This window comes from Symphalangus syndactylus, chromosome 4, assembly GCF_028878055.3.
Source record: "Symphalangus syndactylus isolate Jambi chromosome 4, NHGRI_mSymSyn1-v2.1_pri, whole genome shotgun sequence".
NCBI classification, from domain to species: Eukaryota; Metazoa; Chordata; class Mammalia; order Primates; family Hylobatidae; genus Symphalangus; species Symphalangus syndactylus.
Window position 1 is genome coordinate 80,361,667 of NC_072426.2, and position 71,519 is coordinate 80,433,185.

The following is a 71,519-nucleotide window of genomic DNA, read 5'->3' on the forward strand; positions in this document are numbered from 1 at the left end:
TTGAGAGGAAGATGGTTAGATATAGGACCCAGGCACAGTGGGTTTCTGTGCAGCTATTTACCATTTAGGCAACTTTTCCAAAGTTGCTTAGCTTAGCTTCCCCGGGATGAGTTTTCTGGACAGCAAAATAATGGGGTTTTTTTTTTTTTTTGAGACAGAGTCTCGCTCTGTCACCCAGGCTGGAATGCAGTGGCACCATCTCGGCTCACTGCAAGCTCTGCCTCCCGGGTTCACACCATTCTCCTGCCTCAGCCTCCCGAGTTGCTGGGACTACAGGCGCCCGCCACCACACCCAGCTAATTTTTTGTATTTTTAGTAGAGACGAGGTTTCACCCTGTTAGCCAGGATGGTCTCAATCTCCTGACCTCGTGATCTGCCCTCCTTGGCCTCCCAAAGTGCTGGGATTACAGGCGTGAGCCACCGCGCCCGGCTATAATGGGTCTGAACTGGGACTCTTTCTCTTCTATCCCAGCCAGTCTGACTTCTGCCAGCCAGGCCTAAATTTCATCCCCTAAGAGAAAGAGGGCCACTTGATTCAATATACAATGAAGTAATGAATACTGAATCTATAAGTAAGTCTACCGATAGCTATAAAAGTAGTGAAAAGCAATTTGGTTTCCTGAAAATGTTAACTATAAATATTATTTCCTATCAGTTTGCTGATTTCCTATAAGTTGGCTGACTTAGCCACAAAGTTAGTTTTCATTCGTCTTGACCACACCTGACAGGCCTGTTTCCATGGCTGGGATCCTCTCCCCATGGTTCTTTCTGGTGCTGAAATGCACTTGGGCAACCATGCCCCTTAAATGTGCCTTTATGGGTTAGATGTGATGGCTCATATCTGTAATTCCAGCACTTTGGGAGGCTAAAGCAGGAGAATTACTTGAGGCCAGTTTGAGACCAGCCTGGGCAACATAGTGAGACCCCACCCCCCCCAACAATCTCTTTAAAAAAATGTTTTTGGCCGGGCATGGTGACTCATGCCTGTAATCCCAGCACTTTGGGAGGCCGAGGCAGATGGACCACCTGAGGGTGGGAGTTTGAGACCAGCCTGGCCAACATGGAAAAACCCCCGACTCTACTAAAACTACAAGATTAGCCGGGCTTGGTGGCGCTTGCCTGTAATCCCAGCTACTCAGGAGGCTGAGGAAGGAGAATCGCTTGAACCTGGGAGGCAGAAAGTGCAATCAGCTGAGATCGTGCCATTGAGCTCCAGCATAGGCAACAAGAGCGAAACTCCGTCTCAAAAAAAAAAAAAGTATTTATGGTTATAAAATCTGAGAGGATAGCTGGGTGTGGTGGCACATACCTATAGTCTCAGCTACTCAGGAGGCTGAGGCAGGAGAATCACTTGAACCTGGGAGGCGGAGGTTGCAGTGAGTCAAGATCACGCCACTGGGCTACAGTCTGTGTGCACAGTAAGACTCTGACTCGAAAAAAACAAAAACAAAAACAGAGGATGTAAAAAATTTCACTTTTGCTCTATTTTTTAACATTTGAAATATTTATAAAATATGGAAGTTCTTTCTAAGGACTATTTCAACATTGCTTGTGTCCTTCCTTCAGGCAGGGGCCTTGCCAGCTGTACTGGATGCAGCAGTAACTAAGCTGAAATTGGTCGTTGCCCTTGATTACCGGTGAACAACAAAGCCATTTCCCCTTGTTAAATAAAACAGGATAGTTTAATTCGAAATACATGTGGGGCCGGGTGGGGTGGCTCACGCCACTTTGGAGGCCGAGGCAGGTAGATAATTTGAGGTCAGGAGTTCAAGACCAGCCTGGCCAACATGGTGAACCCCCATGCAGTAGTGGCATGTGCCTGTAATCCCAGCTACTCGGGAGACTGAAGCAGGAGAATCACTTGAACCTGGGAGGTGGAGTTTGCAGTGAGCCACGATTGCACCACTGCACTCCAGTCTGGGCGACAGAGTGAGACCCTGCCTCAAAAAAAAAAAAAAAAAAGCTGGGCACGGTGGCTCACGCCTGTAATCTCACCACTTTGGGAGGCCAAAGCGGGTGGATCACCTGAGGTCAGGAGTTCAAGACTAGCCTAACCAACATGGTGAAACTCTGTCTCTACTAAAAATACAAAAATTAGCCAGGTGTGGTGGTGGGCACCTGTAATCCCAGCTACTCGGGAGGCTGAGGCATGAGAATCGCTTGAACCCGGGAGGTGGAGGAGGCTGCAGTGAGCTGAGATCATGCCATTGCACTCCAGCCTGGATGGCAGCCTGAGACTATCTCAAAAAAAAAAAAAAAAAAAAAAAGAAAATACATGTAGGCCGGGCATGGTGGCTCATGCCTGTAATCCCAGCATTCTGGGAGGCCGAGGTGGGCCAATTACTTGAATTCAGTAGTTTGAAAGCAGCCTGGCCAACCAATAGTGAAACCCTGTCTCTAATAAAAATTTAAAAATAAGCCAGGCATGGTGGTGCGTGCCTGGAGTCCCAGTTACTTGGGAGGCTGAGGCAGGAGAATCACTAGAACCCAGCAGGGAGGCTGAGGCAGCAGAATCACTAGAATCCAGGAGGCAGAGGTTGCAGTGGGCCGAAATCACGCCACTGCACTCCAGCTTGGGTGACAGAGGAGACTCTGTCTCAAAAAAAAAAAAAAAAGAAATCAAAACCAAAAAAAACCACAAAATACATGTGAACATGTGCTCACTTCAGCAGCATATATAGTATGATTAAAATGCACATGAACTCTTACAGAAAAAACATTTCTAGTAGTCAGCAAATACTGAAAATTTATTGAGCTCTGTGCCTGATGATATAGAAGGTAAGAAGAATTACACTGTTCTGTCCTTGCTTTTATTTATTTTTTAATGTGTTGGATATCAGCATCCTTGATTTTTTTTTTTTTTTTTTTGAGACAGAGTCTCACTCTATCGCCTGGGCTGGAGTGCAGTGGCATGATGTTGGCTCACTGCAACCTCCACCTCCTGGGTTCACATGATTCTTCTGACTCAGCCTCCTGCGTAGCTGGGATTACAGGTGTGCACCACCATGACCAGCTAATTTTTTGCATTTTTAGTAGAGACAGGGTTTCACCATGCTGGCCAGGCTGGTCTCAAACTCCTGACCTCGTGATCTGCCCGCCTTGGCCTTCCAAAGTGCTGGGATTACAGGTGTGAGCCACCGTGCCTGGCCAGCATCCTTGCTTTTTAGAGCGCTTACTGCCAAGCTGAGGGATAAGTCAGATATTATACATTTTCAGAAAGAAGACATATGCAGGAGCTGCATGTAACTGGAAACAAACAGAATATTTGAGAATTGAAAAGTATGATTAAATGACACAGCAATGAAATATAAAGACTAATATAAAAATAGCACATTTCCAATCAATCCTTATCTGAAATAAATGTATATTGTGCACCTGTTAGGAACCCTATACTATACTAAAAACTAAATTAAAACCAACCACATTAAGCCCTTGAGGCAACGTCAGAGCAAACCCTCCTGATGCCTATGGGGCAGCGCTCTTTCACCTTCTGTTTCAGATATCAAGTCCCTGTGCTGTTCATAAATGAGACAACCTTACAATAAGCTGCTTTCTTTTTTTTTTTTTTTTTTTTTTTTGAGACGGAGTCTTGCTCTGTCTCCCAGGCGGGAGTGCAATGGCGCGATCTCGGCTCACTGCAAGCTCCGCCTCCCGGGTTCATGCCATTCTCCTGCCTCAGCCTCCCGAGTAGCTGGGACTACAGGCGCCCGCCAACACGTCCGGCTAACTTTTTGTATTTTTAGTAGAGATGGGGTTTCACTGTCTTAGCCAGGATGGTCTCGATCTCCTGACCTCGTGATCCGCCCGCCTCGGCCTCCCAAAGTGCTGGGATTACAGGCTTGAATAAGCTGCTTTCAATTCATAGACATTGGGTCAATGCCTTTAGTGTGAAGTCATCCATGTTAGGGTACAATTTCATGAGTTGACAAACGGAGTTAGAGTAAGCTCCCTATGCCTCCATTCTGAGAAATTTTGCATCCACAGAGTAAAAGTGGATGGATAGCATATTAGGAGGCTGCACTTTTCTTCTATACTTTTTTTTTTTTTTTTTTTTTTTTTTTTTTTTTTTTTAGACAGAGTCTCACTCCGTTGCTTAGCCTGGAGTGCAGTGACGCAATGTTGGATCACTGTAACCTCTGCCTCCTGGGTTCAAGTGATTCTACTGCCGCAGCCTCCCGAGTAGCTGGGATTACAGGCATGTGCCACCAGGCCTGGCTAATTTTTGTATTTTTAGTAAAGTTGGGGTTTCACCATGTTGGCCAGGCTGGTGTCGAACTCCTGACCTCAGGTGATCCACTCACCTCAGCCTCCCAGAATGTTGGGATTACAAGTGTGAGCCACTGCGCCTGGTCTCTTCTATACATATTAGTAAAACTCCCACAGCATACTGCAGCATGTTGTGAAATAACAGAATAATAAACAAGGCTTGTGAGATAAAGGGGTTCCAACCCTTCAGGGTAAGTCAAGAAAGGCAGTACCTTAGCACACAGACTGAGCAACAAACAGGTCAGGTTTAAGATAGGACTTCCATTGTTCTGTCTCAGACTAGAGCTCACTGTATGATACAGGGGCCATTTAGCCATGCAGAGTTGTTGAGCACCTGAAATGTGGTTAGTTTGGCCAGGCACGGTGGCTCACACCTATAATCCCAGCACTTTGGGAGGCCAAGGCTGGTGGACGACGTGATCAGGAGATCGAGACCATCCTGGCTAACATGGTGAAACCACGTCTCTACTAAAAATACAAAAAATTAGCCAGGTGTGGTGTCACGCACCTGTAGTCCCAGCTATTCAGGAGGCTGAGGCAGGAGAATCACTTGAACCCGGGAGACAGAGGTTGCAGTGAGCCGAGATCGCGCCACTGCACTCCAGCCTGGGTGACAGAGCGAGATTCTGTCTCGAAAAAAAAAAAGAAATGTGGTTAGTGCCACTGAGAGGCTATTTTATTGTATTGTATTATTTTTTGAGCCAGGGTTCTTGCTTTGTCTGTAATCCCAGCACTTTGGAAGGCTGGGGTGGGTGGATCACCTGAGGCTGGGAGTTCGAGACCAGCTTGGTCAACATGGTGAAACCCCGTCTCTACTACAAATACAAAAATGAGCCAGGTGTGGTGGTGTGCACCTGTAATTCCAGCTACTAGGGAGACTGAGGCAGGAGAATTGCTTGAACCCAGGAGGCAGAGGTTGTAGTGAGCCAAGATGGTGCCACTGCACTCCAGCCTGGGCAACACAGCAAGACTCTGTCTCAGAAAAAAAAACAATAAACTCCACTGTATGTATATACCATATTTTGTTCATCCATTCATCTAACCAGTGGACACTTGACTCACCTCTATCTTTTGACTATTGTGAATAATGCTGCTATGAACATGAACATACAATATCTGAGTTTCTGCTTTGAATTCTTTTGCATATAGACCCAAAAGTGGTATTGCTGGATCATATGTATGGTAATTCTATTTTGTTTCTTGAGGATCTGCCAGAACTGTTTTCCATAGTGGCTGCACCATTTTACATTTCTATCAACAGTACATAGAGCTGACATTTCTTCATGTCCTTGCCTTAAATTTAAAAACAAATACTCATTCAGTTATTAGAAGACTTTTTTTTTCTTTTGAGACAGAGTTTTGCTCTTGTTGCCCAGGCTGGAGTGCAATGGCATGATCTCGGCTCACTGCAATCTCTGCCTCAGGGGTTCAAGCGATTCTCCTGCCTCAGCTTCCTTAGTAGCTGGGATTACAGGCACCCACCACCACGCCCAGCTAATTTTTTGCATTTTTAGTAGAGACAGGGTTTCACTATGTTGGCCAGGCTGGTCTCGAACTCCTGACCTCAGGCGATCCACCCACTTTGGCCTCCCAAAGTGCTGGGATTACAGGCATGAGCCACTGCGCCCGGCCTAGAAGACTTTTAAGTATGTTTAGAACAACTTGGGTATGTGAATCCACTTTTTCAACTATTATTTTATTTTATTTTTGAGACGGAGTATTGCTTTGTCGCCAGGCTGGAGCGCAGTGGCCTGATCTCGGCTCACTGCAACCTCCGCCTCCAGGGTTCAAGCGATTATCCTGCCTCACCTTCCTGAGTAGCTGGGACTACAGGTACCTGCCACCATCCAGCTAATTTTTGTATTTTTAGTAGAGACGGGGTTTCACCATATTGGCCAGGATGGTCTCAATTTCTTGACCTCGTGATCTGCCCACTTCAGCCTCCCAAAGTGCTGGGATTACAGGCTTGAGCCACTGCACCCGGCATCAACTATTATTTTTATGGATTCTAAATAAAAATTAAGTATACCCAGGAAAATATAGCATATGCATTGAGATGTGCTGTAATACCAGGTTTCAAAGACAATATAGAAAAAGAGAATGTCAAATGTCTCATGGATAACTTTATTAATCACATGTGAAATATAATATTTTGGATATATTGAATCAAATAAAAACATTAACATTAATTTCACTCGTTTCTTTTTACTTTTATAAATGCAGCTAGTAGAAATTGTTTTTTTTTGTTTTTTTGAGACAGAGTCCTGCTCTGTCACCTAGGCTAGAGTGCAGTGGCACGATCTTGGCTCACCACAACCTCTGCCTCCTAGGTTCAAGCAATTCTCCTGCCCCAGCCTACGGAGTAGCTGGGATTACAGGCATGTGCCACCATGCCTGGCTAATTTTATATTTTTAGTAGAGACAGGATTTCTCCATGTCAGTCAGGCTAGTCTTGAACTCCCAACCTCAGAGGATCCACCCACCTCTGCCTCCTACAGTGCTAGGATTACAGGCGTGAACCACTGTGCCTGGCCGGCTTATGTATTTCTATGTTCTATTCTACAGCACTGCTACAGAGGTAGCCTCCACTCATACCACATAATTATGAAAGCCATCAGATTCTGGAAGACAGACTCCTTCTGTCCAAGTTGCAATTGTTGTAAGTCAAGTAATCCCTCTTCTCCCTCTTTTCTGCCCTTAACATGCACATTCATCTTCCTTTTATTACTGGATTCCCTGAATGGAAACATCTGTCCACTATTACTACAGAAGGCTGGGCTGTCCCATGGTGACTGTCTGGTGTCCAGGCATGAGTAACCTATTTTCTGTTTTGTTGGTTGTCCTGTACAGTGTTGATTAATTTCTGTGTCTGGGGAAGTCTAGGAGTAGGGGATGGGGTCGGCGGATGCTGACAACACCAAGAAAAGCTCAGGAGATGTGTCAATGTGTTTGCAGAATCTAAAGAGATACCTTCCTTCCTTCTCCTTTGATTTGACAATGCCGCCTTACCAAAACTTCCTGTTCCTCCTGCAGATTTGTGGTTTTTATTTTGTAGAGAGACAGGGTCCCACTATGTTGCCCAGGCTGGTCTCAAACTCCTGGGCTTAACTGATCCTCCTGCCTCAGCCTCCCAAAGTGCTAGGATTATAGGTGTAAGCCACCACACTCAGCCACATTTGGGGTTTTTAATTTAATTTTATATTTATTTTAATTAATTATTTTGAGATAGAGTCTTACTCTGTTGCCCAGGCTGTAGTGCAGTGGCATGATCATGGCTCACTGTAGCCTCAACGTCCTGGGCTCAGGTGATCCTTCCACCTCAGCCTCCTGAGTAGCTGGGACCACCAGCATTTGCTACCACCCCTAGCTAATTTTTTGTATGTTTTTTGTAGAGACGGGTTTTAGCCATGTTCCCAGCCTGTTTTAGCTTATTAAAAAAAATTTTTTTTTTTTGAGACGGAGTTTTGCTCTTGTTGCCCAGGCTGGAGTGCAGTGGCGTGATCTCAGCTCACCACAACCTCTGCCTCCCGGGTTCAAGCAATTCTCTGCCTCAGCTTCTCGAGTAGCTGGGATTACAGGCGCCCGTCACCACACCAGGATAATTTTTGTATTTTTTGTAGAGACAGGGTTTCACCATCTTGGCCAGGCTGGTCTTGAACTCCTGACCTCATGATCCACCTGCCTCAGCCTCCCAAAGTGCTGGGATTACAGGCATGAGCCACTGCACCTGGCCTAAAATTTTTTTTATTTTTATTTTTTAGAGACAGGGTCTCACTACGTTGCTTAGGCTGGTCTTAAACTTCCAGACTCATGTGATTCTCACACCACAGCCTCCTGAGTAGCTGCGATTACAGGCATGAGCCCCTGTGCCTGGCTACATCTGTGGTTCTTTTTTTTTTTTTTTTTGAGACGGAGCCTCCCTATGTTGCAATGGCACGATCTCAGCTCACTGCAACATCTGCCTCCCAAGTTCAAGCGATTCTCTCACCTCTGCCTCCCCAGTAGCTGGGACTACAGGCTCGTGCCACTACGCCCAGCTAATTTTTTTTTTTTTTTTTTTTTAGATGGAGTCTCTCACTGTCGCCTAGGCAGTGGCGTGATCTCAGCTCACTGCAACCTCTGCCTCCCAGGTTCAAGTGATTTTCCCGCCTCAGCCTGCCGAGTAGCTGGGATTACAGGCGCCTGCCACTATGCCTGGCTAATTTTTTTTTTTTTTGAGGTGGAGTCTTGCTGTATTGCCCAGGCTGGAGTGCAGTGGTGCAATCTCTCGGCTCACTGCAAGCTCCGCCTCCCGGGTTCACACCATTCTCCTGCCTCAGCCTTCCGAGTAGCACTTTGGGAGGCTGAGGTGGGCAGATCACTTGAGGTCAGGAGTTTGAGACTAACCTGGCAAACATGGCAAAACCCCGTCTCTACTAAAAATAAAAAAATTAGCCAGGTGCAGTGGCTCGCGTCTGTAATCACGGTACTTTGGGAGGCCAAAGCAGGCGGATCACTTAAGCTCAGGAGTTCGAGACCAGTCTATGCAACATGGTGAAACGTCTCTACTAAAAATGCAAAAATGAGCCGGGCGTGGTGGCGTGCACCTGTAGTCCCAGCTACTTGGGAGGATGAGGCAGGAGAATTGCTTGAACCTGGGAGGCAGAGGTTGCAGTGAGTCAAGATCAGGCCCCGGCACCCTAGCCTGGATGACAGAGCAAGACTCAGTGTCCAAAAAAAAAAAAAAAAAAAAAAAAAAGAAATGTTTGTTTTGGCCAGATACAGTGGCTCACAGCTGTAATCCCAGCAATTTGGGAGGCCGAGGCAGGAGGAGGATCACTTGAGCCCAGGAGTTAGAGACCAGCCTAGGTAACACAGCAAGTCTGTGTCTCTCCAAAAAAATTTAAAAATCAGCTGGGAGTGGCTGGGCACGGTGGCTCAATCCTGTAATCCCAGCACTTTGGGAGGCAAAAACAGGCAGATCACTTGAGGTCAGGAGTTCAAGACCAGCCTGGCCAATACAGTGAAACCCCGTCTCTACTAAAAATCCAAAAATTAGCCAGGCGTGGTGGCATGAGCCTGTAGTTTCAGCTACTTGGGAGGCTGAGGCAGGAGAATCGCTTGAACTTGGGAATTGGAGGTTGCAGTGAGCTGAGATTGTGTCACTGCACTCCAGCCTGGGCGTTGCAATGAGATTCCCATGTCAAAAAAAAAGAAAAAAAGGCCAGGCACGGTGGCTCACACCTGTAGTCTGAGCACTTCGGGAGGCCAAGGAGGACGGATCATGAGGTCAGAAGTTTGAGACCAGTCTGGCCAACATAGTGAAACCCCCTCTCTACTAAAAACACAAAAAATTAGCGGGGTGTAGTGGTGTGCGCCTGTAATCCCAACTACTCCGGAGGTTGAAGCAGGAGAATCGTGTGAACCTGGGAGGCGGAGGTTGCAGTGAGCCGAGATCACGCCATTGCACTCCAGCCCAGGAGACAGTGCGAGACACCATCTCAAATAAAAAAAAAAAAAGAAAAAAAAATCAGCTGGGTGTGGTGGTGACCCCCTGTAGTCCCAGTTACTGAGAGGCTGAGGTGGGAAGATTGCTTGAGCTGAGGTCAAGGCTGCGGCGAGCTGAGATCCTGCCACTGCACTCCTGCCTGGGGGATGGTGCAAGACCCTGTCTCAGAGCAAAAAAAAAAAAAGAAAAATTTATTTTGATTTCTCATTAGAGTATAGGCTCTGAAGTTTCATTTGTGCATATGAGTTATGTATCCTTCATATATAAATATAAGTGTATCTATATTGGCGATGTCTACCAGTCAGACTACCAAAGGCATACATATGGTGGAATGATGATTTGCTCTTTCAGTGAATGCATATATTCCTCACTGTGAAATAGTTATTATTCGGGGCTATTAGTTGCTGCAATGAGACATCACACCTCTGAAGCCACGGGGTGTCTTAGGAGACTTGTTAGAGGGCTTGTTATACCATTTGGACTTGTGGCTGGTGATTTTGGGGAGGGTCCAAGGACAGGGGTGTGTTTTGGATTGGGTGTTGTACTAACACAGGGGTAACTCAGAGATTATTTTAACAATTTTAGGTCGGGCGCGGTGGCTCACGCGTGTAATCCGAGCACTCTGGGAGGCCGAGGCAGGCGGATCACTTGAGGCCAGGAGTTTGAGACCAGCTTGGCCAACCTGGTGAAACCCCATCTCTACTAGGTGGCAGGTGCCTGTAATCCCAGCTACTTGGGAGGCTGAGGCAGGAGAATTGCTTGAACCTGGGAGGCAGAGGTTGCAGTGAGCCGAAATTGTGCCACTTCACTCCAGCTTGGGTGACAGAGCAAGACTCCTTCTCAAAAAAAAAAAAAAAACTTTTTTTTTTAATCCAGAAAGCAGGAGGAATAGAGAGGAGCTAAAGCTGTCATTGGAGAAAAAGCAGTAATTACTCATGCTAGCCGAAGAAGGGATGTTTATTCTTCTGTGTGTGTGGTTGCGCAGTGCCAGTTTTTATTTATGCAGGCAAGATCACTGATCAGAATTATTTTCTCCTTCTCTCAGTCACAGAGAGAACTCATCTGATATCAATTTTCTGTGAACCTGTTTATGTTCATCAAGTAATCCAGGCCAGCTACCGTGGGTCTCAGGGCTTTTTTTTTTTTTTTTTTTGGGACAGAGTCTTGCTCCTCGCTCTTGTTACCCAGGCTGGAGTGCAATGGCGAGATCTCGGCTTACAGCAACCTCTGCCTCCCGGGTTCAAGCTATTCTCCTGCCTCAGCCTCCCGAGCAGCTGGGATCACAGGCATGCGCCACCACACCCAGCTAATTTTGTATTTTTAGTAGAGATGGAGTTTCACCATGTAGGCCAGGCTGATCTTAAACTCCTGATCTCAGGTGATCCATCCGCCTTGGCCTCCCAATGTGTTAGGATTACAGGCGTAAGCCACTACGCCTGGGCTTTTTATTTTTTTTTCTTAATAATGCTGCACCTAACCACATTTAGGTGGCAGGCAAAAGGATATTGCTTAGCTGCTTTGCTAGAGAAATGATAACTCTTGGGCAGGGGCGCGGTGGCTCACACCTGTAATCCTACCACTTTGGGAGGCCGAGGCCAGTGGATCACCTGAGGTCAAGAGTTCAACACCAGCTTGGCCAAAATGGTGAAACCCCATCTCTACTAAAAACACAAAAAATTAACCGGGCGTGGTGGCGGACGCCTGTAATCCCAGCTACTCGGGAGCCTGAGGCAGGAGAATCATTTGAACCCGGGAGGCGGAGGTTGCAGTGAGCCAAAATCGCACCACTGCACTCCAGCCTGGGCAACAAGAGCCAAACTTCGTCTCGAAAAAAAAAAAAGGACAACTTTTGATCCCTGAGGCTGCTAATTCCAACTGTGTGCATGCGCTTAAATACCTCCGCACCCAGGCCTGGGAAGTTGGCTGCTTTGTGTACAGCAAATACAGCAGGACTGATGTAGCAGGAACTCCGACGATAACGAACTGGACGCGTATTTCTCCTGCAGCGAAGGTCATGCTGCTGACAGCCTCTGCCTTGCACTTTGTCCCTGGGAAGGAGGCCTGTGGCCAGTCCTGCCTCCTGGAAAGCCGGGGTGCGTCAGAGGACCTGATGCGGAGCGGGGACCCCATCCTCTCCGTGTCTCCCCAAGAGCCGGCGGCACAGGCTGCCTGCGCTCCTTAGGCTAGGTGAGTTCTCTGGCCCATAGTTCTCCTTCTCCGGTCCGCAGTTCTCGTTCTCCTAACATCCTCCACAGAAAACGACCTTCATTTTTTCCTCTTGCGCCGGTCTTGAAACGGGGCGTCCTTTGCGCTAACGTTGCGGCGCTCAGCGGCCTCAAGCGTTAGCTGCCTCCAGGGCCTCAGGAGCAGTGGCTGGGGCCTGCCCTCCAGCGCCCGGAGTTCTCAGCCCAGCCCTGCTCCGAGCGCGTCACAATGGCGTCGCGGCCCCGCCCCCGGACGCCCAACCGCGGTCCCAGCCTCCTTCGGTTTCGTGAGGAAGCCGGACTGCGCCGTGCCTTCCTGAAAGTTAGGGTAACAGTCCGGCCAGCGGACAAGAGGGCAGCTGGTAGCAGGGTGGGTTGCCCGTGGCATAGGGCCGAGCCCCCGCTAGGCACGCGGGAGCAGCAGGGCTTCCGGAAGCGCAGGGAGGGCTGGACTGGCGGGCGCCCGGGATTCGCGCAGGCCCCGCCCCTCGGAGGCCCGGCCCAGGGAGCGCTGCGGCAGTTTCCATGGTGAGATGGTCAACAAGCCTGTAAGTTCTTCAGCTACGACGACTAGGTATCTCGGCTTCCTCCCTCCTCCGAGAGACCGCCGAGGTGCGGGCTGTGAGAGCGGGAGCGTGGAGCCTCCGAGGCCGAGGTGAGGGGCGGCCGGCGGGCAGGGGCCGGGTCTGAGGTCGAGGGCCGCACACCCAGGATCGAGCGGGGACTGGGCCCGTTGGGGGTGGGGACCGTGGGACTGGGATTTGGGATCAGGGCGAGTCGTGGCAGAGAGAACCCAGATGATCCTTGACCCCAGTGCGGGAGCGGCCAGCCCACCCTAGAGAAGCGAGACAAGGGCAACCAGAAGGAACCGAGTCTGAGGCAGTGCTTCCTCTGGGCAGGGATATTGGGAGAGTCCTGGACGAGTGACCCTGGACCTAGGAGGCATGAGAGGTCTACACACACTTGGAAGGATACCTTCATGATTGTTGAGTTGTGGTGAGAAAAGAGGCTCTTTTTAGTTTATTTTTTAAGGCAGTACATTCACATACTTAAGAGTCAGAAACTTGCACAAGGCCTTATTACTCAAAACTCCCTTTTCCCAGTTCTTTCTGAGGAAATAGTTACAAATCTTTAAACTTTTTTCTCCGGAAATTTTCTTTCTTTCTCTTACATCGGCAGCTCTTCCCTGTGTTCTTCCTTCATTAGCTTTACTAAGTTTGTATTTTTTGGTTGGAAATATTTTTTTATTTATTTATAAATAGAAACAGGGGTATCACTATGTTGCTCAGGCTGGTCTTGAACTCCTGGGCTCAAGTGATTCTCCTGCTTTAGCTTCCCAAAGTGCGGGGATTACAGGCTGAACCACCGACTCCCACCGAAATATTTCCTCATTGATTTCCTTTGCCTCCTAGTGTTACTTTTCTGCTGTGTGTGTAATAGCCATTTGTTTTTTCTTTCTCCTTTCTAGTCATATCCTTAAATACATTTTGCACTAATTCCTTTTGAAACCTCATCATGGAGAGAACTTGAATTTAGCAGATTAGGGGTGAGTGCAGGCTTTTGTCTTAGGTTCCATATATATATGCAGCCTTCCCCTGCCTTTTCTTTTTTCTTTTCTTTTTTTTTTTTTTTTTTTTGAGACAGGGTCTCACTCTGTCACCCAGGCGGGAGTTGCAGTGGTGCGATGTCGGCTCACTGCAACCTCTGCCTCCTGGGTTCAAGTGATTCTCCTGCCTCAGCCTCCTGAGTACCTTGGATTATAGGTGCATGCCACTGTGCTTGGCTAATTTTTGTATTTCTAGTTGAGACAGGGTTTCACCATGTTGGCCAGGCATGTCTTTTTTTTTTTTTTTTTTTTTTCTTTTTTTTTTTTATTAATTTTTTTTTGCATACAAAAACAATAAACATTTTCTAAAAATACATACAAACAAAAAGATGCATATCAAACATATTAGGAAGGTTGCACATGGGAAGTCGGGGAATAGAAATGGGGGTGGGAGTTAAAATAAATGAGAGAGGGACTTTATATGGATCAGTGATAATAACTCAATCCTCTATTTGACAAAGAAGAGGGAGAAGGAAGAGGAAGAAAAAGAAAGTGGGATAAAGGATCAGAAAGGGAGGAAAATAGAAAAAATTAGAGTATGACTCCAGGGTGGACCTGTTTTGTTGTCATTGAGTTGGTTGGTTGGTTTGTCTGTTGTATTCTTCATGTTTCGCCAAGTTGGCCAGACTGGTCTCGAACTCCCAGCCCGAAGTGATCAACCCGCCTCGCCCCCCAGAGTGCCGGGACCACAGGCGTGAGCCACCACGTCCAGCCCCCACATTGCTTCTGGCCTCCGTGGTAGACCTCCCAGACGGAGCGGCCAGGCAGAGGAGCTCCTCACTTCTACCCAGACACGGGGCGGCCGGGCAGAGGGGCTCCTCACTTCCCAGACGGGGCGGTCAGGCAGAGACGCTCCTCACTTCTTCCCAGACGATAGGTGGCCGGGCAGAGGCGCTCCTCACTTCCCAGACGATGGGTGGTCGGGCAGAGGCACTCCCCACTTCCCAGACGATGGGTGGCCGGGCAGAGGCGCTCCTCACTTCCCAGACGATGGGCGGCCGGGCAGAGGCACTCCTCACTTCCCAGATGGGGCAGCTGGGCAGAGGCGCTCCTCACCTCCCAGACGATGGGTGGCCGGGCAGAGGCGCTCCTCACCTCCCAGACGGGGCGGCCGGGCAGAGGCGCTCCTCACTTCCCAGACAGGGTGGCCGGGCAGAGGCGCTCCTCACTTCCCAGACGATGGGTGTCGGGGCAGAGGCGCTCCTCACTTCCCAGACGGTGGGTGGCCGGGCAGAGGCGCTCCTCACTTCCCAGACGGTGGGTGGCCGGGCAGAGGCGCTCCTCACTTCCCAGACGGTGGGTGGCCGGGCAGAGGCGCTCCTCACTTCCCAGACGATGGGCGGCCGGGCAGAGGCACTCCTCACTTCCCAGATGGGGCAGCTGGGCAGAGGCGCTCCTCATCTCCCAGACGATGGGTGGCCGGGCAGAGGCGCTCCTCACCTCCCAGACGGGGCGGCCGGGCAGAGGCGCTCCTCACTTCCCAGACAGGGTGGCCGGGCAGAGGCGCTCCTCACTTCCCAGACGATGGGTGTCGGGGCAGAGGCGCTCCTCACTTCCCAGACGGTGGGTGGCCGGGCAGAGGCGCTCCTCACTTCCCAGACGGTGGGTGGCCGGGCAGAGGCGCTCCTCACTTCCCAGACGGTGGGTGGCCGGGCAGAGGCGCTCCTCACTTCCCAGACGGTGGGTGGCCGGGCAGAGGCGCTCCTCACTTCCCAGACGGTGGGTGGCCGGGCAGAGGCGCTCCTCACTTCCCAGACGGTGGGTGGCCGGGCAGAGGCGCTCCTCACTTCCCAGACGGTGGGTGGCCGGGCAGAGGCGCTCCTCACTTCCCAGACGGTGGGTGGCCGGGCAGAGGCGCTCCTCACTTCCCATACGGGGCGGCCGGGCAGAGGCGCTCCTCACGTCCCAGACGGTGGGTGGCCGGGCAGAGGCGCTCCCCACCTTCCAGATGGGGCGGCGGCCGGGCAGGGGCTGCAATCCCAGCACCCTGGCAGGCCAAGGCAGGCGGTCGGGGGGTAGAGGCTGCCGCGAGGCCAGACCAGGCCACCGCACTCCAGCCGGGGCAACACCGAGCACTGGGTGAGCGAGACTCCGTCTGTAGTCCCAGTACCTCGGGAGGCTGAGGCGGGCAGAGCACTCGGCGTCAGGAGCTGGCGACCAGCGTGGCCAAGATGGCGAACGCGTGCCTGCATCCAAAGGAGAAAAGGCAGGCAGCGCGCCGGCAGTCCCAGGCAGTCCGCGGCGCGGGCAGCAGCAAGCCGAGTAGATTGCAGCCTGGGCCAGAGAAGGAAAGAAAGAAAGAGAGAGAGAGAGAGAGAGAGAGAGGAAGGAAGGAAGGGGCCAGGCATGTCTTGAACTCCTTTCCTTAAGTGATCCACCTGTGTTGGCCTCCCAAAGTTCTGGGATTACAGGCGTGAGCCACCGTGCCCAGCCTTCCCCTGCCTTTACATATAAATTTTTTTTTTTTTTGAGACAGAGTCTGGCTCTGTCCCCCAGGCTGGAGTGCAGTGGCACCATCTCGGCTCACTGCAAGCTCCGCCTCCCGGGTTCACGCCATTCTCCTGCCTCAGCCTCCTGAGTAGCTGGGACTACAGGCGCCCACCACCACGCCCTGCTAATTTTTTTTTTTTTTTTTTGTATTCTTAGTACAGACAGGGTTTCACTATGTTGGCCAGGATGGTCTCGAACTCCTGACCTCGTGATCCGCCCACCTCGGCCTCCCAAAGTGCTAGGATTACAGGCTTGAGCCACCGCGCCCGGCCCACATATAAATTTTAGAATAAGGTTGTTTATAAAATATCTTACTGTGGTTGGCCATGTAGGCTTATGCCTGTAATCTGAGTGCTTTGGGAGGTAGAGGCGGGAAAATCAAAGTCAGGAGTTCAAGACCAGTCTGGGCAATGTAGCTAACCCTGTCTGTACGAAAAAAATTTTAAATTTAGCTGGATGTGGTGGCACATGCCTGTAGTCCTAGCTACTTGGGACACTGCGGTGTGAGGATTGCTTGAGCTCAGAAGTTTGAGGTTATAGTGAGCTATGGTAACACCACTACACTGTACCCTAGCCTGGGCTACAGAGGGAGACCCTGTCTCTACAAAAAAAAAACCAAAAAAGCAAAAAAACAAAAAACTCTTGCTGTGAATTTGATAGGAAAAATGTTTTTTTTTTTGAGACGGAGTCTCGCTCTTTCACCCAGGCTGGAGTGCAGTGGCGCAATCTCGGCTCACTGCAGGCTCCGCCCCCCGGGGTTCACGCCATTCTCCTGCCTCAGCCTCCCGCGTAGCTGGGACTACAGGCGCCTGCCACCTCGCCCAGCTAATTTTTTTTGTATTTTTAATAGAGACGGGGTTTCACAGTGTTAGCCAGGATGGTCTCGATCTCCTGACCTCGTGATCCGCCCGCCTCGGCCTCCCAAAGTGCTGGGATTACAGGCGTGAGCCACTGCACCCGGCCGAAAAATGTTAAATTTATATATTGTTTTGGAATTTTGGAGAGCATTGACATCTTTATTATATGGAGTCTTTTAATCCATTAACATAGTACGTCTCTTCATTTGCTTGGATTTTCCTGAATTTATTTCATAAGCATTTTGTAGCATTCAGGGTACAAGTTGTGTTCAGCATACAAGTCTGATATGTGTTGTTAGATTTATAGCTAAGTGTGCTTGCTTCAACAGCACATATACTAAAATTGGAATGATACAGAGATTAGCAATTTAAAGTATTTTTTAAATTTATAGCTTAGTAATTTTTTCAATTATTACAAATGGTATTTTATTTTTAATTTAGGTGTCCATGTTTTATTGCTAATATATAGAAATACAGTTGACTTTTTAGTTGAGCTTATGTTCTATGACCTTTCTAAACTTACTCGTTCTAGCTTTTTTTTTTTTTTTTTGAGACAGAGTTTTGCTCTTGTTGCTCAGGCTGGAGTGCAATGGCATGATCTCTGCTCACTGTAACCTCTGCCTCCCGGATTCAAGCAATTCTCCTGCCTCAGCCTCCTGAGTAGCTGGGATTACAGGCACCCGTCACCATGCCTGGCTAATTTTTATATTTTTAGGAGAGACGAGGTTTCACCATGTTAGCCAGGCTGGTCTCGAACTCCTGACCTCAGGTGATCCACCCACCTTGGCCTTCCAAAGTGCTGGGATGACAGGCCTGAGCTACCCTGCTGGGCCTAGTTTTTTTTGTTTTTGAGATGGAGTCTTGCTCTGTCGCCCAGGCTGGAGTGCAATGGAGCGATCACGGCTCACTGCAAACTCCCCCTACCAGGTTCAAGATATTCTCTTGCCTCAGCCTCCCAAGTAGCTGGGATTACAGGCACATGCCACTGCGCCCAGCTAATTTTTATATTTTTAGTAGAGATGAGGTGTCACCATGTTGGCCAGGCTGGTCTAGAACTCCTGACCTCAGGTAATCCACCTGCCTCAGCCTCCCAAAGTGCTAGGATTACAGGAGTGAGCCACCATGCCTGGTTTTTTTTTGTTTTGTTTTGTTTTAATCAATTTTTTTGTAGAGATGGAAGTCTCACTATGTTGCCTAGGCTGGTCTTAAACTCCTAGCCTCAAGCAATTCCCACCAACTCAGCCTCCCAAAGTGTTGGGAGTACAGACATGAACCACTGCACCTAGTGGAGGAGTTCTTTGTGTATATTGCTTGAAATTTTTGTTTGTTTGTTTGGAGACAGAGTCTTGCTCTGTCACCCAGGCTGCAGTGCAATGGCGTGATCTTGGCTCACTGCAACCTCTGCCTCCCGGGTTCAAGCAATTCCTCTGCCTCAGCCTCCTGAGTAGCTGGGATTGCAGGTGTGCACCACCACACCTGGCTAATTTTTTGTATTTTTAGTAGAGATGGGGTTTCACCATGTTAGCCAGGATGGTCTCCATCTCCTGACCTCGTGATCCGCCCGTCTTGGCCTCCCAAAGTGCTGAGATTACAGGCGTGAGTCACTGCGCCCGGCCCCTAAAAGTTTTCTAACAAAGCTCCTTCTCTCCTTGTCCTTTGGCTAGAAAGCGACGGATTTTCTTAGGCTTTTAAAATCTGTACCCATTGATGTTTTCAGATTGCTGGCTTCTGTAGCATCTAGTCTGGGATATATGAGGTGAAAAGAATACCCAGCGAACCCAGCACTGTGTCATTCTTTGAGTTCCAAGATCCTGTGCTGGTCTGCTATTTTCCACCTTTCAGTCCATATCATGTTTATTTATATATAATTTCAGGGTGTTGAACTTTACTTAATGGGAGGAGTGTGAAGCAGTACCCTGAACTGGAAGTGTTGCTTTCATTTTTGAAAGACATTTTTGTTGCCGGGCGTGGTGGCTTTCCTTTGTTTAGGTTTCATTGAGCTTCTTGGAATTATAGGTTTACAGGTTGTTAGTTTTTTGTTTGTTTGTTTTTGAGATTAGGTTTCACTCTGTCACCCAGGCTGGAGTGGCATGATCTTAGCTCACTGCAACCTCTGCCTCTGGGCTCAGGTCAGCCTCTCATCTCAGCATCCCAAGTGGCTGGGACCACAGGCGCACACCACCACTCCAGGCTAATTTTTTTATGTTTTTGGTAGAGATGGGGTTTCACCGTGTTGCCCAAGCTGGTCTTGAACTCCTGAGCTCAAGTGATCCTTCTGCCTCAGCCTCCCAGGCAGTGCTGGGATTACAGGTGTGAGCCACTGCACCTGGCCTTAGATTTATGGGTTTTTATTGTAAGGGTGGAAAGATTTAGGCCATCATCTCTTTGAATATTTTTTATGCCAACAACCCCCCATCCTCCTTCCAGTTATGTATATCTTAGGCTGCTTTAAATCATCACACAGCTCAGTGATATTGTTTTCATTGTTTTGGATTTTTTTTTCAGGAATGAACTTAGTTGCCTTCAAGTTCAGTAATTTTTTCTTCTGTAATGTCTAATCTGCTGTCCATTTCATTCAGTGTATTTTTCATCTCAAACATGGTTTTCATTTTCAGAATTTTTTTTTTTCTTTAGAGACGAGATCTTGCTGGCTGGTCTCGAATTCCTGGGCTCAAGCAATCTTCCCACCTCAGCCTTCCAAAGTGCTGGGATTATAGGTGTGAGTCACCACACCTGGCCCATTTTCAGAATTTTGACTGGATGTTTTTATATCTTTCCTATACTGTAATTCTCATTATAGGTCATGTTTTCTGGCCTGTTTGCATGCCTGGTATCTTATTGGATGTTAGGCATTGTGAATTTTACTTTTTGGATGCAGGATATTTTTGTATTCCTGTGACTCTTCTTGAGCTTTATTCTGGGATATAGTTAAGTTACCTGAAAACAGTTTGTTCTCTTTGGTTTTTGTCTTTTTAGGATTATTAGGCAGGTCCAGGGCATTGTTCATTGTGGGGCAAATTATTCTCCACTGCTAAGGCTAGATCTTCCTGAGTACTTTACCCAATGGGCCATGAATTATGACATTTTCTTTTCTTTTCTTTTGAGACAGAGTCTCGCTCTGTTGCCCAGGCTGGAGTGCAGTGGCACGATCTTAGTTCACTGCAACCTCCACCTCATGGGTTCAAGCGATTCTCCTGCCTCAGCCTCCTGAGAGCTGGGATTACAGGCATGTGCCACCATGCCCAGCTAATTTTTGTATTTTTAGTAGAGACGGGGTTTCACTATGTTGGCCAGGCTGGTCTTGAACTCCTGACCTCAAGTGATCTGCCCGCCTCGGCCTCCCAAAGTGCTGGGATTACAGGCGTGAGCCACCACGCACAGCCTGAATTATGACATTTCTAATCTGCCTGGTGTAGGAACAGGCACTATTCCATGCCCTGTGTGAGCACTGGGCACTGTTGCCTCTGATCTTTTTAGATGGTTCTTTTGCCAGATGTGGGTAATGCCTTATACTCATGTGCTGATCGATACACTGCTGAACTCTCAAGGGGGATGCTGCAGTTCTCTGGGGTTTTCTCTCCATGCAGCTCTTTCTTCTCTGGTGCTGTGTTCTGTGAATTCTAGCTGCCTGTGTCTCCCCAGACTATCAAATCTATCTTTTCAACACAAGGAATCTGCCAGGCTCTGCCTTAGTTATTTTTCCTTGCAGCACATTCTACAAACTACTCAAGTCAGTTAGTTGGGGCACTTGTAGGACTCATCTCATTTGTTTCCTATCTCTTAGGGATTACTCTTCGTTTTCTGATGTTCAGGGTCTTGGAAACCATTTATTTTTATTTTTTTGAGACAGAGTCTCACTCTGTCACCCAGGCTGGAGTGCAGTGGCGCGATCTCGGCTTACTGCAAGCTCCACTTCCCGGGTTCATGCCATTCTCCTGCCTCAGCCTCCCGAGTAGCTGGGACTACAGGCGCCTGCCACCATGCCCGGCTAATATTTTGTATTTTTAGTAGAGACGGGGTTTCACCGTGTTAGCCAGGATGGTCTCGATTTCCTGACCTCGTGATCCACCTGCCTCGGCCTCCCAAAGTGCTGGGATTACAGGCGTGAGCCACCACGCCTGGCCAATTGGAAACCATTTTTATCCTTATATTTTGTCAAAAAATGTTTTTTTTTTTCCAGTGTAACCTGGTCCCTGTTACTCAATTCGTCTTGTGCAGAAGTGGAGAATTGAAGATGGGGCATCAAGCGTTCATTTAATCTCTTATTGAATTCTAATAATAAAAGTACAGTTGACCCTTAAACAAAATGGGTTTGACCTGTGTGGGTCCATGTATATGTGGATTTTCTTCTTTTTTAAAGAGATGGGGTCGGCTGGGTGCAGTGGCTCCTGCCTGTAATCCCAGCACATTGGGAGGTCAAGGCGAGTGGATCACTTGAGGCCAGGAGTTTGAGACTGACCTGGCCAACATGGCGAAACCCCGTCTCTACTAAAAATATAAAAAATTAGCTGGGCGCAGTGGCGCACACCTGTAGTCCCAGCTATTGGGGAGGCTGAGGCAGGAGAATCGCTTGAACCTTGGAGGTGGAGGTTGCAGAGAGCCAAGATCTTGCCACTGTACTCCAGCCTAGGTGACAGATGAAGACTCCGTTTCAAAAAAATAAATATATAAAAATAAAAAAAATGAGCTGGGCATTGTGGCGGATGCCCATAGTCCCAGCTACTGGAAAGGATGAAGCAGGAGGATCACTTATGCAGGAGATAGAGGCTGTGGTGAGCTATGATTGCATCACTACACTCCAGGCTGGGTGACAGAGTAAGAACCTGTCTCCAAAAAAAAAAAAAACAAACAAAGCTGGGTGCAGTGGCTCAGGCCTGTAATCCCAGCACTTTGGGAGGGTGAGCCGGGCGCATTGCCTGAGCTCAGGAGTTCGAGACCAGCCTGGGCAACATGGTGAAACCCTGTCTCTACTGAAATACAAAAAATTAGGGCGTGGCAGCATGCGCCTGTAATCCCAGCTACTCTGGAGGCTGAGGCAGGAGAATCGCTTGAACCTGGGAGGTGGAGGTTGCAATGAGCCGAGATTGTGCCACTGCACTCCAGCCTCGGTGACAGAGTGAGACTCTGTCTCCAAAAACAAACAAAAAAATCAACTGTATATCTAATGGTACTGAAAAGAGAGAAACCACAAGACACTGGTATATATTGACATACACAAGTCACAGAGAATAGAAATGGACTGGATGTTGAAGCACAGTGATGCATATATTATTAGCCAGGTCAGCTCACTATTTAAAGCTAATTTCATAGGAAAATTCTACTTAATTCAGTCTAACATTATGTAAGTAACCAAGGAAGAGTTAACAGCTGTGTTACAGAAGTGAACTGTAAGCTTGTGAAATCAGTATTTTAAAAAAATTCCTTTTCAGTATTTTGTAATGCTTCAACATGCATTTTGAGCTTATTTCTGTTTATATTGTTGTAATGTTCCTCAGCAGTTAACAAGTATTGAAGCTTTTTTTTTTTTTTTTTTTTTTTAAAATGAGACTGAGTCTCACTGTCGCCCAGTCTGGAGTGCAGTGGCACGATTTCAGCTCACTGTAACCTCCGCCTCCTGTGTTCAAGTGATTTTCCTGCCTCAGCCTCCCAAGTAGCTCGGATTACAGGCACCCGCCACCACGCCTGGCTAATTTTTGTATTATTAGTAGAGTCAGGGTTTCTGCATGTTGGCCAGGCTGGTCTCGAACTCCTGACCTCAGGTGATCCACCTGCCTTGGCCTCTAAAGTGCTGTGATTACAGGTGTGAGCCACCATGCCAGGCCTGAATGTTTACTTTTAATTTTAATGTAAGTTTTAATTTAAATACTGATACTTGATTCAGTTATTGGAAAACTTTTTCTTTTTTTTTTCGAGACGAAGTTTTGCTCTTTTTGCCTGGGCTGGAGTGCAATGGCGTGATCTTGGCTCACTGCAACCTCTGCCTCTCGGGTTCAAGTGATTCTCCTGCATCAGCCTCCCGAGTAGCTGAGATTGTTGGCATGTGCCACCACGCCTGGCTAGGCTAATTTTGTATTTTTAGTAGATACGGGGTTTCTCCATGTTGGTCAGTTTGGTCTCGAACTCCCAACCTCAGGTGATCCATCCGACTTGGCCTCCCAAAATGCTGGGATTACAGGTGTGAGCCACCAAGCCCGGCCTCTTTTTTGTTTTTTGTGTTTTTTTTTTGAGGCGGGGTCTCACTCTGTTGCCCAGGCTGGGGTGCAATGGTGAGATCTTGGCTCACTGCAACCTCTGCCTCCTAGGTTCAAGTGATTCTCCTGCCTCAGCCTCCTCAGTATCTGGGATTACAGGAATGTGCCACCACACCTTGCTAATTTTTTGTATTTTGAGTAGAGACGGGGTTTCACTATGTTGGCCAGGAGTTCAACTCCTGACCTCAGGTGATCTGCCCACCTCGGCCTCCCAAAGTGCTGGGATTATAGGCGTGAGCCACCATGCCCAGCCGGAAAGCTTTTAAGTGCCCAGAATAATTTGGGTATGTGAATGCCTTTTTATCCATAGTAACTTTAATAAAATCTAATGATAGATCAAGTATTTCTGATGTAAATTTAGCATCCAAATTTAAGTGGCTGTTAAGTGTAAAATAACAGTAGATACCAACGATTTAGAAGAAGAAAAGCGCCTTGACATCTCTATTTCCTCATCTCTAAAGGTGATAACACTTGCACTATGGTGATCCTACTAGTAATACATTTGGAGCCACGTTGTAAACTTCAAAGTTTGCACTATTATTATTATTTTTTTTTAAATTATTATTATTTTTTGAGATGGAGTTTCGCTCTTGTTGCCCAGGCTGGAGTGCAATGGCGCGATCTTGGCTCACTGCAACCTCCATCTCCCAGGTTCAAGGATTCTCCTGCCCCAGCCTCCCTAATAGCTGGGATTACAGGCATGTGCCACCACGCCCAGCTAATTTTGTATTTTTAGTAGAGACGGGGTTTCTTCCTGTTGGTCAGACTGGTCTTGAACTCCCGACCTCAGGTGATACGCTTGCCTCGGCCTTCCAAAGTGCTGGGATTACAGGCGTGAGCCACCATGGATGGCCCATTATTATTATTATTATTATTATTATTAGAGATGGAGTTTTGCTCTTGTTGCCCAGGCTGGAGTGCAATGGTGCGATCTCAGCTCACTGCAACCTCCACCTCCCAGATTCAAGCGATTCTCCTGCCTCAGCCTCTTGAGTAGCTGGGATTACAGGCGTGTGCCACCAGGCCTGGCTAATTTTGTATTTTTAGTAGAGACGGGGTTTCACCATGTTGGTCAGGCTGGTCTCGAAGTCCTGATCTCAGGTGATCCACCTGCCTTGGCCTCCCAAAGTGCTGGGATTACAGACGTGAGCCACTGTGCCTGGCCAAAGTTTGCACCATTATTATTATTATTATCATTTTTCTTTTGAGATGGAGTTTTGCTCTTGTTGCCCAGGCTGGAGTGCACTGGCGTGATCTCGGCTCACTGCAGCCTCCACCTCCTGGGTTCAAGCAATTCTCCTGCCTCAGCCTCCTGAGTAGCTGAGATTACAGGCATGGGCCACCATGCCCAGCTAATTTTGTATTTTTAGTAGAGACGGGGTTTCTCCATGTTGGTCAGACTGGTCTTGAACTCTCGACCTCAGGTGATACGCTTGCCTCGGCCTCCCAAAGTGCTGGGATTACAGGCGTGAGCCACCATGGATGGCCTATTATTATTATTATTATTAGAGATGGAGTTTTGCTCTTGTTGCCCAGGCTGGAGTGCAATGGTGCAATCTCAGCTCACTGCAACCTCCACCTCCCAGATTCAAGCGATTCTCCTGCCTCAGCCTCCTGAGTAGCTGGGATTACAGGCATGAGCCACTGCACCCAGCCAGTTTGCACCATTATTATAGGAGCACTTGCAAAGCCTGCCAGTTGATGGTAGGGTGGAAAAGAAGAGGACAACTAGAAGAGAGTTCCTACACCGCAAAGTAAACTTTGCTGGCTCTGAGGAACAGGAAACCTGCATGATGAGAACAAGGACTGGGTGGCACTGCAGGAAATGCTCAATTCCAGTTTCACTTCCTATGTTATCACTTTTTCTTTGCTGCAATTTCATCTTTGTTGGTCTATTCTCTTTTAATTTTCTGTTTTTTTACATTCTATGTAAATGTAGTTTTTATGAACTAGAGAGTCTGACTCCATATTTTGTCTTTGACTACTGTTAGCTCTCAAGCCCCACCTCTTCCGTCCCCTTCTGTTCCACACCTGGATGGCTGATTCGAAAGCCCAGGTGCTTCCTCCTTTGGCTCTAAAGGCAAGTTCAAGCCACACAGGCCCCAGCATGTGCATTGGAGCCTTCACTTCCGCCCCACTCCTTAACCTTAATAACACCCAAAGCCAGTCTCTTTTCCCTGCTCTCAAGCCATTTTTTTTTCTTATTTTTCTTTTTCTGGAGACAGGGTCTTGTGTCGCCCAGGCTGGAGTGCAGGGCCATGATCACAGCTCACTGCAGCCTAGACCCCTGGGCTCAAGCGATCCTTCCAGCTCAGCTTGCCCAGTAGCTGGAACCACGGGGGTGTGCCACCACGCCCGGCTAATTTTTTAATTTTTTTTTGTAGAGTTGAGGAGTGCCACTGTGTTGCCCAGGCTGGTCTCACAACTCCTGGGCTCAAGTGATCCTCTCTTGGCTTGGCCTCCCAAAATGCTGGGGTTACAGGCATGAGCCGTTGCACCCAGCCTTAAGGTATTTTTGAACCCGTTTGGGATTCCTCCCTGTTCTCCCCAGAAAGCCTCATGTGAGTCATAAGCCTTTACATATTCTCTCTGTGCATGTGGGGCTGTCACCAGTTTTGAAAAACCAGGTTTTGGGTGGGGAATCTATCTCGTATCTTTGGGTAACATCAAAGATAAACACAGCAGATGTTAACATTTTATTCAGTAACCACTGACAGTAGGGGAAAGAGCTGAGCTCCATTCTGATTTGTGCAGTGATTGGGCTTTTTTTCTTTTTTTGGTGGTTGGATATTTTATACCTTTTTTTATTTTCTTCCTTTTTTTTTTTTTTCAAATACTCTCCACTGAATAGTCGATTGGTGATTTTAAAGGGGGAATGAGGGAGTATGGAGGGGTACAAGTTGGGGCTCAGTAGAGTTGGGGATGTGAAAAATTACAAGGGACCAGTGTAAATGTGATGAGGCCAGTGGTGTCTGCCTGCTGGCAGTGGTCAAAGTTAGGATTCCATACTCCCACAGAGACTGGGAGACAGAGGCCTTATCTTTCCCAATCACTACATTTCAAAGCAATGGCTCCTTGAGAAAGCAGTGTTCCTTGAGAAAGACACTTCTGAGCTGTAGGAGATACACACATGCATACACTTACACAACGTGTATCACATAAACATCTCAAAGGGACAGAGAACAGATTCATAATTGTAAGTCCTTTTTATTAAATGCTGTAAGAGAGGGCGGTCAGGGGCCTATGGTCAGGTATTGGCAAGAAGAGTAAGTTATCCTGGCAGCACTGAGATTTCTCAGGCAGGCATTTTAATGGTGGGGACTGGGGTCATCCTGGGAACACAGGCTATGCTACTAGAAGCCATGCCAATTTGTCTCAGTGAAGAGTTTCAGATGGAGTTATGTGGGGAGAGTACTGCAGTTCTCAGTAACCACAACAGTATATATCACTGGAAGATGAAGCCCACACAACTACAGATGTTACTGTTTCTGAGTGAGCTGAATAGCAAACTTACAGTGAGCAGTCACCAACAGACAGAAGTGATGTGACTGGTTACTGATCATGACATGCATTTGTTATTAATGCGATGATGTGTAGACTGAAGAGCTAGCAGCCCGCACTTTATGCAAAGACTCACAGTTAATATACTGTGTACCTGAAATTTGAGTTGTGTTGTTGGGGGACTGGTGTTATTAAATCATGGTGACTGAAATTCGTGCATATCAGAACTGTACCAAGCAAGGGCTGCCTGATGAGTATAATGCTCTCATGTTTTATGGGAATTTATACAAATTTAAAATAATATGAATAAATATTTGAAAGTTGTATGTCATGCACAAGGTTTGAAATAATGCAATTCTTTTAATATTTTAAAAAATCGTTAGGACTCAGATTTTCTTTTATCTTTTCTTTTTTTTAAGGGACGGAGTCTCGCTGTCGCCCAGGCTGAAGTGTAGAGTGCAGTGGCACGATCTCAGCTCACTGCAACTTCCACCTCCTGGGTTGAAGCAATTCTTCTGCCTCAGCCTCCCAAGTGGCTAGGAATACAGGTGCACGCCGCCACGCCCAGCTCATTTTTGTGTTTTAGTAGAGATAGGGTTTCACCATGTTGCCCAGGCTGGTCTCAAACTCCTGAGCTCAGGCAATCCTCCCGCCTTAGCCTCCCAAAGTGGTAGGATTACAGGCTTGAGCCACTATGCCTGACCCTCGACTCACAGATTTTCAAAATACTTTTGAACAGTAAGCTGAGGACAGTGTTTGTTATGACTATACTGGTCTCCTTTCACTAGCTCACAAAATTTAACTCCATCACTTGTCAGTCTCCTAAAAATGCTGTGTATGTGCTTTGAAACTTGTGAATGATCTTCTGATTTGTGCTATTTTAATATTCAATGTTGTTGAAAGAATAGTTTTTAAACCAAGTAACGCAAAAATTTACTTAGTGTAACATTAATGGTTGTGCTGTAAAACATGCTGGAAAATCGATAGCTCTGGAATAAACTTTGGATTTTTAATTAAAATTGATTTTGATGTACTTATGCAGTTAAATTGGTAGAGACTAGTCTGAAAAGCTGAGAAAAGATAAAGCAGAATTAAAACAAAATCTGTCTTATTCGGAGAGCCATGTCAAGAATGCATTCTCTCTACACCTATTCCAATGGGCACATTAGTACTTGATTATGCAGGGAGTGAATCATGCCAAGTCTTCACATACACATTGCTCCATCACTGCTGTGTAGTGAGCCGTGACTGCGCCACTGCACTCCAGCCTGGGCAACAGAGCCAGACCTCGTCTCAAAAAAAAAAAAAAAAGCCCTTTAAGGGATACGAGGCTGTGTGCGATAGTCGTTTTCTTTTAGTTAGTTTGCACTTTTTTAAATTTTTTTGAGACAGAGTCTCTGTTGCCCTGTCTGGAGTGCAGTGGCTCCATCTCGGCTCACTGCAAGCTCCGCCTCCCGGGTTCACGCCATTCTCCTGCCTCAGCCTCCCGAGTAGCTGGAACTATAGGCGCCCACCACCACGCCCGGCCACTTTTTTTGTATTTTTTTTTTTTTTTTTTTTTGAGACGAGTCTCGCTCTGTCACCCAGGCTGGAGTGCAGTGGGGCAATCTCGGCTCACTGCAAGCTCCGCCTCCCGGGTTCACGCCATTCTCCTGCCTCAGCCTCTCCGAGTAGCTGGGAATACAGGCGCCCGCTACCACGCCCGGCTAATTTTTTTTTTGTATTTTTAGTAGAGACGGGGTTTCACCGCGTTAGCCAGGATGGTCTCATCTCCTGACCTCATGATCTGCCCGCCTCGGCCTCCCAAAGTGCTGGGATTACAGGCGTGAGCCACGGCGCCCGGCCTAGTTTGCACTTTTATTCACCCCCAAATTCTGTGTATTGCAAGTAAGTCTCAAATTTTGAGAAGCGAGCACCATCCCACTGGCGTCCTGACTACCAGCGCATCACTCAGCTGCTTTGCTTTCCCGGAGAATCCCTGCGCCATGGATTCGCTCGCCTTTCCCTGCCTGCGGTGCAGGCGTCCTTTGCGGTCTTTTGTCCGCGTCCGGGTCAACGCCTGACGCGCCCCTTCCCGGCTGGGGGACGCAGCTCGGGGCGGGGCGAGGCGAGGGTGTGTCGCAGAACCTGACGGGAAACGGCCCCTCTAGGTCCGTGGCGCGCGGCGCGCTTGTGACAGCGACGGGCACTGCCGCACATGCGCGGCCCATTTCCGGGAGTGGCAGGGCTGGGCCGCGGTCGGGTCGCCTCTAGGGTGAAAGAGCACGCCGATCCCGCGGGAGGGCGGGGCCGCGGCCTTGGCCTTTTGGCGCGTAGGAGACAGCGCGCCAGTCCGGCAGCCGGCCTTGGCGGGCGTTTGCCGCTCTTGTGCGGACGCCACTGCGCGCCCTACGGTGTATACGGAGACGCATCGCGCTCCAGGAAGGAGGCGGGCACCGCCGGCTCTAGCACAGTCCGGTAGCTGGACCTCGGGACTCACCGCTCTGCCTGCCCACTGAAAGCCCATTCGGCGGAAGTCCAGCGTTGTGTGGTTACAGTACTGGGCCCCAGACATCGTTGCCAAGTATAATGCAGGCTCCGTTTTATCCTGGGGCACTTGTAGTCAGGGTTCGTGGGCCCGCACTTCATAATGGAGGGCCGCGGGCCTCGTCTGAACCGTCCAGCCAGTGTGTCCTCAGTCGTCTTGGTTGGGTATTTGAAGGACCAACCCGAGATTCTGGGGCACAGGGAGTTACAAGACTTGGGGCCCTGATGTAAGCCCCAAATAAAATGATTTTGGCCCCTAGGGCCAGATCCTAGTTTCTAAAAACAGAGCAGCACTTGTAAGGTAGAGGAAGCATGGCCCACCTGAATGGGGACCTCTTACCAGAGTTTCACAGCAGCGGAGGACAAGGCTGAGAAAGAGCACGGCCCAGATTTGCACGGAGAGGTAATATGTAATGCCTGTGCTCCACAAGCCACCCCAGCTGACTCAACGGGAGTTTTGCTCCAGCTGTCAGAGAGGTGAGCTGGGCCTAAGGCTAGGGTCAGGCTTGCCCAGGAAATGTCTCTCCTCTTCAGGGTTAAGAGAACCTGGTTGGGAGGGAAAGAAATGCTACTTTTCTCTAAGAAAATTATTTTTCTTTTTCTTTTGAGATGGAGTGTGTCGTTCTGTCGCCCAGGCTGGCGTGCAGTGGCGGGATCTCGGCTCACTGTAGCCTCTGCCTCCCGGGTTCAAGCGATTCTCCTGCCTCAGCCTCCCGAGTAGCTGAGATTACAGGCACGCGACACCACGCACGGCTAATTTTTGTATTTTTAGTAAAGATAGGTTTTCACCATGTTGGCCAGGCTGGTCTCAAACTCCTGACCTCAGGTGATCCACGCGCCTCTGCCTCCCAAAGTGTTGGGATTACAGGCGTGAGCCACTGCTCCTAGCCGAGAAAATTATGTCTTAAACACCCCAACAGCCTTTGAATTTTTCTGAATTTACTCGTTCCAGGTCCTGAGAGCTTCCCATACTATGCCCATTACCACAGGTGGCCTTGAGAGATGTGGGTGCTTCCACCATGCTTACTCAGCAAGTAGTTCAGGAAACAGTTTCCTGGATTACCAATTTCTGTCTGACATGAAAGATGAAAACCGCTGAACTCCAGAGGGGTGAATGTCCAGGTCATCCCATTCATTAGCTACTCCAGAGGCTGAGGCAGGAGAATCCCCTGAGCCCAGAAGGCGGAGCTTGTAGTGAGCCGAGATAGAGCCACTGCACTCCAGCCTATGAGGCAGAGTGAGACTCCATCTCCAGAAAACAAAACAAAACAAAACAAAACAAAAACCCTAGCGCGGTGGCTCACACCTGTAATCCCATCACTTTGGGGCGGCGGGGCGGGGGGGGGGGGGGCGGATCACGAGGTCAGGAGTTCGAGACCAGCCTGGCCAACATAGTGAAACCCTGTCTCTACTAAAAATACAAAAAATAGCTGGGCATGGTGGCACATGCCTGTAATCCCAGCTACTCCAGAGGCTGAGGCAGGAGAATCGCCTAAACCCTGGAGGTGGAGGTTGCAGTGAGCCGAGATTGCGTCACTGCACTCCAGCCTGGGCGACAGAGCAAGACTCCCTCTTGGGGAAAAAAAAAAAAAAAAATTCCTCATGAGATCGCTTGAATGCGTGAGTTGGAGGTTGCAGTGAGCCGAGATCACGCCACTGCACTCCAGCCTGGGCAACAGAGGGAGACTCTGCCTCAATTAAAAAAAAAAAGAATTCCTCATGAGACATTAAGAGTTACAGCTCTTTGCCGGGCGCGGTGGCTCACGCCTGTAATCCCAGCACTTTGGGAGGCAGAGGCGGGCGGATCACGAGGTCAGGAGATCGAGACCATCTTTTTTTTTTTTTTTTTTTTGAGACGGAGTCTCGCTCTGTCACCCAGGCTGGAGTGCAGTGGCGCGATCTCGGCTCACTGCAACCTCCGCCTCCCGGGTTCACGCCATTCTCCTGCCTCAGCCTCTCCGAGTAGCTGGGACTACAGGCGCCCGCCACCACGCCCGGCTAATTTTTTGTATTTTTAGTAGAGACGGGGTTTCACCGTGGTCTCGATCTCCTGACCTCGTGATCCGCCCGCCTTGGCCTCCCAAGGTGCTGGGATTACAAGCGTGAGCCACCGCGCCCGGCCTGATCGAGACCATCTTGGCTAACATGGTGAAACCCTGTCTCTACTAAAAACAAAAAAAATTAGCCGGGTGTGGTGGCGGGCGCCTATAGTCCCAGCTACTTGAGAGGCTGAGGCAGGCTACTGGCCTGAACCCGAGAGGTGGAGCTTGCAGTGAGCCGAGATTGTGCCACTGCATTCCAGCCTGGGTAACAGAGGGAGACTCAGTCTCAAAAACAAAAAACAAAAAACAAAAACAAAACAAAAAAAGAGTTACAGCTCTTTTAGAATTTGTCTAGCAGGCTTTCCAGTTTTTGCCAGTGTGAACCCAAAATATCTGAGATAGGCCTCAGTTAATTTAGAAAGTTTATTTTGCCAAAGTTGAGAACACGCGCCCATGACAGCCTCAGGAGGTGCTGATGACATGCGCCAATGTGGGTAGAGCACACTTTGGTTTTGTACATTTTAGGGAGACATGAGACATCAATCAATATATGTAAGATGAACATTGGTTCAGTCCGGAAAGGCAGGACAACTGGAAGCAAATGTGGGACAACTTGAAGGGCAGGTGGCTTCCGGGGTCTTAGGTACAGAAGAGACAAATAGTTGCATTCTTTTGAATTGCTAATTAGCGTCTTCAAAGGAGGCAGTCAACTTTGCATTTATCTTAGTGAGCAGAGGGGTGACTTTAAATAGAATGAGAGGCAGGTTTGCCCTTAGCAGTTCCCAGCTTGACTTTTCTCTTTAGCTTAGTGATTTTGGTGCCCCAAGATTTATTTTCCTTTCACACTGGAAAGCCCCTTAAAAAAAACCCAAAAAAACAGTTCTTGGCATTGAAGTCTAAAAAACATTCTTTTTCTGGTTTTCCTGTAGATGACTTAGTAGAGAGTCTTCAGTCTTTCAGTGAGAACCAGAAATCAGTGCAGTCTGCTGCCTGTAATTGACTACTTCGTGCGGGTGGAGTACTCAGTCAGTACATTTCTAGGGATGGAGGCACCTTGGTTCCATAGACCTCTTTCTGGTGGTCCTGCTTGATCCAGGCATAGAAGCTGGGATAGCTGCATGAAAGAATGGATTATATCACCTTCAGATAAACTCCTTAAATGTATGTATAGATTGTACAACAGCAAGGTTAAAGCTGTATTTTCTGGCAAGTATCTCCACGTTTCCCTTTCTCATTTTGAAGAACATGACTTGCTGGATGTGCCTGGTAGGGGTATCCAAATGTTATGGATACTTTAGTGCTTGCCTTAATTGAGCATTCTGTCCAGTTGATGCTCATGTTTAATCTCCCTAAAATGTCTTCTCAGTTGGTTTCTGATCTAGTCCTTCCTCTGTAATTATTTCTTTTCTGTCTTGTCCATGAAGTCTTCTTCCTCTTCCTGCCTCTCATTATTGCTGTTCCCAAGGTATCCAGTCTTTTTCTTTCTTTCTTTCTTTTTTTAGGCGTAGTCTCACTTTGTCTCCCAGGCTAGAGTGCAGTGGCATGGTCTTGGCTCACTTCATCCTCCGCCTCCCAGGTTAAAGTGATCCTCCTGCCTCAGCCTCCCAAGTAGCTGGGACTACAGGCATATGCTACCACACCCGGCTAATTTTTGTACTTTTAGTAGAGACGGGGTTTCGCCATGTTGGCCAGGCTGGTCTCGAGCCCCTGACCTCAGGTGATCCACCCACCTTGGCCTCCCAAAATGCTGGGATTACAGGTGTGAGCCATTGCACCTGGCCCTTGGTTTGCTGAGACTTTTTATCATCTAGTGGGTATTGAATTTGAACTTTTTAAAAAAATTTTTTGGGTCAGGTCTCACTCTGTTACCCAGTCTGGAGTGCAGTGTTGCGATCACAGCTCACTGCAGGTAATCCTCTGACTTCAGTCTCCCAGGTAGCTGGAACTGCAGGTGCACAGCACAATGCCTGGCTAATTTTTTTATTTTTTGTACAGACAGGGTTTTGCCGTGTTGCTCAGGCTGTGAGTTAATTATTATTATTATTATTATTTTCTGAGATGGAGTCTCGCTCTGTCATCCAGGCTGGAGTGAAGTGGCTCAATCTCGGCTCACTGCAAACTTTGCCTCCTGGGTTCACGCCATTCTCCTGCCTCAGCCTCCCGAGTAGCTGGGACTACAGGCGCCTGCCACCACGTCCAGCTAATTTTTTGTATTTTTAGTAGAGACAGGGTTTCACCGTGTTAGCCAGGATGGTCTCGATCTCCTGACCTCATGATCTGCCTGCCTCGGCCTCCCAAAGTACTGGGATTACAGGTGTGAGCCACCGCTCCCGGCCATTTAATTATTATTATCATTTTTTAGCTAATAGACCAGAAGGATGAATTTAATTATTATTGAGATGATTATATTGTTTTATTCTTTTTCAGTGGATTGATTGATATTAACCTATGGATCGAGTTAATTTTATTAATGTTTTGATTTTCAAATGTTAAACCAGCCTATTTTCCAGGAACAAAGTCATATTGTTGCTTTATCCTTTTAAAATATATTCTATGACAAATTGTTAGATATTTTTGTGTCTTTGTTCTTGAAAGAGTCTGTTGTTTTCTTTTTTTTTTTTTTCTGAGACCAAGTCTTGCTCTGTCGCCCAGGCTGGAGTGCAGTGGCACGATCTCAGTTCGTGGCAACCTCTGCCTCCCGGATTCAAGCGATTCTCATACCTCAGCCTCCTGAGTAGCTGAGATTACAGGTGTCTGCCACCATGCCCAGCTAATTTTTTGTATTTTTAGTAGACACAGGGTTTCGCCATCTTGACCAGGCTGGTCTTGAACTCCTGACCTCAGATACCACCCGCTTCGGCCTCCCACAGTGTTGAGACTACAAGTATGAGCCACCACGCCTGGCTGTTATTTTCCTTTCTTAAAAGTCTTTTTTTTTTTTTTTTTTTTTTTGAGAAAGAGTCTCACCCTATTGCCTAGTCTGGAGTGTGGTGGCCCTATCTCGGCTTACTGCAACCTTCGCCTCCTGGGTTCAAGCGATTCTTGTGCCTCTGCCTCCCAAGTAGCTGGGATTACAGGCAGGCACCACCAGGACTGGCTAATTTTTGTATTTTTAGAGAGATAGGGTTTCACCGTATTGGCCTGGCTGGTCTTAAACTCCTGGCCTCAAGTGATCTGCCCACCTTGGTCTCCCAAAGTGCTGGAATAACAGGCGTGAGCTATCACACCCGGCCTCTTCTAATATCTTAATTTTTTTTTTTTTTTTGAGACAGAGTTTCGCTCTTGTCGCCCAGGCTGGCGTGCAATGGCGCGATCTCGGCTCACTGCAACCTCCACCTCCCCAGTTCAAGCGATTCTCCTGCCTTAGCCTCCTGAGTAGCTGGGATTACAGGCATGCGCCACCATGCCCAACTAATTTTTCTATTTATAGTAGAGATGGGGTTTCACCATGTTTGTCAGGCTGGTCTCAAACTTCTGACCTCAGGTGATCTGCCTGCCTCGGCCTCCCAAAGTGTTGGGATTACAGGCGTGAGCCAACATGCCCGGCCCAGCCTTTTGTTTTTTTTTGAGACAAGGTCTCGTTCTGTCACCCAGGCTGGAGTGCAGTGGTGTGATGATCATAACTCACCTCACCCTTGAACTTCTGGGCTCAAGCAATCCTCTGATCTCAGCCTTCTGAGTAGCTGGGACTACAGACATGTACCATAATGCCTGGCTAATTTTTTTTATTTTTTTTAGAGATGGTGTTTTGCTATGTTGCCTGGGCTGGTCTTGAACTCCTGGGCTCAAGTGATCCTCCTGTCTTGGCCTCCCAAAACATTGGGATTACAGGTATGAGCCACTGCCCCTGGCCTTTGTTAGGTTTATATCAATTTTATGCCTGTTTCAGAAAACATGTTTAGTGTTTTCTCTTTATTTTCCATAAGTGCTTGTGTAGGTTTGGTGCTATTTATTCCTTAATTGCTTGTAAAATTACAGCAGTGAATTTTTCTAGGGTCTGGCTTTTCTTTATGAATAGTTTTAAAATTATAGATTTAATTTCTTTATATTAGGGAGATTATCCTTTAGAACTTGATACAAGTCCTAGTTGTTTGTTTCTACCTTGTCATTTGTCATCCCCAGGTGGGTGGCAGGTGTGTTTGTTCCAGGGCAAAGCTATGTCTCATACACACTAGTTCACATAACCCCATTCAGACCAAAAATTGTTGACAGTTTACTTTGCTTTTTGTCTCTTTATCTCCAAGGTTGGTCTGTAGTGAACTCAAAGCCTTAACTCTATCCCAGTCCTTTTAGTTAAGGTCAGCAGTGACCTCTAGTGGTGAAATCTTCAGTCTTCCTCTTAACACGACTTTCTTTTTTAAAAATTAATTATTCAGTGAATTACTCTTTCTGTTTGTTTGTTTGTTTGTTTTTGAGATGGAGTCTTGCTCTGTTGCCCAGGCTGGAGTGCAGTGGTGCAATCCCAGATCACTGCAACCTCTGCCTCCCAAAGTGCTGGGATTATAGGGTTGAGCTACTATGCCTGGCCCCTCTTACGTGGCTTTCTAGCCACATTTGATATCATTGATTACAGGCACCCCTCGTTTTATTGTCCCTTGCTTTAATGTACTTTGCAGATATTATGCTTTTTTTCTTTTAACAATTAAAAGTTTGTGGAAACCTGGCATCGAGCAAATCTGTAGACACCATTTTTTTTTTTTTTTTGAGACAGAGTCCCTGTCTGTCACCAGGCTGGAGTGCAGTGGCGTGATCTCAGCTCACTGCAGCCTTGGCCTCCTGGGTTCAAGCGACTCTCCTGCCTCAGCCTCCTGAGTAGCTGGGACTACAGGTGTGCACCACCATACCCAGCTAATTTTTGTATTTTTAGTAGAGGTGGGGTTTCACCATGTTGGCCAGGATGGTCATGATCTCTTGACCTCGTGATCCACCTGGCTCAGCCTCTTAAAGTGCTAGGATTACAGGCATGAGCCACCACATCCGGCCTTTTTTTTTTTTTTTATAGAGACAGGGGTCTCATATTGTCACCCAGGCTGGAGTGCAGTGGCATGATCTTAGCTCACTGTAACCTTGAACTCTTCGACTCAGGAGATTCTCCTGCCTCAGCCCCCTGAGTAGCTGGGACCACAGCCATGCCTGGCTATGCCTGGCTAATTAAAAAAAATTTTTTTGGCCAGGTGTGATGGCTCATGTCTGTAATCCCAGCACTTGGGGATGCTGAGGTGGATGGACCAACTGAGGCGGGAGTTCGAGACCAGCCTGACCAACATGGAGAAACCCCACCTCTACTAAAAATACAAAATTAGCTGGGTGTGGTGGCGCATGCCTGTAATCCCAGCTGCTTGGGAGGCTGTGGCAGGAGAATTGCTTGAACCCAGGAGGCGGAGGTTGCAGTGAGCTGAGTTCACGCCATTGCAATACAGCCTGGGCAACAAGAGCGAAACTCCACCTCAAAAAAAAAAAAAATTTTTTTTTTTGGGCCGGGTGGATGGCTCATGCCTGTAATCCCAGCACTTTGGGAAGCCGAAGCAGGTGGATCACCTGAGGTCAGTAGTTTGAGACCAGCCTGGCCAACATGGTGAAACCCCGTCTCTACTAAAAATATAAAAATTAGCCAGGCGTGGTGGTGCACACTTGTAGTCCCAGCTACTCGGGAGGCTGAGGCAGGACAATTGCTTGAACCCGGGAGGCTAAGGTTGTAGTGAGCCGAGATCATGCCACTGCATTGCAGTCTGGGTTTCAGAGCGAAACACTGTCTCAAAAAAAAAAAAAATTTTTTTTTTGTCTTTTTTGGTGGAAACGTGGTCTCACTATGTTGCCCAGGTTGGTCTTGAACTCCTGGCATCAAGTGATCTTCCCACCTTGGTCCCCCAGAGCCCTGGGACTGTAGGCATGAGCCACCTCACCTAGCCTCACAACTGTTTTTCTTTTTTCTTTTTTTTTTTAGCATGTGCTCATGTTGTGTCTCTGGGTCACATGGGTCACATTTTGGTAATTCTTGCACTATTTCAGACTTTTTTATTATTTATTATGGCGATCTGTGATCCGTGATTTCTGTTATTGTAATTGTTTTGACTGTATATAAGGTGGATAAAATTAACAAATGTTGCCTGTGTTCTGACTGCTTCACTGACTGGCTGTTCCCCTTTCTCTCTCCCTTTCCTCTGGCCTCCCTATTCCTTGAGACATAACAATATTGAAATTAGGGTAGTTAACTACCCTGCAGTGGCCTCTCAGTGTTCAAGTGAGAGGAAGAGTAGTACATCTCTCACTTTAAATCAGAAGCTAGAAATAATTAAGCTTAATGAGGAAGGCATATATCAAAAGCCAAGACAGGCCCAAATTAGGCCTCTTGTGCCAAACAGCCCAAATGTAAATGCAAAGGAACACTTTTTTTTCTTCTTTTCTTTTCTTTTTTTTTTTTTTTTGTTTTGAGACAAAGTCTCACTGTGTCACCCAGGCTGGAGTGCAGTGGCATGATCCTGGTTCAAGTGATTCTTCTATCTCAGCCTCCTGAGTAGCTGGGATTACAGGTGTGTGCCACCAGGCCTGGCTAATTTTTTGTATTTTTAGTAGAGACAGGGTTTCACCATGTTGGCCAGGCTGGTCTTGAACTCCTGATCTCAGATGATCTACCCGTCTCGGCCTCCCAAAGTATTAGGATTACAGGCGTGAGCCACTGTGCCTGGCTGGCATATTTGTTTATAGCATGGTTTACTGAATTTTTTTTTTCTTTTCTTTTTTTTTTTTTTTTTTTGAGATGGAGTCTTGCTTTGTCACCCAGGCTGGAGTACAGTGGCGTGATCTCGGCTCACTGCAGCCTCCACCTCCTGGATTCAAGTGATTCTCCTGCCTCAGCCTCCTGAGTAGCTGGGATTACAGGTGCGCACCACCACACTCGGCTAATTTTTGTATTATTAGTAGAGACGAGGTTTCACAATGTTTGTCAGGCTGGTCTCCAACTCCTGACCTCGTGATCCACCCGCCTCGGCATCCCATAGTGCTGGGATTACAGGCGTGAGCCACCACGCCCAGCTGGTTTACTGATTATTTTAAACAAATTATTGAGTCCTAATATTCAGAAAAAAAATTTCTTTCAAAATGTTCATGCTCATTGACAAGCTGGTCACACAAGAGCTATGAGGTATGAAATTAATGTTGTTTTCATGCTTATTAGCATGCATCCATTCTACAGCCCATGGATCTAGGAGTAATTTTTTTTTTTGAGACAAGAGTTTCGCTCTTGTCGTCCAGGCTGGATTGCAATGGCATGATCTCGGCTCACTGCAACCTCCGCCTCCTAGGTTTGGCGATTCTCCTGCCTCAGCCTCCTGAGTAGCTGAGATTACAGGTGCCTGCTGCCACACCCAGCTAATTGTTTTGTATTTTTTTTAGTAGAGATGGGGTTTCACCATGTTGGCCAGGCTGGTCTTGAACTCTTGTCCTCAAGTGATCTGTCTGCCTCAGCCTCCCAAAGTGCTAGGATTATAAGCATGAGCTGCTGCGCCCGGCCAAGGAGTAATTTTGGCTTTCAAGTTTTATTTTTCATTTTTCTTTTTTTGAGATGGAGTCTTGCTGTGTCACCCAGGCTGGAGTGCAGTGGCACGATCTCGGCTCACTGCAACCTCCGCCTCCCGGGTTCAAGTGATTCTTCTGCCTCAGCCTCCCGACTAGCTGGGACTACAGTCGCACGCCACCACGCCCGACTAATTTTTGTATTTTTAGTAGAGACAGCATTTCACCATATTGGCCAGGCTGGTCTCAAACTCCTGACCTCGTGATCTGCCTGCCTCAGCCTTCCAAAGTGCTGTTATTGCAGGTGTGAACCACTGTGCCCGACCTTCAACTTTTATTATTTAAGAAATAAATTTGTGGCCAAGCGTGGTGGCTCATGCCTGTAATCCCAGCACTTTGGGAGGCCGAGGCTGGTGGATCACCTCAGGTCAGGAGTTCGAGACCAGCCTGGCAAACATGGTGAAACCTTGTCTCTACTAAAAATACAAAAATTAGCTGGGTGTGGTGGTGCATACCTGTAATCCCAGCTACTTGGGAGGCTGGGGCAGGAGAATCGCTTGAACCTGGGAGGCAGAGGTTGCAGTGAGTCGAGATTGTGCCACTGCACTCCAGTGTGGGCAACACAATGAGACTCTATCTCAGAAAAAAAAAAAAAAAAAGAGAAAAAGAAATTTGTAAAGCTATAGCTGCCGTGGATAGTGATTCATCTGATGGATCTGGGCAAAGTAAACTGAAAACCTTCTGGAATGGATTCACTGCTCAGGATGCCACTAAGACTATTTACGATTCATGGGAGTAGGTCCAATTAACAACATTAATAGGAATTTGGAAGAACTTGAATCCAACCCTTATGGATGACTTTGAGGGGTTCAAGTCTTCAGTGGAGGAAGTCACTGCAGATGTGGAAATAGCATAACTAGAATTAGAAGTGGAGCCCGAAGATGTGACTGAATTTCTGCAATCTTTTTTTTTTTTTTTTTTTGAGACGGAGTCTTGCTCTGTCCCCCAGACTGGAGTGCAGTGGCGCAATCTCGGCTCACTGCAAGCTCCGCCTCCCGGATTCACGCCATTCTCCTGCCTCAGCCTCCCGAGTAGCTGGGACTACAGGCGTCCGCCACCACGCCCGGCTAATTTTTTTTTTTTTTGTATTTTTAGTAGAGACGGGGTTTCACCGTGTTAGCCAGGATGGTCTCGATCTTCTGACCTTGTGATCCGCCCGCCTCGGCCTCCCAAAGTGCTGGGATTACAAGCTTGAGCCACCGCGCCCAGCCTTCTGCAATCTTATGATAGAACTTGAACAGATGAGGAGTTGCTTCTTATGCATGAGATAAGAAAATTGTTTCTTGTGATGGAATCTATTCTGGGTGAAGATGCTGTGAACATTGTTAAGATGACAACAAAGGATTTAGACTTACATAAACTTAGTTAATAAGGCAGCAGCAGGGTTTGAGAGGATTGAATCCAATTTTGAAAGAAGTTCTACTATAGGTAAAATGAAACAGCATCTGATGCTACAGAGAAATCTTTCATGAAAGGAAGAGTCGGCTGGGTGCAGTGGCTCATTCCTGTAACCCCAGCACTTTCGGAGGCTGAGGCAGGTGGATCACCTGAGGTCGGGAGTTTGAGACCAGCCTCACCAACATGGAGAAACCCCATCTCTACTAAAAATACAAAATTAGCCAGGCATGGTGGTGCATGCCTGTGATCTCAACTACTCGGGAGGTTGAGGCAGGATAACTGTTTGAACTTGGGAGGCAGAGGTTGTGGTGGGCTGAGATTGTGCCATTGCACTCCAGCCTGGGCAACAAGAGTGAAACTCTGTCTCAGAAAAAAAAAAAAAGGCCGGGCTCAGTGGCTCACGCCTGTAATCCCAGCACTTTGGGAGGCCGAGGCGGGTGGATCATGAGGTCAGGAGATCGAGACCATCCTGGCTAACACGGTGAAACCCCGCCTCTACTAAGAATACAAAAAATTAGCTGGGTGTAGTGGTGGGCACCTGTAGTCCCAGCTACTCGGGAGGCTGAGGCAGGAGAATGGCATGAACCCGGGAGGCGGAGCTTGCAGTGAGCCGAGATTGTGCCACTGCATTCCAGCCTGGGCGACAGAGCGAGACTCTATCTCAAAAAAAAAAAAAAAGAAAGAAAGGAAGAGTCAATCAGTGTGGCAGACTTAATTGTCCTTTTATTTTAAAAAATTGCACAGCCATCCCAGCCTTCAGCAAACCACCACTAGCAATCATCAACATTGAGGCAAGACCATCTACCAGCAAAAAGATTATGATTCACTATAGGTCCAGATGATTGTTAGCATTTCTTTTATTTTACTTTAGTTTTTGAGACATAGTCTGGCTCTTTCACCCAGGCTGGAGTGCAGTGGTGCGACCTTGGCTCACTGTGACCTCTGCCTCCCGGGTTCAAGCGATTCTCCTGCCTCAGCCTCCCGAGCACCTGGGACTACAGCCGTGCACCACACCCGGCTAATTTTTGTATTTTTGTAGAGACGGGCTTTCAGCATGTCGGCCAGGCTGGTCTCGAACTCCTGACCTCAGGTGATCCACCAGCCTCGGCCTCCTAAAGTGCTGGGATTACAGGCATGAGCCACTGCGCCTGGCCATCATTTATTTATTTATTTTTTAAATAAATAAGAGACAGGGTCCCTTATGTTGCCCAGGCTGATCTTGGACTCCTTGGTCCTCCCACTTCAGCCTTCCAAAGTGCTGGGATTACAGGCATGAACCAATGTACTTGGCCTGCATTTTTAGGCCATGAAGTATTTTAAAATTAGGATATGTCTGTACACGGTGGCTCTTGCAATTTGGGAGGCCAAAGTGGGTGGATCACTTGAGGCCAAGGGTTTGAGACCAACCCGGCCAACATGGTGAAACCCTGTCTCTACCAAAAAATAGAAAAATTAGGTGGGCGTGGTGGTGTACTCCTGTAATCCTAGGTACTCGGGAGACTGAGGCATGAGAATTTCTTGAACCCAGGAGGCAGAGGTTGCAGTGAGCTGAGATCACACCACTGCACTCCAACCTGGGCAACAGAGCAAGACTGTGTCTTCCAAAAAAAAAAAAATTAGGATATGTACATTGGTTTCCTAGACATAATGCTATTGCACACTTAATAGACTATAGTATAGTGAAAACATAACTTTTACATACATGGGAAACCAACATACTCGTGTGACTCAAGTGACATTTGCTTTATTGCAGTGGTCTGGAACTGAATGCATATTATCTTTGAGGTATGCCTGTGTTTTTCCCTTCTGGTTGACTTTCTTCACTTGGCTTACAGGACACCACACTCTTTTAACTTTCCCTTTTAATTTTTTTTTGGTTGTGGGAACAGTGTTTTACTCTTTTGCCCAGGCTAGAGTGCAGTGGTGCCATCACGGCTCACTTTAGCCTTGAGCTCCCTGGGCTTTGGTGATACTCCCACCTTAGCCTCCTGAGTAGCTGGGACTACAGGTGCATGCCACTATGCCCAGCTAATTTTTCTATTTATTTATTTAGAGACAGAGTTTTGCTTTTGTTGCCCAGGCTGGAGTGCAATGGCGGGATCTCAGCTCACTGCAACCTCCACCTCCCAGGTTCAAGCGATTCTCCTGCCTCAGCCTCCCAAGTACCTGGGATTACAGGCATGCACCACCACACCTGGCTAATTTTTTTGTATTTTTAGTAGAGATGGGGTTTCTCCATGTTGGTCAAGCTGGTCTCGAACTCCCGACCTCAGGTGATCCACCTGCCTCGGCCTCCCAAAGTGCTGGGATTACAGGCGTGAGCCAGCACACCCGGGCAATTTTTCTATTTATTGTAGAGATGAGATTTGCCATGTTGCCCAGGCTCGTGTGGAAGTCCTGAGCTCAAGCAGTTTTCCTACCTTGACCTCCCAAAGTGTTGGGATTACAGGTGAGAGCCACTGCACTTTGCCTTAACTTTTTCCTTTCTTTTTTGAACAGTGTCTCATTGTCAACAGGCTAGAGTACAGCGGCACGATCATAGCTCACTGCAGCCTTAACATCCTGGGCTCAGGTGTTCAAGTGATCTCCCACCTCAGCCTCTCGAGTAGTTGGGACTACAGGCATGCACCACCACACTAATTTTTGTATTTTTTTGTAGAGACAGGGTTTCACCATGTTGCCAACCTTAACTTTTAACTTTCCTTCTCTCATCTTTTGCTGGTTCCTCCTTTTCTTCTTGTCTCTGAATGTTTATGTGTAGTCCTTGGTCATTGTGATGCAGGATTTTTCTTGGCCCCTTTGTTGGACTCGTGACAGGGCTGTCCTATTTACTCGGCCCACTGCGCTCAACCCCTTGCAGGATGGAGCACGTGAGTGAGTGCGGGATCTGGTTGGCTGCTCCAGGCACTGGCAGGAGCAAGCTCCATGTCCAGAATGGCCAGCCAGATCCCGCACTTGCTCGCACACTTGGATGGTGGTGCCAAGGTGAGGGTGCCCACTACCCCAAAAGGGTAGTGTTACAGTGGTCTCTTAGTTTTGCTGTCTGCAGACAGCTGTGTGTTTGCAGCTCTATTGGCCCCTTGCCTCATTGCATGGGGTGGCTGCCCTCCTCTGGTGAGGACAAACGGCCAGCATGACAGTCTTTCTAGGTACCCGCACTCAGTGGATCCTGAGCTCTTGTCTGGTGTCCAAGAAGAATGAGGTCACATGGGCAAATTGAAGGATGGTGAAGTCAGAGAATTTTATTGAGCAATGAAAATGGCTCTCAGCAGAGAGGGGAACTGGAAAGGGGACGGGAAGGGTTGCCTTCCCTGAAGTCAGGTTGCCCCTTCCCTGAAGTCAAGTCATCGCTGTGAAGTCAAGCTGTCTCTTTGAAGTCAAATTGTCTCTCTCTGAAGTCAAACTGTCTCCCCCTCTACTGACTGAGTCTGGGATCTTTCTTTATAGCACTCAGAATGGAGAGTGTGTGCTCAATGGTTTGTGAGTATGCAAAAAACGTTAAAATGAAGACACCACTCAATGGTGGACATGACAGTGTAGAAAACCAATTAGGAAAGGGTAGCTATATATAAAATAGGTGAAGAGTGGGGATTAGAGGAAAGCATGCCAAAGAGGAAGATAAGTTCTCAGTGTGGTCCGAAGATTTAACTTGTATCTTGGCTTTCAGGCTTTAAACTGTCTTTGGCTTGGAGGTTTCACTGGGGACCTGCCCCTATTTACCTTGGCATTTGGCTGCCTCTGTTTGTTATCACTTGTACTTTGTCTGGCCGAGGCCTCTCCCTTGGCAATGTTTTGTCAGCAGTACTCTCTGGGGCCTGATCCCTCCTGGTAATCTCTCCAGCTCAGATTTCTTCTTACACTTTGGATGCATATGTTAACTGTCCACTCTGCATCTCTGCTTGAGTATTTTATAGACCTAAGCTCAACATGATTAAAACTGGCCTCTTAGATTTTCTCTTCCAAACCCACAACCTCTGGAGCATTCCTTCCCCTTCTTGTTTGATAGCAGACCCCTTGGAATTATTTTTGACCTGTTTTTTTCTTGTCTTACACATCTTATTTGTCAGAAAAACCTCTGGGGCGTACATCCAGAATATATCCACAGAGTCTGACCTCTTGCAATCCTCTCTATGACATCTTTTGCCTGGATTACAGCAACCGTTGCAGAGCAGTCTTGCTGCTGCTCAGACCTTGGCCTCTGGCATAGCATTTAGAGCGCCTGTGTAGGAAGAGTCAGGTTGCTAAACGCCAATCCTCTGCCCAACATCTACATTTTTCACTGAGTAAAAGCCAAAGTTCCACCAGTGGGTTATGTGGTCCATTGCATCTCTGACTTCACTTCCTTCTTAGCCTCTTGATCACTATGCTCCAGCTCGACTTGCCTTCTTGCTGGATGTACCAGGCATAACACCACCTTTGTCTTTGTACCAAATGTGCCCTTTTCCTGGAGTATGTTTCCTAGGGAGCCTTCCAACTTATTCTGTTATAATTTATAAGGGATTTATAATTTATAAGCACTTATAATTATGTCAACCATATTTAATATGTTGATCATTGGCTGGGTGGGTGCAGTGGCTCATGCCTGTAATCCTAGCACTTTGGGAGGCTGAGGCGGGAGGATCACTTGAGCCTGGGAGGTAGAGGTTGCAGTGAGCCATGTTTGTGCCACTGCACTCCAGTCTGTGTAACAAAGGGAGACTCTGTCTCAAAAAAAAAAAAAAAAAAAGATTGATCATCCTTTATATATGGGGTGACTTTACCATATATTAGGACACTTTTTTTTTTTTGAGTAGAGTTTCCCTCTTGTGCCCCCAGACTGGAGTGCAATGGCGTGATCTCGGCTTACTGCAACCTCTGCCTCCTGGGTTCAAGCAATTCTCCTGCCTCAGCCTCCCGAGTAGCCATGCCTGTCTAATTTTTTTGTATTATTAGTAGATACGGGATTTCACTATGTTGGCCAGGGAACTCCTGACCTCAGGTGATCTACCCGTTTCGGCCTCCCAAATGCTGGGACTAGAGGTGTTGAGCCACCTTGCCTGGTATAGGACACTATTTAACTCGATTTTGGGACTTTTTCTTTTCACTGGGGTATTTTCTTTTTATTAGAGGAGTTCATAATAAACAGTAGTATCTAGCAAGGTAAGCCCATTTATAATTTTTGCTTTTGACGTACTTTTTTTCCCTTTTTTCTTTTTTTTTTGAGATGGAATCTTGCTCTGTCGCCCAGGCTGGAGTGCAGTGGCGCAATCTCAGCTCACTGCAAGCTCCGCCTCCTGGGTTCACGCCATTCTCCTGCCTCAGCCTCCTGAGTAGCTGGGACTACAGGTTCCCACCACCATGCCCGGCTAATTTTTTGTATTTTCAATAGAAACGGGGTTTCACCGTGTTAGACAGGATGGTCTCGATCTACTGACCTCGTGATCTGCCCACCTTGGCCTCCCAAAGTGCTGGGATTACAGGCATGAGCCACCGCATCTGCCCTCCCCCTCCACTTTGTTTTTTTTTTTTTTGAGATGGAGTCTCCCTCTGTAGCCCAGGCTGGAGTGCAGTGTCACAATGTCGGCTCACTGCAACCTCCACCTCCTGGGTCCTGGTTCAAGCAATTCTCCTGCCTCAGCCTCCCGAGTAGCTGGGATTACAGGCATGCGCCACCAATGCCCAGCTAATTTTTGTATTTTTAGTGGAGACGGGGTTTCACCATGTTGGCCAGGCTGGTCTTGAGCTCCTGACCTCATGATCCACCCGCCTCAGCCTCCCAAAGTGCTGAGATTACAAGCATGAGCCACTGTGACCGACCCCCTTTTTCCCTTTTAAATAGAAATTCAGTGGATCTCCTTCACCTTTTTTTTTTTTTTGAGACAGAGTCTTGCTCTGCCGCCCAGGGTGGAGTGCAATGGTGTGATCTTGGCTCACTGCAACTTCCGCCTCCCAGGTTCAAGCGATTCTCCTGCCTCAGCCTCTTGAGTAGCTGGGATTACAGGCCCTTTTTTTTTTTTTTTTTTTCCCAGACCCAAACGTCAACTTACCTTCTCCACCTTTTATAAAAGCAACTTGAGTACAACAGCCAGCCTGGGCAAGGTGGCTTATGCCTGTAATCACAACACTTTGGGAGGCTTGAGGTGGGAGGATCACTTGAGCCCAGGAGTTTGAGACCAACCTGGGTAACATAGTGAGACCCCATTTCTCCAAAAATTTAAAAATCAGCCCGATGCAGTGACTTACACCTGTAATCGCAGTACTTTGGGAGGCTGAGACAAGCAGATTACTAGAGCCCAGGAGTTAGAGACTAACCTGGGCAACATGGTGAAACCTTGTCTCTGTGAAAAGACAAAAAAATTAGCTGGGGATGGTGGTATGCATCTGTAGTCCTAGCTACTCAGGAGGCTGAGATGAGAAGATTGCTTGAGCCCAGGAGGTCAAAGCTGCAGTGAGCTGTGTTTGTGCCACTGCATTCCAGCCTGGGTGACAGAACAAGACCGTGTTTCCAAAAAAAAAAAAAAAAAAAAAAAAAGAGCAGGGGCTGGGTGCGGTGGCTCAAGCCTGTAATCCTAGCACTTTGGAAGGCTGAGGTGGGCTGAGGTCAGGAGTTTGAGATGAGCCTGACCAACATGATAAAACCCCGTCTCTACTAAAAATAGAAAAATGAGCCAGGCGTGGTGGCGTGCCCCTGTAACCCCAGCTACTCAGGAGGCTGAGGCAGGAGAATTGCTTGAACCTGGGAGGTGGAGGTTGCGATGAGCTGAGATCGTGCCATTGCACTACAGCCTGGGTGACATGCCTGGAGCCCTAGGTACTTGGGAGGCTGAGGCAGGAGTATTGCTTGAGCCCAGGAATTTGAGGCTGTAGTGTGCGATGATCATGCCTGTGAATGTACTCCAGCATGGGCAAAACAGCAAGACTTGACCTCTAAAAGGAAAAATGATTTATTATCTATTTTTTGAGACACAGTCTAGCTCTGTCACCCAGGCTGGAGTGCAGTGGCGTGATCTTGGCTCACTGCAACCTCCACCTCCCGGGTTGAAGTGATTCTCCTGTCTCAGCCTTCCCAGTAGCCGGAATTACAGGTATGCACCACCACGCTTGACTAATTTTTGTATTTTTAGTAGAGACAGGGTTTCACCACGTTGGCCAGGCTGGTCTTGAACTTCTGACCTCAAGTGATCTGCCTGCCTTGGCCACCCAAAGTGCTGGGATTACAGGCGTGAGCCACCACACTCAGCCTAGGTTTTTTTTTTCAATCAATTTTTTAAAAAAAATCAATTCTGTTGGAAGGCTGCCACCTCACAGACTGAATACCAGGCCACCACACAGTATCTTAAGAGGCTAGGCTCCTCCCCGCTGCACAAGGCGCAAACTTCCCCCGCCTCCATCTCATTCTCCCAGTGCACAGGTGGGTCCCCAGTCTGTTGCAGGCATGTGCAGACAAGACCCTGGGCAGTTCCCTTATCTGCAGAAAAGCATCTGATGTAAACACTTGTGGGGTTGATCAGAGATTCTCCGGGGACCCTCCCTTATCTGCCTCCTGCATCTATCATTAGTGGGACCTCATATAATTTTTGTATGAATTAAGAAAGTAGGCCGGGCCTAGTGGTTCACATCTATAATCCCAGCACTTTGAGAGGCCAGGGCAAGAGGATTGCTTGAGCCTGGAGTTCAAGACCAGCCTGGGCAACATGGTGAGACCTTGTCTCTACAAATAAACAATTAGCTGGATGTGGTGGTGCGTGCCTGTTGTCCCAGCTACTTGGGAGGCTGAGGTGGCAGAATCGCTTGTGCCCCAGTGGTCAAGGTTGCGGTGAGTTGGGATCATGCCACAGCACTCTAGCCTGAGTGACAGTGCAAAACCCTGTCTGAAAAAAAAAACCAATTAATATACCGGCAGAGTCCTTATACCAGGATTTCTCATTTTCCTACAATGTATAATATTAATAGTAGGCATCCTATATAGCATTTTCTCTTCAACTATCAACAGTGAACATGACAAGGTGTTAGATCTCACACATGTTATGTGCTCTCTACTTCTGATCACTGTAGAATGAAAATGTACTGTTCTAGGGATCAGTGTCCTTCAGTGATGTGGCTGTGGGCTTCACCCAGGAGGAGTGGCAGCATCTGGACCCTGCTCAGAGGACCCTGTACAGAGACGTGATGCTGGAGAACTACAGCCTTCTCCTCTCAGTGGGTAAGGATTGTGCAATTTGCAACTCCAAATAACATTTATTTCCTTTTTAGCTGATGATTACAGATGGTTTCTTTGTATGATTATGAGTTAAAGGCTTGAGACTCAGGAGTTGAAGCTTGATTGATCCCTTTTGGGCACTGTAAAGAATATCTGTGGTGTTTTCTGTAATGAAATGCTCAACTGGACCAATTTTTGTGCAGGCACACCTTTGTCCTCCGCAGGCTATCTGGCCCACGTCCTGTGTCATTTTCATTCACGGGGTATTGCATTACCAAACCAGAGGTGGTTTGCAAGTTGGAGCATGAAGAGGTGCTGTGGATATTAGAGGAAGAGTCCCCAAGTCAGAGCCACCTGGGTGAGTTAATAAGTATATAGGAAGCTATAATCCCAGGGAGAAATTGGATCCTAGGGAGATACTTCACTTATTGACATCTTTGAAACTTTTCAGAGATATGTTTTTAGAGTTACCAGAACTTTGGAAGTGACTAAGAAGAGCTGGCCTGCTTGCCTCAGATGTATATATTATTACACACTAGCAGATAACAGATAAATGGTCTTTGAATGTCATTTGACTCTTCCTTCTATATCAATTTCAGTTATCTTCTTTTCATCACATATTATGTATTTATTCAATATGTATTAATTTGGCAGCTATGATGTTGGCAATTCCATCTGTGTTAGAGATATAGCTCTAAAACCATGGCTGTGTTCTATTGGTAGAAGAGAATGAGATGTAGTGTGCGCTTTATGCAAGGGCCTTTTTGAAGTCAGTAGTTTAATAAACACAGATTTGAATTGTGTGTCAGTGGAATATTCTGGCCAGATGATATACCCTGTGCTGTGAACCTTAGGCCAGAGTGTCATGTGTGCAGGACAGCAGTGAGCCGGGCTGGGTGGAAGTCAGGGGATGATGGGGAGCATGTGAGAGACGCTGTCAGACAGACTGCTCGCTGAGGTGCCGATATATTAGGAAGTTGTAGCCAAAACAGAATTTGCTGCTAAATTGGATTATGGGTATAAGAAAACGATAATAAGCATGATCTCAAAGGTTTTATGCTGAGGCACTGGCTGTGTGATGATACCATTAACTGGATAGGAGAAAATGGGGAGAAACAGTTTTGGGAAGAAATAAGAGATAGACACATAAATTTAAACAAATATTCTTTGTATAAAATAGTAATGATGCCCAGTTGGATATAAAACAATAAAAATAAAATACTGAAAAATGACCCAACATGTGAATCAGTTACCAGTTGATCTGAATTATGTTCTAAAATCCTTTTTTCTTTCTTTCTTTCTTTCTTTCTTTCTTTCTTTCTTTCTTTCTTTCTTTCTTTCTTTCTTCTTTCTTTCTTTCTCTTTCTTTCTTTCTTTCTCTCTCTCTCTCTCTCTCTCTCTCTCTTTCTTTCTTTCTTTCTTTTCTTTCTTCTTTTTGAGACAGTCTCTCTCAGTCTCACAGGCTAGAGTGCAGTGGTGCAATCTTGGCTCAATGCAACCTCTGCCTCCCAGGCTCAGAGATTCTCATACCTCAGCCTCCCTAGTAGTTGGGACCACAGGTGTGTATCACCATGCCTGACTAATTTTTGTATTTTTAGTAGAGATGGGGTTTTGCCATGTTGGCCAAGCTGGTCTCAAACTCCTGGCCTCAAGTGATCTGCCCCCCTTGGCCTCCCAAAGTGCTGGGATTACAGGTGTGAGCCACTGCACCTGGCCTCTAAATTCCTTTCATTGTTAAGAAGAAATAATGTTGCATTAAATATAAATGGTAACATGTAATGAGTAAATGCTAAAAGAAAGTAATACGTGTAACTTCTAAACTTTTCAAAAGGAGAAAATGGAAAAGAAAAAAATTAAATGTATTGGATTAGACTAAAAAAAATGTCGGGCTTGGTGGCTCAGGCCTGTAATCCCAGCACTTTGGGAGGCTGAGGCGGGTTGGTGACCTGAGGTCAGGAGTTTGAGACCAGCCTGACCAACATGGCGAAACGCCGTCTCTACTAAAAGTACAAAAATCAGCCGGGTATGGTGGTGGATGCCTGTAATCCCAGCTATTCAGGAAGCTGAAGCAGGAGAAGCTTGAACCAGGACAGCAGATGTTGGAGTGAGCAGAGATTGCACTACTGTACTCCAGCCTGGGTGACAAGAGCGAGACTCCATCTCAAAAAAAAAAAAAAAAAAAAAAAAAAAATGAAAGAGTGGGGAAAGACAGGTAAAAATTAGAACAACTGGAAACTCTTACGTGAAAAAGAGAAAACCAATCCAGATATTTTAGAAATCATAATACAGTTAAAGGGGCTAAACCATCTTATTAAAAGACGGATATTGTCAAATTGGATTTTCAAAAACCAAGTTATATAGGCTCAGTGCAGTGGCTCACTCCTGTAATCCCAGCACTTTGGGAGACCAGCCCAAGAGGATTGCTTGAGGTCAAGAGTTTGAGATCAGCCTAGGCAGCATAATGAGGATCCATCTGTACAAAAAGTAAAAAATTAGGCCAGGCGCGGTGGCTCATGCCTAGAATCCCAGCACTTTGGGAGGCCAAGGCGTGCAGATCACCTGAGGTCGAGAGTTCGAGACCAGCCTGACCAACATGGAAGAACCCCATCTCTACTAAAAATACAAAATTAGCCGGGCGTGGTGGCACATGCCTATAATCCCAGCTACTCGGGAGGCTGAGGCAGGAGAATCACTTAAACCCGGGAGGCGGAGGTTGTGGTAAGCCGAGATTGTGCCATTGAACTCTAGCTTAGGCAACGAGAGCGAAACTCTGTCTCAAAAATAAATAAAAAAAAAAATTAGCCAGGCATGGTCGTATACCAGTAGTCTCAGTTTTGGGAGGCTGAAGTGGGAGGATTGCTTGAGCCCAGGAGTTTGAAGCTGTAGTGAGCTACGATCATGCCACTGCATTCCAGTCTGGATGACAGAGTAAGAGCCTGTCTATAAAAACAAAACAAAAATCAAGCTATATGGAGTTTGAGAATCATATATGAAATGTGAACATGAAACCTTAGAATATAAAAGGAATATAAATGATATATGGTCCAAATAATAAACAAAATAGAATTTACCTCTCAGTGGACCCAAATTTAGCTTTTGAGTTTATTTTTTTATTTATTTTTTTTTTTTTGAGACGGAGTCTCGCTCTGTTGCCCAGGCTGGAGTGCAGTGGCGCAATCTCGGCTCACTGCAAGCTCCGCCTCCCAGGTTCACGCCATTCTCCTGCCTCAGCCTCTCCGAGTAGCTGGGACTACAGGCGCCCGCCACCACGCCCGGCTAATTTTTTGAGTTTATTTTTGATGCAGTTCTTTTTTCTTTCTTTTTTTTTTTTTTTAATGAGATGGATTCTCGCTTTGTCTTCCAGGCTGGAGTGCAGTGGCCGATCTCTTTTGATCCTATCTCAAAAAAATTTTTTTTCTAACTTAGATAAACAAAGAGAAAATTTATATATATATATTTGTGTGTGTGTGAATATATGTATGTATGTATGTGTGTATACATATATACACACATATATACACATATATATGTGTGTGTGTGTGTATATATATATATATATATATATAAATTTGTACTGATGGGTTGTGTTGCCCAGACTGGTCTTGAACTCCTGACCTTAAGCAATTCTTCCACCTCTGCCTCCCAGAATGCTGGTTTAGAGGCTTGATCCACTGTGCCTGGCCTACTTATATTTTTTAATTGAATGAAACTCATTCTGTTTTTGCTGTTATCATTTGAGTGAATTGGTCTCATTTATAATCTAAGAAGCATGATACTATTTTAGTGATCTATTTTTCTTAAGTTTGAAACATTTTGCTATGTTATTTCCTTAGCAATTATTTCAACATTACTCATCAATTATGTCCAACTGTGGTAAAATAAACTAAAATAGAAAAGAATAGAATGATGGAATTGCTTATAAGGATAATAGAATAGTGAAGAACACTGTCACTATTACATCATCTTTCAGTTTTCTTATTGAGCTGCTTGAAGTATTGCATCACTTGTGACAAAAATATCTGGAGAAACCTTATTTGTAGTTTCTTTCTTTTTTTGTTGTTTTTATTTTATTTATTCATTTCTTTTTGAGATGGAGTCTCACTCTGTTGCTCAGGCTGGAGTGGAGCAGTGCGATCTCAGCTCACTGCAACCTCCGCCGCTTGGGTTCAAGTGATTCTACTGCCTCAGCCACCTGAGTAGCTGGGACTACAGGCACCCACCACTGTGTCCTGGCTATTTTTTTTTTTTTTTTTTTTTGTATTGTTACTAGAGACGGGGTTTGCCATGTTGGCAAGGCTGGTTTCAAACTCCTGACCTCAGGTGATCCTCCTGCCTCGGCCTCCCAAAGTGCTGGGATTACAGGTGTGAACCACTGCACCTGACTCTCTCTTTCTTTCTTTCTCTTTCTTTTCCTTTCTTTTGTTTTCTTTTCTCTTTTCTTTTCTTTTCTTTTCTTTTCTTTCTCTTTCTTCCTTCCTTCCTTTCTTTTCTTTTTTTTGAGACAGAGTCTCGCTCTCTTGACCAGGCTGGAGTGCAGCGGCACAATCTAGGCTCACTGCAAGCTCTGCCTCCCAGGTTCAAGCCATTCTCCAGCTGCAGCCTCCTGAGTAGCTGGGATTACAGGTGTGCACCACCACATCCAGCTCATTTTTGTATCTTGAGTAGAGACAGGGTTCCACCATGTTGGCCAGGCTGGCCTTGAACTCCTGACCTCGTGATCCACCCCTGTCGGCCTCCCAAAGTGCTGGGATTACAAGCGTGAGCCACTGCACCTGGCCACTTTTTATTATTATTTTATTATTTTTTGAAATGGAGTCTTACTCTGTCACCCAGGCTGGAATGCAGTGGCATGATCTTGTCTCACTGCAACCTCTGCTTCCCGGGTTCAAGCGGTTCTTCTGCCTCAGCCTCCCGAGTAGCTGGGATTACAGGTGCGCACCACCACAAGTGGCTAATTTTTGTATTTTTAGTAGAGATGGGGTTTTGCCATGTTGGCCAGGCTGGTCTGGAACACTTGACTTCAGGTGATCCACCCTCCTTGGCCTTACAAAGTGCTGGGATTACAGGCGTGAGCCACTGCGCCCACCTCTCTTTTTTTTTTTAAACAATGGGCACAGTTGAGAGTCCAGAACTTTTATTTTCTTCCGTTAATTGCAAAGAGTAGAAAATTGACAAGAGGAAGACTTCACAATTATTAGGCAAGTCAGAAGATGAAGCAGAAGCACTGTAGACTCTAATAATTACAGTGTAATTGATCATATAAGTGAAATCTCAGACTATGAGTTAGATAATGATATTCTAGATGAATAAAGGTATGCATATGATCCTGTTATAAGAACAGCCTAGGCCAGGTGCAGTGTCTCATGCCTGTAATCTCAGCACTTTGGGAGCCCAGGCAGGTGGATTTCTTGAGCCCAGGAGGTCAAGGCTGCAGTGAGCTGTGATGCTGCCACTGCATTACAGGTTGGGCAACAGGAGTTTGAGACCAGCCTGTGTAACATGGCAAAAAACTCCATCTCTACAAAAAATACAAAAAATTAGCCAGGCATGGTGGTACATACTTGTAATCCCATTTACTTGAGAAGCTGAGGTGGGAGCATCACCTGAGCCCAGGAGGTTGAGGCTGCAGTAAGCCATGATCGTACCACTGCACAATCCAGCCTGGGTGACAGAGCCAGACACTGTGCCAAAAAAAAAAAAAAAAAAAAAAAGCATGTGAATATGTCTCTTTTTCATGAGAAATATGTTAACATTTACAATCTGTGGTAACTTATTCTTTTCTAGACTGCTGCATAGATGATGAACTGACGGAGAAGAGACAGGAAAATCAAGACCAGCATTTGCAGAAAGTTGATTTTGTCAACAACAAAACACTGACTATGGACAGAAATGGTGTATTAGGAAAAACATTTTATCTTGACACAAACCCCATTCTATCAAGAAAAATACGTGGCAACTGTTACTCATCTGGAGTGAATTTGAATAATATTTTGGAATTAATTAATTATTAGTAATAGAAGCTCCTTTGTAAGGAACCCTGCTGAGTGTAATGTACATGGGAAATTTCTCCTCTGTATGAAGCGTGAGAATCCTTATGCCAGAGGGAAACCTTTGGAATATGATGGAAATGGGAAAGTCGTCTCTCAGAATGAGGACTTATTTAGGCATCAGTATATTCAAATTCTTTTTTTTTTTTTTTTTTTTTTTTTGAGACGGAGTCTCTCTCTGTCGCCCAGGCTGGAGTGCAGTGGCACCATCTCGGCTCACTGCAAGCTCCTCCTCCCAGGTTCACGCCATTCTCCTGCCTCAGCCTCCCAAGTAGCTGGGACTACAGGCGCCCGCCACTACGCCTGGCTAATTTTTCTGTATTTTTAGTAGAGACGGAGTTTCACCTGTTAGCCAGGATGGTCTCGATCTCCTGACCTCGTGATCCACCCGCCTCGGCCTCCCAAAGTGCTGGGATTACAGGCGTGAGCCACCGCGCCCGGCCGTATTCAAATTCTTAAGCAGTGTTTTGAATACAATCAGTGTGGGAAGGCTTTTCATGAAGAGGCAGCCTGCAGTTCCTATAAGAGAGTGTGCTCATGGGAGACCCTGTGAATATAATGAACATGTGAGAGCCTTTTCTGATAGACCAATATTCATTGTTCATCAGAGAACTCACATAAGGAAGAGTCACTATGAATTCAATGAATGTGAGAGGAGGTCTGGTGAGAAGCCACCTGTAAATAAACACCACAGAGTTATGGAGATGAAACACTATGAGTGTAATGCGAGTGAGAATAGTTTTGGCAAGAAATCACTCCTCATTCTACGAAGTTACAGAGGAGAGAAAACTTTTGACTGTGATAGAGATTTGGAAGTACTCTGCAAGAAGCCAAATTTCACTCAGCATCAAGAAACACATATAGGAAAGAATGCCTATAAAATTAATCAGTATGCTAGTATATTTTGCCGTAAGCCAAAGCGTTCTGTATGTCAGATAACAGATACAGAAGAAGAACTATGAATGTAGTGAATGTGGGAAAACCTTCAGCCATAAATCCTCTTTTATCCTACATCAGAGGATACACAGAGGAGAGAAACCCTATGAATACACTGAATGTGGGAAAACTTTTGGATATAGGTCATGCCTTGCAGTACATCAAAGAACACACACGGGACAAAACCTATGAATGTAATGAATGTGGAAAAAACTTCTGTGAGAAGTCAAATCTTCATGTACATCAGAGAACACACACAGGAGAGAAACCCTGTGGATGTAATGAATGTCAGAAAGCCTTTGGTGATAGGTCAGCTCTAACAGTACATCAGAGAATACATACTGGCGAGAAACCCTGTGAGAGTAAGGAATGTGGGAAAACTTTCTCCCAGCAGCCAAACTTCATTAATCATCAGTGAACTCACACAGGAGAGAGACCCTTTGAATGCAATGAATGTCAAAAATCCTCTGTGAAGTCAAAACTTGGAGAACATCAGAGAATTCACACAGGGGAGAAACTCTATGAATGTAATGAATGTGAGAAAATGTTCTACCACAAGTCATCTCTCACAGTACATCAGAGAACCCACACAGGAGAGAAACCCTATGCATGTAGTGAATGTGGGAAAACCTTCTACTAGAAGTCATCCCTCACAACACATCAGAGAACACACACAGGGGAGCAACCCTATGAATATAGTGAAACCTTTTACCAGAATCCCGACTTCACTAAACATCAGAGAGACAGCATAGAGGAAACCCTTGTCAACATCCTGAAGGCTCAGAAACCTTCACCTTCTTGGACTCATTCCATAGCAGAAACAACCCAGGTTGGGGTGAGAACACCCAATAAAGATGAGAAATCTTTTGCCTGGAAGTGATATTCCATTGAACAGCAAATAATTGGTATTTTGTCTTCTTTTCTTTTCTTTTGTTGTTGTTATTTTTTGAGACAGAGTTTCACTCTTATCGCCCAGGCTGGAGTGCAATGGCGTGATCTCGGCTCACCACAACCTCTGTCTCCTGGGTTCAAGCAATTCTCCTGCCTCAGCCTCCCAAGTAGCTGGGATTACAGGCATGCGCCACCATGCCCAGCTAATTTTGTATTTTTAGTAGAGACGGGGTTTCACCATGTTGATCAGGCTGCTCTTGAACTCCCCACCTCAGGTGTCCACCCACCTTGGTCTGCCAAAGTTTTGGGATTACAGCCACCACGCCCAGCCCTTCTTTTTTTTTTTGAATCAGAATCTCACTCTGTTGCCCAGGCTGGAGTGCAGTGGCACAATCTCAATTCACTGCAACCTCCTCCTCCTGGGTTCAAGTGATTCTTGTGCCTCAGCCTCCCAAGTAGCTGGGACTACAGGCATGTGCCACCATGCTCAGCTAATTTTTGTATTTTTTGTAAAGACAGATTTTCACTATGTTGACCAGGGTGGTCTGGAACTCCTGACCTCAAGTGATCTGCCCACCTTGGCCTCCCAAAGTGCTGGGATTACAGGTGTGAGCCACTATGCCTGACCAATAATTGATATTTTATTTTATTTTTATTTATTATTTTTTTGAGATGGAGTCTCACTCTGTTGCCCAGGCTGGAGTGCAGTGGCACGATCTCAGCTCACTGCAACCTCCGCCTCCCTGCAACCTCCGCCTCCCGGCTTCAAGCGATTCTTCTGCCTCAGCCTCCTGAGTAGCTGGGATTACAGGTGTGTGTCACCAGGCCCAGCTAATTTTTGTATTTTTAGTAGAGACAGGGTTTCGCCATGTTGGCCAGGCTGCTTGAACTCCTGACCTCAAGTGATCCACCTGCTTCGGCCTCCCAAAGTGCTGGGATTACAGGCATGAGCCACCGCACCCGGCCTTTATTCTCACCTTAGAATCACAAGATGGTAGTGCAGGAAGAGTATACAGTATTTAACTATTTCTGCTTCATTTGAAAGATAAAATGTATGGAGCCTGAGAGAATCAATGAATTATTACAGCTCACTCCTTTGTTACTGATCAAGATAAGAATTTGGTCCAGGCGCGGTGGCTCACACCTGTAATCCCAGCACTCTGGGAGGCCGAGGCAGGTGGATCACCTGAGGTCAGGAGTTTGAGACCAGCCTGGCCAACATGGAGAAACCCTGTCTCTACTAAAAATACAAAAAATTAGCCAGGCGTGGTGGCGGGCACCTGTAATCTCAGCTACTCGAGAGGCTGAGGCAGCAGAATCGCTTGAACCTGGGAGGTGGAGGTTGCAGTGAGCCAAGATCATGCCACTGCATGCCAGCCTGGGTGACAGAGGGAGACTCTGTTTCAAAAAAAAAAAGTTCCATGATTTCTTTATTCCTTTGCACAGCTGAAACAAGTCTTATCAAAAGATTGTGAAACTGTAATCAAATTAGAACAAATATTAAAAGAAAATCTTGTACTGAAGCATTCATTCTCTTTTTTAGAGTTTCTGTGAATTGTTCAACAATATTCCCAGTATTATAATCATAGGAAAACAGATAAACAGTACAACATGAGTGTTTCCTACCACGTCAGTTTTAATAAAGACACTTTCTATATTAGGATCCTGTCATTTATAAATTGTTTGTATTTTAAATTTTTTTGTGTCTTAGCGACATAAATTGTTAATCATTGGGATACATGTGTTTACTTTTACCCAGTGAAAAATTGCATGTCTAAGCTCAACACAATCTGGTCATAGAGATGTCTCCACATTGTTCAAATGGTCTCTTCTGTGTAGCATTTTAGAAAGTTGGATCCAGGAGCAGCAAGGCGGGCCAGATTTCTCCTAACTTTATTCTTACCTCCTGTTTCCCAGCATTACCTTTACTCTTCGCATTTTTCTAAGACCAGTAGAAAATGAACAGATCCCAGGTGAGTTGTTTAGTTGTTATTATCAGCTTTATTTTTAATGCAATGTATGAGGCTTTTAAGGCTCATTAGAATGGAAATATAGAAATCAACAGGAAAATAGACAATAGCAGACTGATAGCATGATTTAATACATAGGTAAGTACAAGTTTTATGGTCTTTCATAGTTATCAAAATTGAGCTGTAAATTTGAATCTTTTTGATAGCCATTGCACAATGCAGACATCTGTCACATGATTTACATTTCTATAAAGAAAAACCGTATTGATTATGAATGGGGCATGAAAACTTCCTGGCAGTGAGTCTAAAATTGTTCTCTTTTTGCACTCTGTATGGGCGATGAAGTGTACAACCTTCCAATAACTTCAATAAAAGAAATTCAGCCTCTTTCAGTAGTTCTTCAGTAGGAACAAAGGACTCAAGAGCTATAAGAAAACTCAGTGAATATACGTTTTCAGAGAAGCAAAATATTGTAGTCTAGTATAGTATGTAGATTAGTAGAGTAACCACTAGCCATATGTGGATATTGAAATATAATTAAAATATATTTCAAAAGTCACATAGTAACATTTAAGTGATTAGTTGCCACATGTGGCTAGTGGCTACCAAATTGGACAGCACTGCTCTAGGCTGTTTTCTGGTGTTGCTGCTTGATACAGGGATAAAATGTAGAGTATCTGGAGGAAGAAATCAAGTGCATCTTTAGACTATTTCAGTAAATCATTTTTTTCCCCATTTAGGCTGTATTAATGGGGTAGTATAGACAGTTCGCAGTTACACTCTCTGGCATTTGTGCCTGTAATTCTATTTCACATTTCAGACCTTTCTTTTCTGAACAAACCAGAAGAGGTAAAGGAACTGAGAAAGTGTGATTAATGGTATAAATTGAAATGGATATGTTATGTTCAAACATTAATATAATAGTTGATAAACCAAGATTCAGAGCAAAACCAAAATATACACGTTACAAAAAATATGAATGGCTGAATTTCTTATCCAGGACAGACTATCATACTGGCTTAAAAAACCAAAATACAGCCGTATTGTTTCTTAAAAACATGCTTTTAAGAAATCTAAAAGGCTGGGCCGGGTGGCTCACACCTGTAATCCCAGAACTTTGGGAGGCTGAGGGGGGCGGATCACCTGAGGTTGGGAGTTCGAGACCAGCCTGACCAACATGGAAAAACTTCGTCTCCACTAAAAATACAAAATTAGCCTGGCTTGGTGGTGCATGCTTGTAATCCCAGCTACTTGGGAGGCTGAGGCAGGAGAATCGCTTGAACCTGGGAGGCGGAGGTTGCAGTGAGCCGAGATTGTGCCATTGCACTACAGCCTGGGCAACAAGAGTGAAACTCCTTCTCAAAAAAAAAAAAAAAAAAAATCTGAAAGAGGTGAAGGAAGGAAAGCAAAGAAATGGGCAAAATATTAAAATATTTTTGGCAAAAGCAATTAAAAGGCAAATAAGAGCACCTTTATTTATATCAAAGTAGAACTTGTACCCATAATGGTATGAAAATAGATTATCACACAATGGTAAATAGCAAAATTAGGCAAGAGGATAAAAGTCATCTTTTTATGTAGCCAAATACAAAAGCAGCTGCTACCTTGGTTATAGAAAACTATTAAGAGAGGCAAGAAACCTCTTTCAGCTTATGACAGATCAAAGAGATTAAAAATAAGGAAAGATAGCTAGCTATCCTGTATTCTACCCAATGGAATATTTTACTCTTCAAGGAAAAATTGCAAAGATTGAAGAGGTAATCATACCTAAAATTCAGTGGTATTTATTCTGTGTCAGATGGTTTTCTAAATATCTTAAACTTACATAATCTAATCTCAACAGCAAATATGTAACATAGATATCATTGTTTTCCCAAAATAAAACTGAAGTAAAAAGATTAAGTGCCATGCCTATTATGGGATATAGGTCAACAAATTTTTCATCACTCATTTTTCATCATTAGATCATATTCTGGTCACTAAGAATTTTTTTTTTTTTTGAGGCAGTGTCTTGCTCTATCACCCAGGCTGGAGTGCAGTGGCATGATCTCAGCTCACTGCAACCTCCGCCTTCCAGGATCAAGCGATTCTCCTGCCTCAGCCTCCAGATTAGCTGGGATTACAGGCTCGTGAGACCATGCCTGGCTAATTTTTTATGTTTTTAAATGAGATGGGGTTCCATCGTATTAGCCAGGATGGTCTCGATTTCCTGACCTTGTGATCTGCCTGCCTCGGCCTCCCAAAGTGCTGGGATTACAAGCGTGAGACACCGTGCCTGGCCCAGAAAAATTTTTTTCTTTTTTTTTTTTTTGAGATGGAGTTCTGCTCTTGTTGCCCAGGCTGGAGTGTAATGGCGCGATCTCTGCTCACTGCAGACTCCGCCTCCCGGATTCAGGAAATTCTCCTGCCTCAGCCTCCCAAGTAGCTGGAATTACAGGCATGTGCCACCACGCCTGGCTAATTTTTTGTATTTTTAGTAGAGATGGGGTTTCACTGTGTTAGCCAGGATGGTGTCCATCTTCCGACTTCAGGTAATCCCCCCGCCTGGGCCTCCCAAAGTACTGGGATTACAGGCGTGAGGCACTGTGCCCGGCCCAAACATTTTTAATACTAAAAAGTAGAAATTTGTTAGAAGTAGAATTTTGAGGCCGGGCGCAGTGGCCCACGCCTGTATTCCCAGCACTTTGGGAGGCCGAGGTGGGTGGATCACCTGAGAGCAAGAGTTCAAGACCAGCCTGGCCAACTTGGCAAAACCCCATCTCTACCAAAAATACAAATAAAACAAAAAAAGCCCAAAAAAAACAAAACAAAAAATGCCGGGCATGGTGGCAGGCGCCTGTAGTCCCAGCTACTCAGGCTGAGGCAGGAGAATTGCTTAAACCGGGAGGCGGAGTTTGGAGTGAGCCAAGATGGCTCCACTGCACTCCAGCCTGGGTGACAGAGCGAGACCCTGTCTCAAAAAAAAAAAAAGTAGAATTTCAAGATATTACATCCTTAATTGTGAGCTTTAAAACTGAAAAGAGTAGATAAATTGCTTATGATATGTAATCATAAAAGAAATCATCCCTTAAATAAAACTTTGGACTTAAGATAAAAATCAAAATCAAATGATTAATTATCTGGAATAAATTGTAAGGAGAATACATGACAACTTTAGGGCAACAAGTATGTTTATTGTAGAATACTGTAACTTATTTTTAAAACTAAACTGAAAATAATTATGAATTATATATTTGCTCAAAGAAACTGGAAAAAAAGCAAAGCAGGACAAGGTTAGGATAAAATCATGAATATAATTAAAACATAATAAAGAGCAAAGCTAAGTGTAAAACTAAAAGCAGTTTGTTGCAACTGGTCATAAAAGTGATTAAATCTAAAGCTGGCATTAATAAGGAAGCAAGGTAATAAAGCAAAAATATAAACAGCTTTGAGAAAGTACACCTAATAACAAAATCTTGTAACACAACAAATGAAAATCACAAAAAATATAGGGAGACTACATCGAGGATTATACCAAAGAATAAATACAGCATGTTCTATTAGAATATCCTCTCCATGAAAGTAGTAATTTTGTTCACAACAATCTTTCCAACACTGTAGCAGCAGATGCTCAATATGTATTCACTGAATAAATGACTGACCAAGTAGGGTTTATATCAAAGTATGGCTACTTCAACAATAAGAAACTTACTGGAGGCCGGGAGTGGTGGCTTACTCCTGTAATCCCAGCACTTTGGGAGGATGAGGTGAGAGGATTGCTTGAGGCCAGGAGTTTGAGACCAGCCTGGGCAATATGGCAAAATCCTATCTCTACAAAAAAAATATGAAAAAATTAGCTGGGTATGGTGGCCTATGCGTGTAGTCCTGGCTACTTGGAAGAATCACCTGAGCCCAGGAGGTCAACGGTGTGGTGAACAGTGATCACGCCAGCTCAGGCAACAGAGACAGACCCTGGCTCAAAAAGAAAAACCAAAACAAAAACACTCCCCAACTTCTTGGAGATACTACATCAACACATTTAACTTGAATACAGAATTATATAAAAGTCACTAGGCTGGGTGCAGTGGCTCATGCCAAGGAAGGAAGATTGCTTGAGGCCAGGAGTTCAAGACCAACCTGGCCAACATAGAAAGACTCCATTTCTAAAAAAGTGAAAAAAATTTAAAAAGTCACTAACTAACAGGTAATTAGATACACATTTATTTATTTATTTATTTATTTTTTGAGATGGAGTCTCACTCTGTCACCCTGGCTGGAGTGCAATGGTGTGATCTAGGCTCACTGCAACCTCCACCTCCTGGGTTCAAGCAATTCCCATGTCTCAGGCTCCTAAGTAGCTGAGTTTATAGGCGTCAGCCACCATGCCCGGCTAATTTTTGTATTTTTAGTAGAGACGGGGTTTTACCATGTTGGCCAGGCTGATCTCAAACTCTTGACCTCAGGTGATTTGCCCGCCTCCGCCTCTCAAAGTGTTGGGATTACAGGCATGAGCCACCACGCCTGGCCTAGATACAAATGTTAAACATGTTAGCCAATAACAAGTTCCAAATAGAAATGGAAGAAAAATGGGAATACTTGTAATGTCAAAAATGATAAATTAGGCATAAATTTAGTTTCATTGAGAAAGGTACATTGGAGCAAAGTCCTGAAGGAGGAATCATAAAAAATACTAAATCCAGTAGAAGGCTTAAAAAGAGAAAAAAGATCAAAGAACAGCTGGAACAAGAAGAAAAATAGAAACAAATAGGTTATAGACTTAAACAGTCACATCAGTATTCATGTTACATATAAATGCCCCAAATATCCAAAGGCAGATATTGCCAAATTGGATTTTAAAAAAAGCAATGCCCATTTATATACTATAGACAAGAAACTCATATTAATATAAAGACAGAAATAGCTTAAAAGTAGGATTGAGGCCGGCATGGTGGCTCATGCCTATAATCCCAGCACTTTGAGAGGCCAAAGGCAGGTGGATCGCCTGAGGTCAGGAGTTTGAGACCAGCCTGGGCAACATGGCGAAACCCCATCTCTACTAAAAATACAAAAATTAGCCAGTGTGGTGGCAGGTGCCTGTAATTCCAGCTACTCGGAAGGCTGAGGCAGGAGAATTGCTTGGCTTCGTGAGCTGGAGGTTGCAGTGAGCTGAGATCGTGCCACTGTACTCCAGCCTGGGCAACAGACCAAGACCCTGTCTCAAACAAAAGAAAACAAACAGAAAGAAAATAAATAAAACAAACAGTTTTTCTCCTATTTCTTCCTGTGATTTTCTCCCCATATTCAGTTGTTTTGCTTATCTTAGTTCTTAGTGTTATAGCCTGTTTTCCTAAAGTAGCTCTACTTCTTTTTTTTTTTTTTTTTTTTGAGATGGAGTTTCACTCTTGTTGCACGGGTTGGAGTGCAGTGGCACAATCTTGGCTCTCTTCAACCTCCACCTTCTGGGTTCAAGCAGTTCTCCTGCCTCAGCCTCCCAAGTAGCTGGGATTACAGGTGCCTGCCACCACGTCTGGCTAATTTTTTTTTTTTGTTTTTGAGATGGAATTTCACTCTCGTTGCCCAGGCTGAAGTGCAATGGCATGATCTCGGCTCACCACAACCTCTGCCTCCCGGGTTCAAGCTATTCCCCTGCCTCAGCCTCCTGAGTAGCTGGGATTACAGGTATCCACCTCCATGCTCAACTAATTTTGTATTTTTAGTAGAGATAGGGTTTCTCCATGTTTCTCCATGTTGGTCAGGCTGGTCTCAAACTCCCAACCTTAGGTGATCTGCCCACCTCGGACTCCCAAAGTGCTGGGATTATAGGCATGAGCCAGCATGACTGGCCTTTTTTTTTTTTTTTTTGGAGACAGAGTCTCACTCTGTCTCCCAGGGGCGTGATCTTGGCTCACTGCTACCTCCACCTCCCAGGTTCAAGCGATTCTCCTGCCTCAGCCTCCTGAGTAGCTGGGACTACAGACATGAATTTTGTATAATTTTTACATATGTGTCCCAAAATATTCTTTTTTTTTTTTTGAGACGGAGTCTCGCTCTGTGGCCCAGGCTGGAGTGCAGTGGCGCAATCTCGGCTCACTGCAAGCTCCACCTCCCGGGTTCACGCCATTCTCCTGCCTCAGCCTCCGAGTAGCTGGGACTACAGGCGCCCGCCACCACGCCTGGCTAATTTTCTTTGTATTTTTAGTAGAGACGGGGTTTCACCGTGGTCTCGATCTCCTGACCTCGTGATCCGCCCGCCTCGGCCTCCCAAAGTGCTGGGATTACAAGCGTGAGCCACCGCGCCCGGCCAATATTCTTTTGATTTTTTCCTAACGATTTGAAAATGTAAAAAATGTAACTAACAACCATTCCTGGTTCCTGTACAGAATGGGGCAGGCCAGATTTGGCTGTGAATTGCTTGCCAACTCCTGCCCGTTCTTACACCTGAATGTGGGTGGTCATCCTGCTCTCTGGTCTTTGCCCTGCATTTCCTCTTAAGCCCTTCTCCACTCTTCTTAAAATCACTGCCCCTAAGATGCAAACCTGGACATCTAACTCTAGTGCTTACTTCACCTCTTTATTGGCTCCCTGTTACCCACAGCTGTGATCTTGAAGTAGTGGGTTCGAGATATACCTTAAGGGAGTGCTTAAAAAAATCAGCATGCTTGAGGCTGGGCGTGGTGGCTCACGCCTGTAAGCCCAGCACTTGAGGTCAGGAGTTTGAGACCAGCCTGGCCAACGTGGTGAAACCCCGTCTCTACTAAAAATACAAAAAAAAAAAAAAAAAAAAAGAAAGAAAGAAAAAGCAAGCCGGGCATGGTGGTGCACGCCTGTAATCTCATCTACTCAGGAGGCTGAGGCAGGAGAATCACTTGGACCTGAGAGGCAGAGGTTGCCGAGATCACACCACTGCACTCCAGCCTGGGCAACAGAGTGAGACTCCATCTCAAAAAAAAAAAAAAAAAATCAGCACGCTGGAAGAAAATACCAGCATAGCTGTTTACATTATTCACACTCACAAAAAGAAACTTTATAGTACATATGTTTAACTTATGATAAAATATTTAGGGAAAGGAATTCATCCCAAATTACTTATAATCATCTAGCTCTTGATTTTGCTTCCGTATCTGTATCTTAATATATCTGTAACCTTTCACCAACAAACAGTACTATTTGTAGTTCTATTAACCTGACCTGTGTTTTCAGTGTCCCCAGGCTTTTTTTTTTTTCGCTTTGTCTTTGGCCCATAATAACCTTGTTATTATTATTATTAGAGATGGAGTCTTGCTCTGTCTCCCAGTCTGGAGTACAATGGCATGATCTCGGCTCACTGCAACCTCTGCCTCCCAGGTTCAAGCGATTCTCCCACCTCAGCCTCCTGAGTAGCTGGAATTACAGGCGTATGCCACCACACTCAGCTAATTTTTGTAGTTTTAGTAGAGATGGGATTTCACCATGTTGGCCAGGCTGGTCTTCAGCTCCTGACCTCAGGTGATCTGCCTGCCTCGGGCTCTCAATGTGCTGGGATTACAGGTGTGAGCCACCGCGCCCAGCCCCATGATACATTACTGATGTGTGAGGACTCAACGCGTTATTTTCTTAAGGTAGCAAAATAGAATTGAACACTTTCCCGGGTGTGGCCATTACCTTTTAGATTCTTCTTGCATTTCTTCTGCAAAACCTTATTGCAGGCATATATTTTTAACTATGTCTTTCAATGATATAATTAACCCTTTGAGAGCAGTGTTTTAAAGTATTAATTTTTATATCCCCAGAACGTGAGACAGTTCTAGCACATTGGGGAACCTTAGATTTTTTTTCCTACAAATCAATAAATTAATACACGGTTAGGGTACTTTTATGATTTGTTATCCCACAGGACATAATGCCAAATAAAGGACAGAGTAGGTATGCTGTGTGACATTTTTTCTTTGGGTATCAACAGTGAACATGACAAGATATTAGATCCCAAACATTGCATAGTGTCTGTTGTAGTCACTGTAAAATGAACACAGATGTACTTTTTCAGGGATCAGTGTCACTCAAGGATGTGACTGTGGGCTTCACCCAGGAGGAGTGGCAGCATCTGGGCCCTATTGAGAGGACCCTGTACACGAATGTAATGCTAGAGAACTACAGCCTCCTCGTCTCAGTGGGTAAGGATTGTGTTTTATATACTTCAAATAGCATTCATTTCTTTTTTAGCAGTTGATATACGTGATCCTTTATAGAGATGAATTATTTTTAGGGTTGAAATTTAGGGTTCAAAGGTGACCCTGGGCTGTAGGTATAAGGTGACCTTTTTTGGTCACTGGAAACTTTTTTCCCCTCTCCTAGTGAAAAGCTTAAGTGGGACTATTGACTACAGCTCCTAAAACTGCACCTCTTTCTTCAGAAGCCCTGAAGCTATAAGCCTGGCTGAGTCCTGAGTCATTTCTCATTCACAGAGTATTGCATTAGCAAGCCGAAGGTGCTCTTCAAGTTGGAGCAAGGAGAGGAGGCATGGATATTAGAGGAAGAGTCCTCAAGCCAAAGGCACTTTGGTGATTAGTGAGTACCTACCCACTGTAAGCCTAGTGAGGTTGGTCCCTGTCCATTCAGGTGTTTCTCTTTGCTGTTTTAAAGGAATTTTATATTTCATTTCATTTATTTATTTATTTTTTGGGTTACAAACAATTGAAATTCATTTCTCCCAGTTTTGGGGGCTAGAAGTCCAAGACCAGGGTGCTAGCATGGTCAGGTTCTGGTGAGAGCCCTCTTCCAGGTTTCAGACTGCCAACATCACGTTACATCCTCACATAGTGAAGAGAGAGAGCTACAGAGCTCTTTGGGGGTCTTTTTTAAGACTTTTATTTTAGGTTCAGTGGGGTACATGTGAAGGTTTGTTTACACAGGTAAACTCGTCTCATGGGGGAGTTTTATTTTTTAGAGACACCACTGTAAAAGTGGCCTAGAATAATTGGTCTGCTTTCCTTAGATACATATCCAAGTAATGACCTCATAGCTGAGTGTTCTTGGGTTTTCACTTGAAGTTTTTAGGCAGAGTTATTATTCTCAGCATTTACAAAAATCTAATTCTTGCCTATCTCATTTTAGATCTTTTTTTATTTATTCCCTTTCTATTGTCTTCTTTTAATTGTGTATCATTTATTCATTTAACAAGTATGATGTTTTTTATTAATTTACATGCCACTTAGGTTTACAGCTGGGGTAGACCTGTGGAAAATATAATGATCCTACTGTAAGGAAGTTTATACTTTTGTTTTGGAGGAGAGTAAAATGTGGTGTGATACTTTAGCAAATGTCTTTAAACCCCTTTGGGGTCAAAATCAGGACACAAATTTTAATGATGTGAGGGAGAGTGTGAGCCATGTAGTTTCTGAATATTCTAGGCATTGGAGGATTTAGAGCAAAGAAGTGACAGGATCTGACTCACCTCTCTCTGGCTTCCATGAAGAGAACATGCCAGCTGACGGGTGGCAGACTGGGGAGCAGGCAGCAATAAATCCTGCAGTGGCCCACAACAGTGATGGCGCCTGCAATAGCTCAGTAGAGTTAGGGAGGTCATGTGAAGGGTTTTGTTTCTGGATGTTTGTTGAAGGTGTTCCCCAAACAGGATTTGTTAGATTGGTTTTGGAGTATAAGAAAAAGTGGTGTTTCCGTCTGGGAAGTGAGGAGCGCCTCTGCCTGGCCGCCCCGTCTGGGATGTGGGGAGTGCCTCTGCCTGGCCGCCCCAGCTGGGAGGTCTACCACGGAGGCCAGATGCAGTGTGGGGCTGGACGTGGTGGCTCATGCCTGTAGTCCCAGCACTCTGGGAGGCCGAGGCGGGTTGATCACTTGAGGCTAGGAGTTTGAGACCAGCTTGGCCGACATGGCGAAACATGAAAAATACAACCAACCAACCAACCCACCAACCCAGCAACAACAAAACAGGTCTACCCTGGAGTCATACTCTAATTTTTTCTATTTTCTTCCCTTTCTGATCCTTTATCCCACTTTCTTTTTCTTCCTCTTCCTTCTCCTTCTTCTTTGTCAAAGACATAGAGGATTGAGTTATTATCATTGATCAATACAAAGTCCCTCTCTCATTTATTTTCTTTCATTCCCACCCCCCATTTCTATTCCCGGTCTTCCCATGTGCAACCTTCCTAATATGTTTGATATGCATCTTTTTGTTTGTATGTATTTTTAGAAAATGTTTATTGTTTTGTGTGCAAAAAAAGAAAAAAATTAATATTGGTTTGCAAATTGTAAAAAAAAAAAAAAGTATTGTTTGATACATAAGAGATATATAGGCTGGGCGCGGTGGCTCACGCCTGTAATCCCAGCACTTTGGGAGGCCGAGGCAGGCGGATCATGAGGTCAAGAGATCAAGACCATCCTGGCCAACACGGTGAAACCCCATCTCTACTAAAAATACAAAAAATTAGCTGGGTGTGGTGTCGGGCGCCTGTAGTCCCAGCTATCCTGGAGGCTGAGGCAGGAGAATAGCGTGAACCCGGGAGGCAGATTTTGCAGTGAGCCGAGATCACACCACTGCACTCCAGCCTGGGCGACAGAGTGAGACTCTGTCTCAAAATAAAAAAAGAGATATATCTATATGGAGAGAGAGAGAGAGAGAGAGACATCTCTTATGTCACACAGCATACTTATTCTGTCCTTTATTTGGTATCTATCTATTATCTATCTATCTATCTATCATCTATCATCTATTTTTTTGAGATGGAGTCTCACTCTGTTGCCCAGGCTGGAGTGCAGTGGCGTGATCTCGGCTCACTGCAAATTCTGCCTCCCGGGTTCAAGTTATCCTCCTGCCTCAGCCTCCCAAGTAGCTGGGATTATAGATGTGTTGCCACCATGCTGGCTAATTTTTGTATTTTTAGTAGAGACAGAGTTTCACCACAGTGGCCAGGCTGGTCATGAACTCCTGACTCAAGTGATCTGCCCACCTTGGCCTCCCAAAGTGCTGGGAATACAGGCATGAGCTGCCACGTCCAGTCCATAGAGATATAATTTATTGAGTTGGCGAAAAATGGGACGCAATAGTGCTGGGAGGAAATTGATAAGAATGTAGGTAAATCTAGGCTGGGCACGGTGGCTTACACCTGTAATCCCAGCACTTTGGGAGGCCTAGGAGGGTGGATCACGAGGTCAGGAGATTGAGACCATCCTGGCTAACATGGAGAAACCCTGTCTCTACTAAAAATACAAAAAATTAACTGGGCGTAGTGGTGGGCGCCTGTAGTCCCAGCTACTCGGGAGGTTGAGGCAGGAGAATGGCGTGAACCTGGGAGGTGGAGCTTGTAGAGAGCCATTGCACTCTAGCCTGGGCAACACAGCGAGACTCCATCTCAAAAAAAAAAAGACTGTAGGTAAATCTAAACAAACATTTTCTTTGGTGAGTAATACTTGTTGCGCGTAAAAAGGACAAAAACATAATACTGAAAAATAGCACATAGGTCAGTTAGCAGTTAGACTTCTGTTCTAAAATGTTTGTTTTTCTGAAGACACGTTAAGAAATATGCATGGTAAAATTTAATGAACAAATGCTAAAATAAGCAAAACACTATCACTTTCAAACCTGTAAATGAGAGAAAGTGGAAAATTAAAACCAACCATTGTAAACAAATTGAATTAGACCCAAAAAGAGTAATAAAGTACTGAAGAGTAAAGAGTGATAAGTGTGGAACACATAAAAGCTGCGCCCCTGACTGAAAAAATAAAGAAACGGCCAGATATTTTAATAATTACAAGAAGTGAAAATTGACTAAATTCTCCTGATAAAAGACAAAGATAAGTTGGGTTTTGAGAGCTTTTTTTGTTATTTTATTTTATTTGTTTGGAGACAGGGTCCTACTCTGATGCCCAGGCTGGAGTGCAGTGGTGTGATCACAGCTCACTGAAGCCATGACCTTCTAGGCTCAAGTGATCTGCCCACCTCAGCCTCCCAGAAATTTGAGACCAGCCTGGGCACACGGCAAAACCCCATTTCTATAAAAAATACAAAAATTAGCCAGGCAAAGTGGCATGCATCTGTAGCTCCATTTACTCATGAGGCTGAGGTGGAAGGATCTTGTGAGCCTGGGCAGTCAAGGCCGCAGTAAGCGGAGGTTGCGCTGTCACACTCCAACTTGGGTGATGGAGTGAGACCCTGTCTCAAAAAAAAAAAAGAAAGAAAAAGTTGTCTGCAGACAGATGATTAAAAATACTCTGAGTATATAGCAAGTTGGCAAATGTAAGATCAATGTATATAATCTGTTGTCTTTCTAAGCACCAGTCATCTATTTCATTTTATTTTTTTGTTGAGACAGTCTCACTCTGTCACCCATGCTGGAGTGCAATGGTGCGGTCTCGGTTCACTGCAACTTCTGCCTCCCAGGTTCAAGTGATTCTCCTGCCTCAGCCTCCTGAGTAGCTGGGATTACAGGCATGCACCACCACGCCTGGCTAATTTTTGTATTTTTAGTAAAGATGGGATTTCACCAGGCTGATCTCGAACTCCTGACCTCAGGTGATCTGACTGCCTCAGTCTCCCAAAGTGCTGGGATTACAGGCATAAGCCACCATGCCTGGCTTCATCTTTATATTTTTTTAGAGACAAGGTCTCACTATGTTGCCCAGGCTGGCCTTGAACTCCTGATCTCAAGTGATCCTTTCACCTCGCCCTTCCAAAGTGCTAGGATTACAGGCATGAGCCACCACGCCTGGCCACACCAGTCATCTTTAGAAAACATGATTCAGGTTTGAGTGCAGGAGATCAAAGCTGTAGTGAGCTATGATCATACCACTGCACTCCAGTCTGGGTGACACAGTGAGACCTTGTCTCAAAAAAACAAACAAAAAGCAACCCCCCCTCGCCCCAATTCAAAGAATTTAAACCGTTTGCAATAACAAGGCCTTTATTTTTAATTTTTTTGAGACAGGATCTTGCTCAGTCACCCAGGCTGGAGTGCAATGGTGCAATCTCACTCAGCTCACTGCAACCTCTGCCTCCCGGGATCAACTGATCCTCCCACCTCAGCCTCCTGAGTAGCTGGGACCACAGGCACACACCACCATGCCCAGCTAATTTTTTTTTTTTTTTGTATTTTTGTGGAGATGGGGTTTCATCTTGTTGCCAGGCTGGTCCTGAACTTCTGGACTCAAGTGATTCTCTCGCCTTCAAGGTGTTGGGAATACAGACATGAGCCACTGGGCCTGGCCAGCAAGGCCTTTAATGGAGAAAACAAGAAAAGTATATTGAAAAGAATCAAAGGAAACATAAATATGGAGATAGGGAACACCTAATAATATCTTGAATTTGTCACGCTCTCTAAATTTAC

General features: G+C 45.9%; 1 protein-coding gene, 1 long non-coding RNA gene and 1 other non-coding gene across 3 annotated transcripts; all 3 read left to right on the forward strand.

The window, feature by feature from the left end:
- Nucleotides 1-12,217: 12,217 nt before the first annotated feature.
- Nucleotides 12,218-27,686, forward strand: LOC129480851 (uncharacterized). Its single transcript, XR_008657167.2, has 2 exons — nt 12,218-12,613; nt 27,083-27,686. It is a non-coding gene; the product is annotated as an uncharacterized lncRNA (long non-coding RNA).
- A 1,188-nt stretch (nt 27,687-28,874) lies between these two features.
- ZNF487 (zinc finger protein 487) lies at nt 28,875-57,772 on the forward strand. The gene is given in 6 exon segments (XM_055275253.2): nt 28,875-29,592; nt 48,257-48,381; nt 48,641-48,738; nt 54,165-54,376; nt 54,378-54,553; nt 54,872-57,772. Coding segments are annotated over 6 exon segments (798 nt in total). The 5' UTR covers nt 28,875-29,514; the 3' UTR covers nt 54,981-57,772.
- LOC129481428 (U7 small nuclear RNA) lies at nt 31,556-31,619 on the forward strand. The gene has a single exon (XR_008657422.1). It is a non-coding gene; the product is annotated as a U7 small nuclear RNA (small nuclear RNA).
- Nucleotides 57,773-71,519: the final 13,747 nt, after the last annotated feature.